Raw genomic sequence first — 72,089 nt, 5'->3', positions numbered from 1 at the left:
GGTTCTAGTCTTGTTCCGAGATTTGGGCACTAGCGGGGAGCTGCTGGTCTTGTAGCAGAGCTGTGCTCTAGTTGGGAGCTAGCGGCATCAGCGGGCTAGCGACGGACGAAGGTTTGGAATTTTATCAGTATTTATCTCAGGATTATCTAGTTAAGTCTGGTAGATAAGTTTAGTGATGGTTTTCACTTGATGAATAGGCTTGGATTAGACCTGTTGTCTGGTGGTTCCAGTGGATTAGGATTGCTGTGATAGAGGTACGAAAGTACTATCCGAGATATCCTGGTTGAGTATACATTCTTATATGTGTTGCATGATTATGTGGTGCATTGATATATGTCATATGATGCATGCTATTATGTCACGTTTATTACTGCACGTTGCATTTCATGTTGAGCCGTATTCTCCTTCGAGATAGCCTTTACTGTTGAGCTGTATCTCTTTCGAGATAAGCTATATCTTGGGGCCGCTCAGCCCTGTTTTGTGGACGCATGGACACCGAGAGTACACAGTGGCCGACGGGTCGGGAGGGCTTCGGTGGTCCGGGACATTTTAGGTCCACGTCTGTCTTGTAGTGGATGCAGTGACCCAGAGGTGTACCGCGCGGCACTATCCACTTGGCGCCTCTAGACTGAGCATTGTTGAGATCCTTTTGTGACTCCTGTTTCTTGACTACCCCGGTATCATGATCATAGCATGTGCATTTCATATAGGTCTGTATACTCATACTTTTGTACTGGGCGTTCTTATCGCTCACGTCCTCGGTTTTGTTTATTCTTGGACACCCCATTCCCACGGGGCAGGCCTCAGGTTGGACAGCTCAGGAGGAGCAGGAGGAGGACGTTGAGTAGCTGGTTGGTTTAGTTTATCGGTATTATTTTGATTCGATATGGTTGTATTGGATATTTTATTTTGAGTTATTCTAGACTTCGATTGGGTTGTATAACCATTATATTGTTGGCTTTTCCGCTGTTATCTCTGATTATTGTTAATTAGGTTAATTGCATGCTTAGTTCTTGATTAGTAGGTGATTCTGGAACGGGTCACTACAATAACTCCCCCTTAATCAAATAACAAGTCTAATAGGTTTAATTAAGGCGAATTTATTTAATAACCATTTAATAGCAATTTTAACCATATAAATTCTCCCCCTTTTTGTGATAAGCAAAAAGACATAACATAAAGAGAGACAAATAAACAGGTAAAATATCCACTAATAAATTACAAGTCTTTTATACAACGATACATCAAGATAAAATAAACAAAAATAACAAAAAAAAAAGCTAAGAATCCGCATCCCGCGACTCTCTATAGCTCCTCATCTCAGCCTCGATGGAATCAAGACGCGAGGAAGTCTCAGTATGATGACGCTCTAAGGTAGACTCCAAAAGGGAGAAACGAGTATCGAAACGAGTCTCCAATCTCTCGAGATACTCGAAAATCCGATCGTAGGGTCCAGAAGGAGCAGGCGGAGTGAAGCCATGAGGAAGGTCATCCATGGTCATCAAAGGAGTGCTAATAGGGTCGGGAACACGCTGATGAGATGGAGAGGGAATATCAAACGAAGTGGTAGGAGTGGTACCCGTAGTAGGGGGACCAGCGGGAAATCCTCTCGTCTGAACGTGAGGAGGAAGAAGACCGAAGGGAACATGAAAGTGGTCGGTCGGACGATAGGACGAAAAGATGCGATCCTTGTCGACGACCCAAGAGGATAAGACGGGATTCCAAGAGAGTCCCATCTTAACAACAGTATCATGGTCGATAGTCTCGCGGGGAGAAATAGATAAGGATTCTTCATCTACAAAGTCAATGTCAAAATGGGCAAGAATCCGGTTTATGAACCGGCCAAACGGAAAAGAGACGCGAGTAGAAGAAGCCGCGTACTCCATGGCGTACATAAGAAAACGGGGAAGGTTAAAAGAACGCTGGGAGACTAAATAATAGAGAATGTACAGATCAAGATACTTGCAAGTGGAGAGGTCTCCACTGCGAGGAACAATGGAAGAAGTGATGAGCTTCAGAACAAGCTGAAGCTGAGGAGGAAGGTCCTTCGCATGAGGACGGTCATCGGCAGGAGTAGGCGGACGACCGAAGATGGTGGTCAAAGCAGTGACTCGATCAAAAGTAGGGTCATTCTCAGTCCAAGACTGAGAAAAGAACTCACTCGGTCCGTCTCGAGGAAGATCGAACCAAGTAGAGAGATCGGCGGTAGAAAAAGAAATGAACCGACCCTGAACAATGGTAACAACACGAGTGTCATCACCACCAAGAACTAAGGAAAAGTTCGCGTAGAACTGATGAATGAGAGAGGGGTAGATGAGATCGGGTACGGAAGGTAGGAAAAAATTTTCCCAATGTTGAGACTCAATAAGAGTAATCAACGTAAAGGAATTCGCACGGAGGTAATCGGTGTGAAGGGTACGACCGGGCAGAATGTTACGGGTTTCGAATTCAGGTGGGATAGGACGAGGGTTGGGTGGTTGGGTAAGATCATGGTGAAAGGCACCGTGACGAGGGCGAACATTTCGGCCTGCTGCGTTACGGCGCGGAGGCATAGTGAGTAGTGAGTGTTTTGTGTGAGGAGAGAAAGAAGGAGTGAATGAGCAAATAAATCAGAAGATCCGAACGCCTATTTATAGGCCATGTTCGGACGGTCCGAACATGCGTTCGGAAGGTCCGGAATTTGAACGGAACGGTTATCTTGCAAGACGTTCGGACGATCCGATTAACAATCGGACGGTCCGATACTGGAACGGAGGCTACGATGAGTGAACGGAGGGTCCGAAGTCTGACAAACAGGCATGGGAAAGGCGCGAACAGTAAATGACATCGGAAGGAGGTTCGGACGATCCGATGTATGTTCGGAAGGTCCGAAGAGTGAATCGGAGGTTCTGGAACCTATGGTCAGGTTCGGACGATCCGAACACGTTCGGTGGATCCGAAGTGAAACGTAGCATCCGAATAGGAACGGTGATTCCGAAGTGGTCAAGATGAGGAACACCTAAAATTTAAAAAATTTAACACATAAATGAATGTTGAGCCATAATTATGGATAAATACAATTAATTTGTATTATCCGACATTATAATGCTCACATTAATAATACTCCCCCTCAATTTAACAAATATGTACGAGAATATTCGACTAGTGTTTACAACTCAATCATGCCAAGTTCACCACGCAAACGAGTAAAAGTAGATTCATCTAGTGGTTTTGTAAAAATATCAGCAATTTGATTCTTGGTGTCAACATAGTGAAGTTCAACATCATTTTGCTCAATGTGATCACGAATGAAATGATGTCGAATGTCAATGTGTTTAGTACGAGAATGTTGAACTGGATTCTTTGTTAGACATATGGTGCTTGTATTATCACAAAAGATTGGAATTTTTGAAAAAGTAACACCATAGTCGAGTAATTGATACTTCATCCAAAGAATTTGTGCACAACAACTACCGGCAGCCATATACTCGGCCTCGGTCGTTGAAAGTGCAACACAGTTTTGCTTTTTAGAAAACCATGACACCAAGCAATTTCCCAAAAAGAAACAAGTACCACTAGTGCTCTTTCTATCCACCTTATATCCTCCAAAGTCGGCATCACAGTAAGCTTTTAAATCGAAAAATGAGTTCTTAGAATACCATAATCCGATATTTGGAGTATTTGAAAGATATTTGAAAATGCGTTTTAAGGCGAATAAGTGTGATTCCTTTGGACATGATTGAAATCGTGCACACAAGCAAACACTAAACATAATGTCAGGTCTACTAGCAGTCGCATAGAGTAGGGAGCCAATCATGCTACGAAATAACTTTTGGTCAACAGGTTTACCTCCCTCATCTTTGTCGAGTCTGACTGTCGTGCTCATAGGTGTGGATGAGGCTTTGGAAGACTCCATCCCAAACTTTTTGAGCATCTCCTTGATGTACTTCCCTTGGTTGACAAAGAAACCATCCTTGCATTGCTTGATTTGGAGACCAAGGAAGTAGTTGAGCTCGCCCATCATGCTCATCTCAAAGTGATCCTGCATAAGCTTTAGAAAAATCTCTACACAAATGTTCATTAGTAGCACCAAAAATAATATCATCTACATATATTTGTACTATCAGTAAATCATTATTTTTAGTCAAGGTAAACAAGGTAATATCAACTTTACCCCTACAAAAACCATTAGACAACAAAAAGGTAGATAATTTCTCATACCAAGCTCTAGGAGCTTGTTTCAAACCATACAAAGCCTTATCAAGCTTATACACATAATCAGATAAGTGCACATCTTCAAAACCAACAGGTTGCTCAACATACACTTCTTCTTTCAAATCACCATTAAGAAAAGCACTTTTTACATCCATTTGAAACAATTTAAAGTCTCTAGAGCAAGCAAAAGCAAGTAGCATGCGAATGGATTCTAGTCTAGCAACAGGGGCATAAGTCTCATCATAATCAATTCCCTCTTCTTGACTATATCCTTTAGCTACTAGCCTAGCTTTATTTCTAGTGATTGTACCATGCTCATCTAACTTGTTCCTAAATACCCATTTAGTTCCTATGACAGGTCTATCAGTGGGTCTAGGTACAAGATTCCAAACTTTATTCCTTCTAAATTCATTTAGTTCATCTTGCATAGCAATAATCCAAGAATCATCAAGTAAAGCTTCTTCTATGTTCTTAGGCTCTATGTGAGAAAGAAAAGCAAGATAATTGCACATATTAGAAGAGCGAGTAGATACTCCCTTCGATGGGCTACCAATGATGAGGTCCATGGGATGATCCTTGTGCGTAGTCCACTCCTTCGGAAGAGGTGCGTCCTCTTGATCTTTAGGAACATCATCTAGGCTTGTGGACTCCAACTTTTCGCCAAGGATATCTATATCATCATCATCAGAAACAACAGGTCTAGGCAAGCAAGGGTTAGTTTCATCAAATATGACATGAATAGATTCTTCAACTAGTAAAGTGCGTTTATTAAAGACTCTATATGCTTTGCTAGAAGTAGAGTAACCAAGAAAGATACCTTTGTCTGATTTAGCGTCGAACTTACCCAGGTTGTCCTTACCATTGTTGTGGATGAAGCATTTTGATCCAAAAGCGCGAAAGTAAGAAATGTTAGGCTTTCTCCCTCTCCATAGTTCGTATGGAGTTTTCTTGAGAATTGGCCTTATTGATACGCGATTGATGATGTAACAAGCAGAACTCATCGCTTCAGCCCAAAAATATTTTGGTAGAGAATGCTCACATAGCATGGTCCTTGCAATCTCTACTAGGATCCTATTCTTCCTCTCAACGACACCGTTTTGTTGAGGAGTTCTAGGACAAGAAAAGTTGTGACCAATGCCTTTGCTTTGACAAAAAATTGAAAAATTTTCATTTTGAAATTCCGTTCCGTGGTCACTACGGATTTGTTTGATCAAAAGATTTTTCTCATTTTCAACCTTTTTGACAAAAATTTTGAAATGATCAAAGGCATCATTTTTGTGGGCTAAAAACAATGTCCAAGTAAAACGTGAAAAATCATCCACAATGACAAAAGCATAGGATTTACCTCCTAGACTAGTTGTCCTCGAGGGACCACATAAATCTAGGTGAAGTAATTCAAGGGGCATAGAAGTGGATACAAAATTTTTATTTTTGAAAGATTCCTTTGTGTGTTTACCAAGTTGACAAGCATCACAAAAAGAATCTAATTTTAAATTCAGCTTCGGCATTCCGGAAACTAGGTCAAGTTTTAAAAGTTTTTCTATGGTGCTCATCCCAACATGACCAAGTCGTCTATGCCAAAGAATGTTGTCATCAACATTTAATGTTACAAGGCTTTTTATTTTTGAAAAAGATGAAATCTTTAAATCGACCTTGTAAACATTTTCACTTCTATAACCTTTGAAACTAATGGATTTGTCAGTTGTGAGTGATACAGTGCAATCGTGTGGTGTGAATTTGACTTCATAACCCCTATCGCACAATTGACTAATGCTTAGAAGGTTATGTTTAAGTCCTTTCACAAGAAGTACATCATCAATAATAGTAGAGTTAGATATACCTATTGAGCCGATGCCTTCTATGATCCCTTTGCTGTTGTCTCCAAAGGTCACCGATCCTTTTTCTTTTGGTCGAATGGCTTGTAGCAGCTTCTTTTCTCCTGTCATGTGTCGAGAGCATCCACTGTCAAGATACCAAGTGCTCGATGACTTGTCTCCCCTTTGTCCCTACAAGGTTGAGATACAGTTTGATAGTTGGTACCCGTTTCTTTGGGTCCTTTGAGGTTAGTAGTAGTTGGGGATTTGGGGATCCATTTCCAATAACTATTCTTGTTATGTTGGTGTCTAAGTTTCTTGCATTTAGGTCTTATGTGGCCTATCTTACAACAGTAAGTGCATGTTGGTGGTGTTCTTGGTTTTGCCTTTGCGATAAGACTAGCGAAGTTGACTGATTTCTTTTCATATCCTAGACCTCCTTTGTCGAAGTTACACATTTGCATGCTCAAGAGGTTTTCTAGTTTACCGCTACTCACATTGAACTTGTTGAAGGCTTTCTCTAAGTCTCTTAGGTTTGTCTTGAGCTTAGTGTTGTCATGCATCCTAGCTTCTAGTTCAGTTTTAAGTTGCTTATTCTCATTTCTAAGTGACTTAGCCTTATTGTACATACTAGTGTAAGCGGAGAGTAATTCATCGTAAGAGGGTACCTCGTCGTCATCCGAGTCGGTCAGATGATCTTCCTTCGCCATGAAGCATAGGGTAGACTCCTCTTCGTTGTCGCTGTCGCTCCACGTGGCTAGAAGGGCCTTCTTCTTGTCTTTGCCGGCCTTCTTCTTGGAGGGACACTCGTTTGCATAGTGACCTTTTTGTTGACAGTTGTAGCAGGTCACTTCCCTCTCAATCTTTTTGTCCTTCTTGTTGAAGTTGGAACTCCGCATGAATCTTTTGAACTTTCTAGTGAGGAGTGCCATTTCTTCATCGTTGCTATCTTCAAGTTGACTGGTCAAGGCGATCCCTTTCGCCTTTACTTTGTCGTCATCTTTCTTTGTCTCCTTCCGGGTAGATACTTCAAGTTCATGGGTCTTTAGGGTCCCATGAAGTTGATCAAGGTCGTAGGATGCCGCATCTCCCTTGTTGGATTCAATGATAGCCGTGCGCTTTGCATCCCATTCCGCCGGTAGTGCTCGAAGGGCTCTCCTCCACACTTGTTTAGTTGGGTAGTTCTCACCAAGTTGGGCAAGCTCATTGATGATTTGGGTGAGCCGCCGGAACATGGTCGACATCCTCCTTGGGTTCCATCTCAAAGGTCTCGTACTTGAGTTGGAGTAGGTCTATCTTCGTTTCTTTGACTTGATTGGTTCCCTCGTGGAAAATCTCCAATTTGTCCCAAATCTCTTTGGCGGAGGTGCAAGCCGAGATTCGGTTGTATTCATTCATATCTAGGGAACAATGAAGAATATTCATAGCTTTAGCATTTTGAGAGATAAGTTTCATATCGTCCTTGGTGAAGTCATCCATTCCCTTAGGAATTTCCTTATTATCCACCGTTTTCATGGGGATATAGGGACCTTTCACCGTTATTTTCCAAAGGTCGTAATCGACGGATTGGATGTATAGAGATATTCTATTTTTCCAATATCCGTAATTAGTACCATTGAAAAGAGGGGGACGATTTGTGGATTGTCCTTGGGCATACTCGCTTGCTAGATTGGCCATTTAAAAGATTTTGAAAAATCTGGCTCTGATACCACTTGAAGAACCTAAAGGGGGGGTGAATAGGTTCTTTTAGGCCCTTTAGCGTTTTTAAAACGAGTTTGCAAAAATTGCAAGCGGAAGACTTGAGGGACAATCACAAATAAAAATGAATGCGTAAAGTAAGTGCGTAAAATAAATGCGTAGTAAAGTAAATGCGTAAGGTAAAGAGGGATAGAGATGTTTATGGAAGTTCGACGAAGAATCGTCTACGTCTCCCCTTCTCGATGAGGATCGAGGTATCACTATAACGACTTGGCTTTAGGAGCTCCAAGCTAGCTTTTACAACCACGCCTCGATGCGTCTACTTGGCCTTGAGGGCTCCAAGGATAGCCACGAACTTTACAACCCACTCGAGAGTATTAATTTCACTCTTTTTCTACAACTCTTTTGATATTACAACTCTTTTAATCAACGCACACAAGAGATAGTAGAAAGCTTTGTAAGAGACAAGAGAGAGTGGAGTGGGATGATTGAAAATGCATCCTCAAAGGCCTATTTATACTAGACTTGGACGCCAAGGTTCGGATCTTCTGTTTATGCTTCGGAACGTCCGATCTGATTGAAATCAATTTGCGTAAATCTGGGATGACTTCGGATCGTCCGTTCATGACTTCGTAGGGTCCGAACATATGCTTCGGAGGGACCGATCAAACTTCGTTTCTTCCGAATAGTTCTTTCAAACAGTGTATGCACAGCTTCGGAAGGTCCGAACTCAAGTTCGTACCGTCCGAACATTCCCGCGTTTCTGGAGATTTGAAATCATCAACACTTCGTAGCGTCCGATCATGTACTTCGTAGCGTCCGAAATCTAACTCAATCAACAGTCAGATCAATTTGTCTCCGCATTGAAGTGATTTGATTGCTTGAGTTCGGAACGTCCGATCACGTCTTCGGAACGTCCGAACTGGCTCTTCGCAGCTTCCGAACAGCTTTTACTTTGCTTCTGATTTGCACAAATTCGGAACGTCCGAACCACATTTCGGATCTTCCGAACTTAACTTTGTTCTTAATTTCCTGCATGCCTCAATATAAAACATTAGTACATTTTTAAGCCAAGTTTTGGTATCATCAAAACAAAAACTTTGGGATATGTTACAGCATTAAAAACATTAATCTCATCCTCGAGATTTGTATGCGTTTAAGGCGTAACAAAACTTTTCCTTAGTGGCTTTCGCACACATGGAGGTTATTGGTTTCCAGCCTATATACCATCTTCAACTCAAATTGAGCTAAGAAAAGGAGAAATTTAAACTCCAGAATAATAATGAATATAAGATTCTTGCTTGGAATTTTACAAAACATAAAAGGATTTACGAAAGATATACCAGAGAAATTAAACAACAAAGGATTTATCGAGGGCCCAAAGAATCATAAAATACTATTTAACATTTTAACTTCGGTATATCCCTTCGGATCAGTCAAACAATCAAATTTTCCAAAATTCAAAACATGAAACTTCTACATCTTTGAGTTTTCTACTTTATATCCAAATCTCAAATCATTTGGACTTCATATGACCAAGATATGTCATATTTACCATTTTGCCCTTAAAATTAATTCATTATTTTTCAACTTATCTACGAAAATGCCATCAAAATAAATTGAATATTTTTCAACTTATTTACCAAAATGTCATCAAAGCTATTTTAGTCTCGGGGTCTCACATTTCTCCCCCTCTTAAAAGATTTCGTCCTCGAAATCTCAAACATCTCTATATACATAACATTGGTAAACATACATATGTCACCAGTTATAGTACATATCAAAACTAAAATCAGTAAAAGGATCAGAATACATCGAATACAATGGAAAAAATGTCATAGAATCAAACAAATGTGGATACGAATCTCGCATCTTGCTCTCCAATTCCCACGTCGATTCTTCAACACCATGTCGTGTCCATTGCACTCGTACCAGAGGAATCGATTTATTTCTCAATATCTTTTCCTTTCGATACATAATGCGAACAGGTTGTTCAACATAGGAAAGAGAAGGATCAAGTTCAACCTCATCTGGTGCAAGTACATGTGATGGATCTGGTTCATATTTCCTCAACATGGAAACATGAAACACATCGTGAATGGCAGATAGAGCTGGTGGCAATGCCAATCGATACACAAGATCACCAACTCGATCGAGAATCTCGTACGGACCAACATATCGAGGAGATAACTTCCCTCGCATGCCGAATCGAACAGTGCCTCTAAAGGGAGATATTTTCAAAAATACTCTGTCACCTTTCTGGAATTCCAAGGGTCGTCTTCGCTTATTCGCATAACTTGTTTGACGATCCTGAGCAGCTTTCATCCGCTGCCGAATCAACTGAACCTTATCATTCATTTCCTGTATCATTTCAGGTCCTGTCAACTGTCTCTCACAAATCTCATCCCAGAATAACAGTGATCTACATCGTCTCCCATATAAAGCTTCAAACGGTGCCATACCGATACTCGTCTGAAAGCTATTATTATAAGAAAATTCAACCAATGGTAAGGCATCTTGCCATCCCATTCTGAAATCCATCACAATCGCACGCAACATATCCTCTAAAGTTTGAATCGTACGCTCAGTCTGGCCATCAGTTTGAGGATGATAAGCAGTACTCATAGCCAAACGCGTACCCATCGCTTCCTGAAAACTACCCCAGAATTTAGAGGCAAATCTGGGATCACGATCAGATACAATCGAGACTGGCACCCCGTGCAGTCTCACAACATTCTCAATGTATAAACGGGCCATTCTCTTATAAGGATAAGTCTGCTCATACGGAATAAAATGTGCAGATTTCGAAAGCCGATCAATAATCACCCAAATAGCATCACAGCCCTTGGGCGAACGAGGTAAATGAGTCACGAAATCCATAGCAATATGTTCCCAATTCCATTTCGGGATTTCAAGACTATGGAGCAATCCTCCAGGTTTCATTCTCTCGTCTTTCACTTGCTGGCTGACAAGGCATTTCGAAATAAATTCAACAATGTCCTTCTTCATACGTCTCCACCAGAATTGAGGTCTCAATGTCAAATACATCTTTCGGCCTCCAGGGTGAATACTGTATTTGCTACAATGTGCTTCTCGAAGAAGGGCAGATCTCAAATCAGAGTCATCAGGAACTACCAGCCGACCATTAAGTCGTAAAGAACCATCAGAAGAAATCTGAAATCCAGACTGATGTCCAGCAGATACCAGTTCTTTCGACTTTTGGATTTGAGCATCGCATCGTTGGGCCTTTCGTATTTTCGAGATCAAGTTCGGCTCAATTTGCAATGCTGAGACAGTGAAAAAATTCTAATTCGAGTGAAAAGTCCAGCCAGAAGTACATATATCCTCATGTACTTTGGCGACACTAACAGAAGCTAAAACAGAATCATAAACTTTCCGGCTCAGGGCATCCGCAGTAACATTCACCGATCCAGGGTGATATTGAATCTCACAATCAAAATCCTTCAGGAGATCCATCCACCTGCGTTGCCTCATATTCAGATCAGATTGAGAAAAGAGATATTTCAGACTCTTATGGTCCGAATAGATAACAAACTTTTCTCCGTACAAGTAATGGCGCCAAATTTTAAAAGCAAACACAATGGCAGCCAATTCGAGATCATGAACAGGATAATGTGTTTCATGAGATTTCAATTGACGAGATGCATAAGCAACCACTTTACCATGTTGCATCAGAACACAGCCCAAACCTTTACCAGACGCATATGTACATACCACAAATCCTCCGGTACCTGAGGGAATAGTAAGCACAGGTGCTGTGGTTAATCTCGTCTTCAATTCAAGAAAACTAGCTTCACATTCATCTGACCAAATGAATCGCTGATTCTTCTGTGTTAGTTGAGTAATAGGTTTAGCTATCTTCGAAAATCCTTCAATAAAACGACGATAATATCCAGCTAAACCCATGAAGCTACGGATCTCAGGAACATTCGTAGGTCTTGGCCAATTCAATACAGCTTCGACTTCGCAGGATCAACAGATATGCCATGTCTCGAAATGACGTGGCCCAGAAATACCACTTTGTCCATCCAGAATTCACATTTGGACAATTTGGCATACAAATGACTAGTACGAAGAGTTTGAAGTACCAGTCTCAGATGTTCAGCATGCTCCTTCTTCGATTTCGAATACACAAGAATATCATCGATAAATACAATAACGAATCGGTCAAGATAATCTCGAAAGACCCGATTCATTAGATCCATAAAAATAGCAGGTGCATTCTTAAGACAAAAAGGCATAACCAAGAATTCATAATGGCCATACCTCGTACGAAAAGCAGTTTTGGGCACATCTTCTTCTCGAACTCGTACTTGATGATACCCAGAACGAAGATCAATCTTCGAGTAAACAGAAGTACCCTGAAGCTGATCAAACAAGTAATCAATACGAGGAAGTGGGTACCTATTTTTCACAGTAGCCCGATTCAGCTGTCTATAGTCGATACACATTCGCATCGTACCATCTTTAATTTCGAACAAATAAAACTGGAGCTCCCCAAGGTGATACACTCGCTCGAATATATCCCTTATCGAGAAGATCCTGTAATTGTTCTTTCAATTCTTTCAATTCCAGGGGTGCCATGCGATAAGGAGCTTTAGATATAGGCGCAGTTCCCGGCACTAGATCAATACTAAACTCAACTTCTCGATGAGGAGGAAAATCAGGAATCTCATCGGGAAATACATCTGGAAACTCTTTCGCAACAGGAATCTCAGATAAAGAAGACTCCTTTTTCGAAATATCAATAGCGTAGATAAGATAACCCTCATCTCCGCTAGTCAACAATCGGGACATTTCCAATGAAGATACCAATGGAATTTTTGCTTGGGAACCCTTGCCATAAAAATTCCACTTGGGTCCATCAATCGATCGAAATCGAACCACTCCATGACAACAATCAACAGTAGCTCGATTTGTCGTCAAGATATCCATGCCAACAATACAATCAAAGTCGTGCATAGGGAGGACAATCAAATTCAGAAATACCACATTATCCTCATATATCAATACACAATTATGCACAATTTGCTCAGACAAAATAATTTTCCTGCTTCTGAGTCGCAGGGCAGGATGCTGAGTTGACACTTAAGGTGGAGGAACATACTGAGGACCTCCTCGCCTTAATCCAGCTTCAGCTGCCTTGGCTCATTCTACTGCCTCTGCGTAGCTGGTAGGCAATCCAGAAATAACATAGGTATACAAAGTAGGATGTAAACCATTTACAAACCTGTTATATTTTGCCCTCGCATTCCCAGCTACGTGAGGTGCATACTTCAGTAAAGTAGAAAACTTCGAAGCATACTCAGCAACAGACATCGTTCCCTGCTGCAGATTATTGAATTCATTCTCCTGAGCAGTATAATACGAAGGAGGAGAATACTGCTCCAAAAACTGGGCCTTGAAGACATCCCATGTGACTTCAATCCCGACCTCTTTCAATCCAATCTCAGCAGCTTCCCACCAAGATTTAGCTCTGTCTTTCAGCTGATACAAAGCAAGTTTCAGTCTCCGAGCCTTGGAATACTCAACAATATTAAACAAATGCTCGATATCCTTCAGCCAGGCCTCAGCGCTTTCAGCACTCTCAGTGCCAAAGAACCTCGGTGGTTTCAGATCCTGAAATCGAGCCATCACAACATCCATGGACAACCCTTCAAATTGCCCAACAATTCTCTCAGTACTGCTACTCGCAGTTTCATTTGTGTGATCCATCTACAAATCAATGATGAATATCACAAATCAATATCAATTTCATAACATCATCATCTCATATCATCAATCTCATCAGATACTTACTCGAATCAAATCAAGTAGGAGCAAGTAATACAAATAAATCAAACACAAGCGCACAATTTATTTGTGCCTATTACGTGTACACAAAACTCAATCGAGCATTCCCAGCTATGCTCTGATACCACTCTGTGTGGGGCCCTTAGCTCCTAATCGTTATTACAATGCAATCTGATTAGGGTTAATTAATCACAGCGGAAAACGAGTTTAAATTTTCTTTACAATGAGCCCAAGTCATTTTATTTTAATACTAAAAATAGTATCTCATCTCACGTCATAATCATGCCCACACGTAATCACAACCAATCACATAAAAACATCTCATATCCTCGGGACATGCCCCGGTATATAGATACATATACATATATACTGGGAACAAGACATAAACATAAAACCTCAGCCCAAGCTGTGGCTCCCTCCAGAAGTACCCTCTCCGGTCTCCTGATATCCTGGAGTACCTGCCATTGTCCACACACAAAGACAACAACAGCCCCCCTTGGGGGTGAGCAAAGCTCCGTATGGAACAACCAATCATATATACCACAGATATCTAAACAATGATATATGGTATGCAATGCATGTATGTCGTGGAGGTATCAGGTCAAATGCCCATCCACTGAGCACATGTCAGAATCAATCGAATCGCTATCAAATCAAATCAATGCTCGAGCTGGCACACCGGTCGATATGGGAATACACTGTATGATAGCGTCGACGAAGCGCCATCAATCCCACATCTCATATCCAATCATATGGGGCCACAAATGTCTATGTTTTAAGGGTCATGTAATACCAAACATAGCATTGTGTTCACAAACCCCGGAATCCAATCAAATCATATCAGGGTATCCAAGGATCATAGCTCAACGTGCATGTCATGTATCGATGTATGCATAAAATGATGTGTGTTAACAAAACATTTATTTTATACATCGATATCTCCATCTCAATGTCATGTATGCCACATAAATCAACAAACAAGGCATATAGACACATAATCTCATTCCAATCAATCCAACATATATCATATAATACAGATACCTGTCGTATGTTACCCGGTCGCAACATACCTCAATTCTTTGTTTCCAGTTGATGTAGCCTGAAGATATTGATATTACACTTTATCTACATCAATAACATACTCATTCCAATCAATAACATACTCCAAAACCATTAATATGAGTTTCAAATATCATTTGAAACTTCAAAAATTCATATCAAATCCAAATCATATTATAATTCAATTCCGACTTCAAAACTCAGTTTCTTGTCAGTTATTCTACCGCATATATAACCGGCAAATAATTCTTCAATCTCAATCCAACAATTAAAATTCCCTAATTATAATAAATTAGGAATAATTCAAAATAAAATCACTATAATCATCTCTTCTTCGTTAAAATCATACACTATTCAACAATCTTCAATTCCAGTCTGATTTAACAATTTATCGGATTTATTCCAAAAATCGACGAATTTTAAACATCACCAAAACTATGAAATTTATACCTCAAATCGAAGACCTCGTGTCAACGATCCTAGATCTGAAGTCGGTTCGTCGATTGGATAAACCGATAAATCGCACGACCGAAAATAAAAATCGAAAAGTTTATTCCTCTAGCCTCTTTCTTCAAACTTTTGTGAATGAATTACGTTCATTCACTGAATGTTTGCATTTATCCTTTTTTTTTTAATATTATATTATATAATATAATATAATATAATATAATATATACTATTTAACATTTTAACTTCGGTATATCCCTTCGGATCAGTCAAACAATCAAATTTTCCAAAACTCAAAACATGAAACTTCTACATCTTTGAGTTTTCTACTTTATATCCAAATCTCAAATCATTTGGACTTCATATGACCAAGATATGTCATATTTACCATTTTACCCTTAAAATTAATTCATTATTTTTCAACTTATCTACGAAAATGCCATCAAAATAAATTGAATATTTTTCAACTTATTTACCAAAATGCCATCAAAGCTATTTTAGTCTCGGGGTCTCACATTAGGTGTGGAGGCAGTGGCTTCAGCTCGAGCGTCGGTGGCTCCTCCAGGCTTGATTTCTGTGGGATCAAGTCTTTTCGATCTCCCAAATCTTCTAACCTCATCTTCATTGGCTTCTCCATGGATGGTTGGCATTCAAGTATGCCACTATTTCAGCTTTTTCGTCGTCCAAATCATCTTCTCCCAATTCAGTTGTGATAGCAGCCTCCAAAGGATCTCTCAAAGCATCCTGCACATAGTTAGACACAAAGGCATCAAAAGCATCAATTCTATAACAACTATCAGAATGCAGTGTGTGCTTAAGTGCATTAAAAACATCAAAAGTAATCTCTTCCTCGCCCACTCTCAATCTCAACTTCCCTTCTTGCACATCAATCAGTGCCTTGCCAGTCGCAAGGAACGGCCTCCCCAAAATCAAGGGCATCTCCATATCCTCCTCCATGTTTAGAACCACGAAATCAGCAGAAAAAATAAACTTATCTACTTTCACTAGCACATCCTCAATAACTCCCCGTGGATACTTGACAGATCTGTCTGCCAGCTGTAACGACATCCTCGTTGGCTTTGGATCTCCCAACCCAAGTTTTCTAAACACAGATAAAGGCATAAAATTAATACTTGCACCAAGATCACATAATGCCTTATGAAAAACAATATCGCCAATCATGCAAGGAATAGAGAAACTCCCTGGGTCTTTGAGTTTCGGTGGGATTTTGTTTTGCACCAAAGCGGATCAATTTTCAGTTAAGTTCACTGTCATGTGATCCTCCAATTTCCTCTTATTGGATCAAATATCCTTTAAAAATTTAGCATAACTAGGCATTTGCATTAAAGCATCGGCGAAGGGAATATTGATATGCAATTTTTTAAACACCTCAAGAAACTTACCGAATTGTGCATCTAGTTTATCTTTTTTCAATGCTGCAGGGAAAGGTGGAGGAATAACTACTTGCTATCATCTTCGCTAACTGACCAATCTGATTTTCAAGCCCCTTTATCGACGCATCCTGATTTTGAAGTCTAGTTTCAGTGGATGAAATAAACTTAAACATCATTTGCTCCAAGTTGGACTTTTCTTCTCTAGGAGGATCAGATCTGTACATCGGTTGTTTCCCATATTATTGTCCTCCTTGCGGTCTATTCTGACTGTTTTGACCGCCCCATGAGAAGTTGGGATGTTGCCTCCACCCAGGATTGTATGTGTTCGAATAAGGGTCATTCCTTGGACGGTTTTGAACTCCCACTTGATTCACCGGTGCCTCATTTTGCACATAAAAGGGATTTCCATCTTGACAGTCTTTCACATAGTGTTCCCCTCCACATTTCTCACAGAATATCTCTTGCAGACGCATAGCTGTTCCACCCATGTTCAAGCCATCCAGCTTCCTGTTCAATGCATCCAGTTGTGCAGTAATAGCAGAAAAATCAGTTACCTGGTGAACTTTTGAACTTCTCCGCTGGTTGTTCCTGTCAGATTGAGGGTGATAACTGCTAGCAGCCATCTCCTCCAACAACTCATATCCTTCTTCCGCAGTCTTCCTCAAAAGGTTTCCACAAGCAGCAGCATCTATCATAGTACGATTAGGAGTAAGCAAACCGTAATAAAATGTTTGAACGACTAACCCAAGTGGTAACTCGTGATGTGGGTATCTTTGTAGTAGGTCCTTGAAGCGTTCCCATGCCTCATATAAAGATTCCTGATCGAATTTGAGCGAATGTTGTAATGTCTGCCCGCAGCTTCATGGTCTTGGAGGGAGGGAAGTATTTGATGAGAAATTCTTTCGCCATGTCCTCCCATGTAGCGATCGAACCTACATGCAAAAAATTTAACCACGCTTTAGCTTTATCACGTAAGGAGAAAGGAAATAAACGTAACCTAACAGCATCATCAGAAACTCCAGTGAATTTAAAAGTATCGCAGATTTCAAGAAAATCTGCGATGTGCGTGTTTGGATCATCTACTGCAGTTTCTCCGAATTGGACTGTGTTCTGAATCATCTGGATTATGGCTGGCTTGATTTCAAAGTGATTTTCCCGCACGATAGGTCTCACAATGCTAGGGCGTGCACCCTCCAACGAAGGTTGGGCACATTCCAGCATTGGTATGCTACGCGGCATCTCGACTTGTCTATTTTCACGCTGTTCCTCCTCACGTTCTGGCTCGTGTCTCTCCATCAGTTCTTTAAGCCTCTGTTGTTGTCTTCTCCTGCGGAAGGTTCTTTCAATTTCAGGATCGAACTCAAGTTCCACGTCAAGTGACTTTGGCATGCACTAGAAGGGATATCTGTAATAAAATATGAAATGTTATCTCAGGAGAAATAAAATAATGCTAAATAAAATAACTAAAAATAAAATTGTAGATTAACAGTCCCTGGCAACGGCGCCAAAAACTTGATTGAGCAAAACTTGCACAGTAAAATCTCCAATAAAATATGCTTTTGTATGCTCAAAATTAATCACAAGTGCACGATGTCAAGTAATAATATAATGTACAAGAGTACGAGTATCGTTCCACTGAAGACTGTGTTTAACAATTATTATTTTCAGTTATTTAACATTTAGCAACGAAAATTGAATTGTGCGATTATTCCTACTATACTCAAATAAATATTCACTTAAAATGATTCAACGAGTAATGAATGAGAATTTAATCTAAAATGTTGAGTTAAAATTCAATGAGAAATGGATTTTTTGGGAATCTCCGTTCACCTACCCCTCGTTAATTTATTCATTCGTTCAATCGTGTTTCTATACTTCCGACAGGATCTCCTATTCTATTAAACACTCTCTCTCGAGCTGTGCCAAACTAATTCTACCCAATGAAGTAATTAAATGTCTTTAATTATTTATCAAGGGTGAACCGCATTTCGATTTATGAAATCCCCTAATTTTCGATCCTTAGGACTATGATTATCGGCACGTATCCAATTTCATATATCTATGTAAATTGTAGATCCGCGGATTATACTACTCGATCCTATCACTCGTTATTCTCTCAAACTCACTCGTGATATGAAAACGTCGTTAAAGTTAGCTACGCTTTAACAACACGATAAAACAATAGTAAAATCAAGAATAACGCACAACCGAAATATAAATTAATTCAAATCAACGTTCGGGGTAGGATCCCATTTAATCTCAACAAATAATAAAGTTTAGCTACTAAAATTCATAATCAAAATAAACAAAACAAAGTTTAAAAGATGCAAACAAAGTTAGAAATACGATAATTGACGAAAAACGCGAAGACGACGCCCGGAAAACTTCGATTCTTCAATCCAAGCGCAAAAGTGCTCTCCAAACTTGTGGCGGCTCAAGAATAATTCCTCAATCTTTCTGAATGCCCCTACCATATCTTCCCTCTTCAAAAATACGAATGCGCCCGGGCGGATGTCAGTTTCCGCTCGGGCGGATAACTCTCGCAGATCTTGCCTTTATATTTTTCTTTGGCGCGCCCGGGAGGATGTAAGTTTCCGCCCGGGTGGAGGGTCTTCGCAAATTCATCTTTTCTCTTTTCTTTGACTCGCCCGGGCGGACATAAATATCCGCCCGGGCGGATGGCTCTGGCAAAAATTCTTTCTCCAAGCTTGAACGCGCCCGAGCGGATGCTAATGTGCGCCCGGGCGGAGGTCTCTCGACTTTCTTCCTCTTTTTTTCAGTTTCTTCGCAAATCTCCTGCATTTTCGCCACTAAACACATGAGCGACACAAAGACATAGATTATGCTAAAACAACACAAAATGCACGAAATCTAAGTGATAAATGCAACACAATGCAACAAAACAAGATATGAAAAATAAGTAAAATCCACCTCTATCAAAGAGTCCTAGCCACGCTAGGACTCGAGTTGTGGGGACCCGGGCTCTAATTCTTTTTCTTGGGATTAAATGGATTGTTAATAAAAACGTGGGTCAATTTTTCGCTTTTTACATTAAGTCTAATGTAAACAAACCAGCATGAGTTCTTATTTAAATACAACATACAAACATCAAATACATGTTTTACTCTGTATGTTCTCCCTAACCAGTAATAAAAGACAATACATAACAAAAGACAACTACTGGTCCATCTGCTACGCCCGTGATCTCCACGCTAACACGATCATCTCTGTCTCGACCCAGATCCTGCCCCACCTGTTGTTATGCACACATACAGACATAACAACAGCCGGAAAACCGGTGAGAACAAATCCCAGTATAAACATGTATACATGCAGTAAAACAATCTAAAACATGAAACATGCTGATATGAATGTCATTCATATATAATCATGAAATGCGAGCCTAATCATGTCTAGATGCGACTCGACTAAAACTCTAGGGATCCCGTTGTGAATAAGACGTCGCTGGCTGTCACCTACCCTACCAATCGAGGTGCTGTACGTCTTATTCCTAGATTTCGGCCTGATCTGTATCCGCGTCTACAATAGGGGCGGTGATCTTCCCCTAAGCTGAGATATCGCCGAACATCTAGTAGTCTGCCTGATCTCCAGACTGCCCTATCTTAATGCATGAATACAAAATCTGTAAACAAGCATAATCATTCTAATGCAATGTCCCATGATCTGTAAACACCGCATAGTAAGATTTGCATACAAGTTCTATAAACAAATCAATATACAACTCATAATCATATCAAGGTATAAACAATAAAATAAGTATGTGATTTTGGTTGGGAAACTCAAAGGTGATCTCATTTGAGTCGTGATTCCCCAAACAAAACATGTACTATACCTTTCGTCGTAGAATCGCTGTCACGATCGCCAATACGTATCTGAAATGGAAATGTGGATACGCACTCTATCAATTTCTAATCTAAATCAGCACATAACCAAGTCACTACGTGATCTCAATAATATTTCAATTGTACTATCGCCATATTAAACAATCTATATCAATTCCCCCCAATTTATTACTGATAATGGTATAAATCTGGTACCAATACCTAGTCAATTTAATTCTAAAATTCATAACAATTCTATACGATGTCTGTTCTTAAATCCGTTTGTAATTATACGATGTCTAATATGTCAGAAACAACATATATGAATCATATCTGATTCCTACAACATCATAATTTCAAGACATGCCAAAACATAGTAAAACTTACGTCCACGCGTAGCCTACAACAATAGGAACACGGTACCGAAGTCGGATTTCAAATCTAACGGACGGATTGCAAGATGTGAGCGTAAGGATTTCCAAAGCTTCTCGGAGCTTTTTCCTTTCTGATTTCTTATCAATTTCTGAGGGATTAACGTTATATATATTACCCCTTGCATGAAAAGCTACGTGTCTCATTCTTGCCCATTCTGGTTTGGCGCTCGGGCGGTTGAAACTTACCGCCCGGGCGCGAGCTCGGCGCTCGGGCGGTAAAAATCTACCGCCCGGGCGCGGAAGGTTCTGCCCGCGGTGTTTGGTTTTGGCGCTCGGGCGGTCATAAAGTACCGCCCGGGCGCCACACCTTCTGCCCGAACGTACTCTCCTTGTGCATTGGCGCTCGAGCGGTCACTTTCTACCGCTCGGGCGCCACTAGTTCTGTCCGAAACTCATGAAATTTATATTCTTTGTCCAATCTGATCTCGTAGTGGCCCGTTTACAATTATATCTATTTAATTTACTACTCTCATAGCAAATTGCGATAATCAAATCCTCGGGCATTACATTTCTCCCCCTCTAAGACATAAGTTCGTCCTCGAACTGAATAATTCAATCAGAGTATTTAAGACAGTATTACAATCTAAAACTGAATAAATACTTACATCATGTAAATAGCTCGGGGTGTTTCTGTCGCATATTCGCTTCTGTTTCCCATGTCGCTTCTTCGATGCCATGACGACTCCACTGAACTTTCACAAGTGGAATATTCTTCGTTCTGAGTTGCTTGTTTTTCCGATCAAGAATCTGTATCGGTTGTTCCACATAGCTCAATGTTTGATCAAGTTCAGCTTCGTCAGGTTGAATGACATGAGAAATGTCTGGCATATATCTTCGTAACATCGATACATGAAACACGTCATGTATTCCGGATAGAGAAGGAGGAAGTGCAAGTCGATAAGCTCTATCGCCAATTTTCTCAAGAATCTCGTAAGGACCAATGTATCGAGGAGATAGTTTCCCGCGTTTGCCAAATCGAACAACGCCTCTGAATGGAGAAATCTTTAAGAATACTCTATCTCCTGCCTCGAATACTAACGGTCTACGTCTGATATTGGCGTACTTTGCTTGTCGATCTTGTGCTGTCTTCATCCTCTTCTGAATGAGTTTCACCTTCTCTGTCATGTCACGAATCATATCTGGCCCAAGTTCTGGTACCTCTGAAACGTCATCCCAGTATAGCGGAGATCTGCACTTCTTGCCGTACAAAGCTTCAAACGGTGCCATCTCGATACTCGTCTGATAGCTATTATTGTAAGAGAATTCACAAAGAGGTAGAGAATCTTGCCAACCAATGCCAAAATCTAGCACGACGGCCCTCAACATATCCTCTAATGTCTGGATAGTCCGCTCTGACTGTCCGTCTGTCTGAGGATGATAAGCAGTGCTCAGGTGTAATGTCGTACCTAAGGCCTGCTGTAAACTGTGCCAGAAGTGTGAAGTGAATCGTGGATCACGATCTGATACGATAGACTTCGGCACTCCATGCAATCTGACTACCTCCCGAATATAAATCTCCGCCATCTGATCCTGTCTATACGTCATTCGGTACGGGATGAAACAAGCTGATTTGGTCAATCTATCAATAATGACCCAAATCGCGTCGCAGCCTCTGGAAGATCGAGGTAACTTCGTCACGAAATCCATGGAAATGTGATCCCATTTCCATTCAGGAATGGCTAGACTCTGAAGTAATCCTCCCGGCTTCTTTCTTTCAGCTTTCACCTGTTGGCAGTTCAAGCACTTAGACACATATTCTGCGATGTCTGACTTCATCTGCTTCCACCAGAACTGTGTCTTCAAGTCATTGTACATCTTCCTGCCACCAGGATGAATGCTGAACCGACTACAATGTGCCTCTGTCAGAATCTGCTGTCTCAATTCTGCAACATCTGGCACAACTAGACGGTTATTCACGTACAACACATGATCCCGTACCTGATATTCTGATACATGCCCTGATCTGACCATTTGGATTGATTTCTGCACATTCTGATCGGTTCTTTGTGCTTCCTTGATTCTCATAATCAAATTAGGCTCAACTTGGATCGTAAAAATTCGTAGTGGCTTACTATCTGTATCAAATTCTAATCCAGATGTACAGCAATTTTCAACTAACTTGCTAACACCTATCGTCGATAAGGACAAAGAACATACCTTACGACTCAAGGCATCTGCTGCTGCATTTGACTTCCCTGGATAATATTTGATTTCACAGTCAAAGTCCTTTAACAGATCAAGCCATCTACGCTGTCTCATGTTCAACTCTGATTGAGAAAATAGGTACTTCAAGCTTTTGTGATCGGAGAAGATCTCAAATTTCTCGCCATAGAGATAATGACGCCAAATCTTTAATGCAAATACGATAGCCGCCAATTCCAGATCATGAATGGGGTATCGAACTTCATGTGGCTTTAATTGTCTCGAGGCGTATGCGATCACATGACCTCGCTGCATAAGAACACATCCCAAACCTCTATGAGAAGCATCACAATAGACAACGAAATCACCTGTACCTGAAGGTATCGTCAGTACTGGAGCACTGGTCAGCCTTTTCTTCAATTCAACAAAGCTAGACTCACACTCCTCTGACCAAACAAATGGTGCATTCTTTTGCGTCAATTGAGTTATTGGCTTGGCAATACTGGAGAAATCTTTGATAAATCTTCTGTAGTATCCGGCTAAGCCCATGAAACTGCGTATTTCTGGTACAGAAGTCGGTCTCGACCAACTAATCACCGCTTCCACTTTACTCGGATCAACAGAAATACCATCTCCAGAAATGATATGCCCCAAAAATACAACTCGATTCAGCCAAAACTCACACTTTGACAATTTAGCATACAGTCGCTCGTTTCTCAATGTCTGCAAAACAATTCTGAGATGCTCTGCATGCTCATTTCTATTCTTTGAATACACCAAAATATCATCAATGAAGACAATCACAAATTCATCTAAATACCTCTGAAACACTTGGTTCATCAATCCCATAAATATCGCAGGAGCATTTGTTAAACCAAAAGGCATGACAATAAATTCGTAATGTCCATACCTGGTTCGAAATGCTGTCTTTGGTATGTCTATATCTCGAACTCTGAGCTGATGATACCCAGAACGCAAATCAATCTTAGAATAGACAGAGGATCCCTGCAACTGATCAAATAGGTCATCGATCCTAGGCAAAGGATATTTGTTCTTGATTGTAGCCTTATTCAACTGCCTGTAATCTATGCACAATCGCATCGAACCATCTTTCTTCCGCACAAACAGCACCGGAGCGCCCCAAGGAGATACACTATGTCTGATATACCCCTTGGCTAGAAGATCTTCTAATTGTGCTTTCAATTCTTTGAGTTCGATGGGTGCCATCCTATATGGAGCTCTCGAAATAGGAGTGGTACCTGGCGCAAGTTCAATGCTGAAGTCTACCTCACGAACCGGAGGTAATCCTGGGATCTCATCTGGAAAAATATCTGGAAATTCCCGTACTACTGGCAGATCTGCCAATGCCGGGCTCGACTTCTGCATATCTACAGCATAAACAAAGAAACCATCCGCTCCTTTCTGTAACAATCTGTTCATAGTAAGAGCCGAAATCAAGGGAATCCGAGATCTGGAACCCTTCCCGTAGAATTTCCACTCGTCTGTCATCTCGGGTCTGAATCTGACAATCTTGTGGAAACAATCCACGGTAGCTCTGTACTTTGTTAGCATGTCAATACCGACTATACAATCAAAATCAGCTAGACCCAACACTATACAATCTAGGTCAATCTCATGCCCTTCAAACTGTAGAATGCAATGTCTAACCGTAGTTACAGATATTAATCCACTTCCCAACGGAGAATTTATAGACACCACATCTAACAAAGACTCAACAGGCAATGAATGCAACAATGCAAATCGTTCTGATATGAATGTATGCGATGCACCTGTATCTATCAAGATATAAGCAGGATAACCATAAAGAGAACAGTTACCTGCTATAACATCATCCGGTGCATCTTGTGCTTGCTCCTCTGTCAATGCAAACACTTGGGCTTGTTGCCTCGGAGGTTGAGTCACAGTCTGACTACCTCGGCCTCTGGGTGGAGTCGGTGCTGGTGGAGGCTGAAAAGAGTGAACCGATGATGCCTGTCGCTCAAACTGAGGTACGGAACCGGATACTCTTCCACTCTGGCCTTGCTGTACACCTCTCTGTGGACAGACTTTTGCAAAATGCCCCGGTTGCCTACAAATGTTACATCGGCCTGTAACTCCTTGGCATTGTTCAGTCGCATGCCTACCTCCACAATTATTACAATATACACCTGAAGTCCTTGAACTTTGATCAAAACCAGTCTGTCTTGATCCACTGGAGCTCGACGAACTGCTCCCAGGTCGCTTAAATTGTTTCCCCTTCGCCTTCAGCTGTTCTTTTCTGCCACTGCTACTACCGCCACTTTCGAATCGAGGAGGAGGAACTTGGGATGGAGGTAGTGGCGGTCTCGGACTCGGTGCAACATAAGGAGCACTCCGCTGCCTCAACAATCCTGCTTCTGCACCCTTGGCCCGATTCAATGCATCCGAGAAATTATCGGGTCTCCCAGTATTGACCAACGTAAAGATATCTGGATTCAGGCCATTTATGAATTGGTCCGCCATGGCCTCGTCATTACCTGAAACATGGGGTGCAAAACGAAGCAAAGAAGAGAATTTGGCAACGTACTCCTCAATGTTCAATGGCCCTTGCCTCAGGTTTGCGAATTCAGCGCCTTTATCTTTACGGTAGGATACAGGGAAGAATCGCTGGTAGAACTCTGTCTTGAATACCTTCCAAGAAATTTCGGTACCACGTTGCTCTAAAGCTCTCCTAATGTTCAACCACCAATTCTTTGCTATATCTTGCAATTGATGGCCAATTAGCTTGATCCTCTTCTCATCACTGTACTCCAAAGAGTCGAATAGCATCTCAATGTCCTCAAGCCAGCTTTCGCACTCGATGGCATTCTCGGTACCTTTTAATGTGCGAGGTCGAAAGGATTGGAATCGCTTCAGCAACGTCTCCATAGGGGTTGCCGTAACATCCATAGGATCTCCGGATGTGCTCCCCTGTTCGGGCGCTGCTGGTCGTAGAGGAACTGCTGCTCTTCTAGGCGGCATATCTAATAATCCAAATGATTAGTATACAAGATATACAACTGTCTCAGCCATCCTCTAGTCAGTTACCTCTGGTCTAGAATCGGTTCTGATTCAGTTTATCACATGCTGAAAGAAATCAAACACAAACAACATGTAATAAAGAAAGCAATAAACATGCTAGCACATCATCAAGCAAGGAAAAAGACTCGATCTACCCCGCTCATTCTATCCTATCTCAGTCTAAAGGAACTATCAGCTCTGATACCACCTGTTGTGGGGACCCGGGCTCTAATTCTTTTTCTTGGGATTAAATGGATTGTTAATAAAAACGTGGGTCAATTTTTCGCTTTTTACATTAAGTCTAATGTAAACAAACCAGCATGAGTTCTTATTTAAATACAACATACAAACATCAAATACATGTTTTACTCTGTATGTTCTCCCTAACCAGTAATAAAAGACAATACATAACAAAAGACAACTACTGGTCCATCTGCTACGCCCGTGATCTCCACGCTAACACGATCATCTCTGTCTCGACCCAGATCCTGCCCCACCTGTTGTTATGCACACATACAGACATAACAACAGCCGGAAAACCGGTGAGAACAAATCCCAGTATAAACATGTATACATGCAGTAAAACAATCTAAAACATGAAACATGCTGATATGAATGTCATTCATATATAATCATGAAATGCGAGCCTAATCATGTCTAGATGCGACTCGACTAAAACTCTAGGGATCCCGTTGTGAATAAGACGTCGCTGGCTGTCACCTACCCTACCAATCGAGGTGCTGTACGTCTTATTCCTAGATTTCGGCCTGATCTGTATCCGCGTCTACAATAGGGGCGGTGATCTTCCCCTAAGCTGAGATATCGCCGAACATCTAGTAGTCTGCCTGATCTCCAGACTGCCCTATCTTAATGCATGAATACAAAATCTGTAAACAAGCATAATCATTCTAATGCAATGTCCCATGATCTGTAAACACCGCATAGTAAGATTTGCATACAAGTTCTATAAACAAATCAATATACAACTCATAATCATATCAAGGTATAAACAATAAAATAAGTATGTGATTTTGGTTGGGAAACTCAAAGGTGATCTCATTTGAGTCGTGATTCCCCAAACAAAACATGTACTATACCTTTCGTCGTAGAATCGCTGTCACGATCGCCAATACGTATCTGAAATGGAAATGTGGATACGCACTCTATCAATTTCTAATCTAAATCAGCACATAACCAAGTCACTACGTGATCTCAATAATATTTCAATTGTACTATCGCCATATTAAACAATCTATATCAATTCCCCCCAATTTATTACTGATAATGGTATAAATCTGGTACCAATACCTAGTCAATTTAATTCTAAAATTCATAACAATTCTATACGATGTCCGTTCTTAAATCCGTTTGTAATTATACGATGTCTAATATGTCAGAAACAACATATATGAATCATATCTGATTCCTACAACATCATAATTTCAAGACATGCCAAAACATAGTAAAACTTACGTCCACGCGTAGCCTACAACAATAGGAACACGGTACCGAAGTCGGATTTCAAATCTAACGGACGGATTGCAAGATGTGAGCGTAAGGATTTCCAAAGCTTCTCGGAGCTTTTTCCTTTCTGATTTCTTATCAATTTCTGAGGGATTAACGTTATATATATTACCCCTTGCATGCAAAGCTACGTGTCACATTCTTGCCCATTCTGGTTTGGCGCTCGGGCGGTTGAAACTTACCGCCCGGGCGCGAGCTCGGCGCTCGGGCGGTAAAAATCTACCGCCCGGGCGCGGAAGGTTCTGCCCGCGGTGTTTGGTTTTGGCGCTCGGGCGGTCATAAAGTACCGCCCGGGCGCCACACCTTCTGCCCGAACGTACTCTCCTTGTGCATTGGCGCTCGAGCGGTCACTTTCTACCGCTCGGGCGCCACTAGTTCTGTCCGAAACTCATGAAATTTATATTCTTTGTCCAATCTGATCTCGTAGTGGCCCGTTTACAATTATATCTATTTAATTTACTACTCTCATAGCAAATTGCGATAATCAAATCCTCAGGCATTACACGAGTTAAGTGGGCTGGGAGGATGTGCAGGGTTCAGGGTCTTGTGCAAGGATCATGGCTCGGTCAGGGGGCTATGGGCTGGGCTAGGTTAGGTCCTTAGGGTCTTAGGAGGGTGTTTGAGGGGATGGTTCAAGGGTTGGCTTGGTGGTTGGGTCCCTAGCAGAAAAAAACTGGAGTACACTTGCTGTGCAAACTCACACATGCAGCTGTTGGAGGGCAGGGGTCTTGCTGTGGCTTTGGGCTCTGGTTCAGGGCTTGGGCTGGCCTGGGCTTGGTCTGGGCATGGTCCAGGGAGGGTTAGGTTTGTGAGGGGTCAAGTGTTTAATGCTGGGATGTAAGGCTTGAGATTTATTAGTCTTCATTGACAAAATACTCGGAAAATATGAGTATGCATGATATAGGGCTTGAGATTTGATTTATTAATCTTCATTAATATGAGACTCGGAAGATGTGAGAATTCATGACATGAAATTAGAGTTTTAAGTATAAGACAGACCGCACCCGCGCTTAGTAAAAGAGTGCACCTGCAGTTATAAAATGTGAAATTATGAAGACAAGTCCGAGGGGACACCGCACCCGCGGTGCTAGGAGAGACCGCACCCGCGGTCGATGTCCAGTAGGGTAGGAAATTTTATTCGAAGCAAGACCGCACCCGCGGTGCGAGAAGGACCGCACCCGCGGTGGTGTGAACGCACCCGCGGTCTGATATGTACCGCACCCGCGGTCGTCGGATTTTTGAAAATGAAAAGCATGCCGAAGCATGAGCGCACCTGCGCTAAAGAACCCACCGCACCCACGGTGCTGCATGCGAGAAATCCACCTTCGATTTTTATGATGACACATGGCATATATATATATATATATATATATATAATAGCACCGAATCCTCATTGTTGAGTGCTCCAACAGATCAGAAACGAGAGAGAAGGGAGTTCCAAGCTTTCATTTCAACTTCATCGCTTGGGTTTGTAAGAATTATTCATCCAAACTTTAATCCAAGCATAGATTCTTGTTTCTCTTGACAAGGGCTATCAAAGGATGTAAGTTTCCTTAAATTCCAGCATGGTTTGAAGTTTTGGTGTTAAATAAATTCTGATATAATTATGAATATGTGTTCTTATGATTATTGTGAACATATATTCGCTATCGGATCGAGAAATGATATGTTATGCTATTATTATGAGATTCAAACTTGTATGAGCTAAGATAATGCAGATTTTAAGAGTATGATGCATAGATGAGGTTGATTGTGTATTATTGAGATTTGACATTGATATATGTTGAGAGTTGGATTGATCGGTATATCGAGAATCCGCCGTTATGCTGTCAAATTGTATCATAATCGATTACTGAAATGTATATGTGTTAATTTGAGTTAGAAATTGATAGAAGATATATCAACATTGTCATTTCAGATTTGGATTGACAGATTTGATACAGACTTGAGACTTCGATTTCTTCCAACGACAAGAAGGTATAATTCATGTGATTGTAGGGAAGACACGACTCGAATCAGATTTGATTAGAGTTTCCCAACAAAATCACATACTAGATTTATTAATGTATCTTTTTATATGTTTTGGATTTGTTTATAGATTTATATTCAAATCTATTGATATGATCATGCTTTGTCTATAGATTTATATTCAAGCATTGAGATAGGAGAGTCATTGACAGATTTGTCAAAAATAGACGTTCGGTGTATCGACGCATAGGAGCAGACTTCCTCCGATTGTAGACATTCGATACAGACACGACCGAAGTCTAGGAGTAAGACGTACAGTTACCCCGATTGGGAGGGTAGGTAACAGACAGTGACGTCTTATTCACCCCGGGATCCCTAGAGTAGAGTCTAGACATGATTTGCATCAGATTGCATGCTGTTATAGATTGGTGTCATAGATTATGGAACCTAAGACTTGCATACATGCATGACTTTATGCTTTGTGATTTTATTTTGTATATGCATGTATACATGTTTTATACTGGGATTTGTTCTCACCGGAGTTTCCGGCTGTTGTTATGTCTATATGTGTGCATAACAACATGTGGGGCAGGATCGGGGTCACGACAGAGATGAGATCGAGTTAGAGTGGTGACTTCGGGCGCAGAGGACTGGTAGTGGTGTTTATTAGACTTGTACTACTTGTAGACTGTAGTTTGTATTAAACACTAGTTGTTTAAATGTACTAGAACAAAACATGTATTTATGTTTGTTGTACTTAAATAAAGAAAGATCTTATGCTTGTTTATATACATTTGATTTAATGTTAAAAAGCAAAAAAATTTGACCCACATTTTCTCACAGATCCATTTAATCCCAGATAGAATTTGATTTAGAGCCCGGGTCCCCACAACAGGTGGTATCAGAGCCGTAGGTTCTGTAGACTGGGATAGAATAAAATGAGCGGGGTAGATCGAGTCATCTTCCTTGCTTTTGATGTGCTAGCATGATTTATTGCTTTCCCTATTATGTGTTGTATTGTATCTGAGTTGATTTACAGCATATAATTGTCAAGACTGAATCAGAACCGATTCTGGATCAGAGGTATATGATCAGAAGAGGGCTGAGACAGCTTATATAGCCTGTTTACTAACCTGTTTGAATACCATATATGCCGCCTAGAAGGATACGGCAACCAGCTGCAGGACAAGTGCCAGAACAGGGGAGTACGTCAGGTACTCAGATGGACGTAACCGCTACCCCGATGGAGACTCTGTTGAAGCGGTTTCAGTTGTTCCGACCCCCGACTTTGAAAGGCACTGAGAATGCAGCGGATTGCGAAAGCTGGCTGGATGATATAGAAATGTTATTTGAATCATTTGCCTATTCAGATTAACGTTGAGTGAAGCTGATCGGACATCAATTGCAAGAAGTGGCCAAGAGTTGGTGGCTTACAGCGAAACGAGCCCTAGAACATCGAGGTATTGATATTACTTGGAAAGTTTTTAAAGATGAATTTTATCAACGTTTCTTTCCAATATCATACCGAAAAGACAAAGGGGCAGAGTTCGCCAAATTTAAGACAGGGGCAATGGAACATCGAGGAGTATGTTGCCAAATTCTCTTCCTTGCTTCGATTTGCACCACTTGTAGCAGGGAATGACGAGGCAGTTGCTGATCAGTTCATAAACGGCTTGAATCCGGATATCTTCACCTTGGTGAACACGGGGCGACCTAACACCTTTTCTGAGGCGCTGAACCGAGCAAAGGGAGCAGAGGCTGGTTTGATCAGACAGCGAGGAGCTTCCTATAGTGTTCAGGGTCAGAGACCGATGCCACCGCCCGCCGCACAGTTTCCACTACCTCCTCCTCGATTTGATAGTGGAAGCAGTAGTAGTGGGAAGAAGGATTTTCTGAATGCCAAGGATAAGCAGTTCAAGAGAGCAGGGAGCAGTTCGTCGAGCTCCAGCGGATCCCGACAGAGAGGTCAGGGTCAGAGTTCAGAGTATATTGGTGTTTATTGCAGTTCTTGTGGTGGTAGGCATGCCACTGAGCAGTGTCAGGGAGTGATGGGCAGATGTAATTATTGCAGACAGCCGGGACACTTCGCCAGAGTTTGTCCCCAAAAAGGTGCCCAGAGATTTCAGAGTGCAGGGTCATCAGCTTCAGTAGCTCAGCCCGAGAGGCAAGCTTCGTCTGTCCATTCCTTCCAGCCCACGCCTACACAGTCCCAGCCTAGAGCCAGAGGTGGCCAGACAGTGAGCCAACCTCCCAGACAACAGGCTCAGGTGTTTGCATTGACAGAGGAGCAGGCACAGGATGCGCCAGATGACGTGATTGCAGGTAACTGTTTTCTTTGCGGTTATCCTGCATATGTATTGATAGATACAGGTGCATCACATACATTTATATAAGAACGTTTTGCATTGTTGCATTCCTTGCCTGTCGAGTCAATGTCTACTGTAGTATCTATCTCTTCTCCGTTGGGAAGTGGTTTGATATCTGTGACTTCAGTTAGACACTGCATACTACAGTTTGAGGGACATGAGATTGATTTAGAATGTTTTGTACTTGGTTTATCTGATTTTGATTGCATTGTCGGGATTGACATGTTGACTAAGTACAGAGCTACCGTAGATTGTTTCCACAAGATTGTCAGATTCAGACCTGAGATGACAAAGGAGTGGAAATTCTACGACAAGGGTTCCAGATCTCGGATTCCATTAGTGTCTGCTCTGACTATGAGTAGATTGTTACAGAAAGGAGCAGAAGGGTTCCTTATTTATTCTGTAGACCTTCAGAAATCAAGCTCGGTATTGGCATATTTGCCAGTAGTACGGGAATTTGCAGATGTGTTTCCGGATGAGATTCCAGGGCTACCTCCAGCTCGAGAGGTTGATTTCAGCCTAGATCTTATGCCTGGTACTGTTCCGATATCGAGAGCTCCTTATCGAATGGCACCGATAGAGTTGAAAGAGTTGAAAGCACAGTTAGAAGATCTTCTGGCCAAGGGATACATTAGACCGAGTGTGTCTCCTTGGGGTGCTCCGGTGCTATTTGTACGAAAGAAAGATGGATCAATGAGATTGTGTATAGACTACCGGCAATTGATCAAGGCAACGATAAAGAACAAGTATCCTTTGCCTAGAATCGACGATTTATTTGATCAGTTGCAGGGATCATCTATTTATTCCAAGATTGATTTGCGATCGGGATATCATCAACTCATAGTTCGAGACGTTGATATACCGAAGACAGCATATCGGACCAGGTATGGACACTACGAGTTTGTTGTCATGCATTTTGGGTTAAAAAATGCTCCAGCGGTATTTATGAGTTTGATGAATCGTATATTCCAAAGATATTTAGATGAGTTTGTGATTGTTTTTATTGATGATATCTTGGTGTACTCTAAGAATTTAAATGAGCATGCCAATCATTTGAGAATTGTGTTGCAAACACTGAGAAATGAGAGATTATATGTTAAATTGTCAAAGTGTGAGTTTTGGCCGAGACAGGTGGTCTTCTTGGGTCATATCATATCTGGAGATGGTATATCTGTAGATCCGAATAAAGTTGAAGCTGTGATCAGTTGGCCTAGACCGACTTCTGTGCCAGAGATACGCAGTTTCATGGGTCTGGCAAGATACTATCGTAGATTCATTCAAGATTTCTCCAGTATTGCGAAACCGATTACCCAGTTGACATAGAAGAATACGCCATTTGTGTGGTCTGAAGAATGTGAGACTAGTTTTCTAGAGCTGAAGAAGAGGCTGACCAGTGCACCTGTCTTGATGATTCCTTCAGGTACGGCATGCGTGGTTGCTGAAAAATAAGACACGTTTCCAGATTTGCATGCAGTATATATATATATATATATATATATATATGTATATATATATATATATATATCAGAATAACACGTGAATTACCTCCGAAATTCAGAAAGAGGCGAGGCTTTTGAGAGAAAAATCCTTACGCCTTTTAGAGTTGCGATTGTGAAAGATCCGTCCATCAGAATTCAAATCTGAACTCAGTATCGTGTTCCTCTTGACTCAAGCTACACAAGGACGTAAGTTTTGTTACGTTTTGAGATGTTTTGAAAATATGATGTTGCTAGAATCGAATATGATTCAGATATGATGTTTCTGCTACCGTAGATATTATAGAATTGAAGTCAGATTAAAGAACAGACTGTTTATGTAATTGTTATGATTTTTAAAAGATATTGACTGAGATTCTATATCAAAATTGTTTAAAAGATATTGACTGAGATTCTATATCAAAATTGTGTTAGTATTCAGAGTATGAATTATGTTGACACAGATTATGAGTTCCAGCATTATATTTGTGATGTTCAGATTGACGGGGTTATTCAAATGGTATTATTATGTCGTCGAAACATCAGTTGATTTAGATTGATCAGATTCAGTATTGATTTAGATTGATCAGATTCAGTATTGATTTAGATTGATCAGATATGATACTGATTGAGATTCATGGTTATACTGTTGATTTTGATCAGATTGTATACCGATTTGAGTATTGATCAGAACAGATTCTGAACTGAGATATATACTGATATTGTATTTATGTGATTTGTCATTATCAGATTGATATGGACAGATTTGACTTCGAGACTTCGTCTTCGTCAGACCGGGACGACAAAGGTATAATTCATGTGATATTCGGGAAGACACAACTAAAATAAGATCCTATTTGAGTTTCCCAACAAAATCACATACTAGATTATTATTATATTCTGATATGAATATGCTTTGTTTATATGATGATATGCTACTGCTTTGTTTATAGATTGATACGCATTGCATTTAAGATAGGGAGTCTTGACAGAACAGTCAAACTTCTAGACGTTCGGTGGTATCACAACGTAGGAGAAGATCAGTCTCCTATTGTAGATGTTGATATAGATCAGACCGAAGTCTAGGAATAAGACGTACCGTCACCCCGATTGGTAGGGTAGGTGATAGATCGTCTTATTCACACCGGGATCCCTAGAGTTAGAGTTGTGTCGAGTCTAGACATGATTTGACTAGAACTGCATGCGTTTATAGATGTGGTTTCATAGACTATGAAACCCATGTTTATTGCTTTCAGTTATGATAGCATGTTTATATGATTTTATTTAAATTGCATGTTTATCTGAATTGAGTTGCATACTTATTTTGATTTGATTTCATAGATTATGAAATCTATTACTTTGGAATATGTTCATGATAGCATGTTTTATGATTTAGATTGTTTCTATACATGCTTACCATGTTTTATACTGGGATTTATTCTCACCGGAGTATCCGGCTGTTGTCTTGTTTTGTATGTGTGCATGACAACAAGTGGGGCAGGATCAGGGTCAAGAAGATGATGAGAGAAGACGAGTTTAGCGTGGTGATTCCGGACAGGAAATGGTGAAAAACTGTGTCGCCATCTTTGGCAGAAGTGGAAGAGATCACATGGCAGATTTTTAAAAGAGAATTTTTGAAACAATACTATCCCGCTGAATTTCGACTACAGAAGTAGGGTGAATTCAAAAACTTCAAACAGGCTCCGGATATGTCAGTGATGAAATACACTTCACGGTTCAACGATCTGGGAACCTATGTCCCAACGATCATGTCGGATGAAACGTTAAAAATGCATCGATTCAAGAAAGGACTCAACAGTCGAATTCAGTCGGCATTGGCAGTATTCAAGCCAAACAGCTTTGCGGATTTGATGGGCGCTGCAATGAGCGCAGAAACTGATATAAAGCGACGTGAGGAAGAGAACGAGAACAAAAGACCGATGGTCAATCAACCTACTCAGAATGGTCCCAAGTTTAAGAAACCAAATTATTCAGGTGGGCCTTCCCAAAGAAGTTCTGGTAATACTGGCATCAGGGAAGGGAAGTGGTGCGACACCTGTAAACAGTATCATAACGGGGAATGTTATCGAAAGTCAGGTGCATGTTTTAAGTGTGGGCAGGTGGGTCATCGAATTAAAGAATGTCCGAAAACAAAGAAAATGGGGCGGGACCCAGAAAGCAAAATGAGAACAAAACAAATGCTAGGGTGTATGCAATCACCCAAGAGGAAGCTGATAACACCAACGAGGTGATAGCAGGTACTATACTACTCCATAGCATACCTGCATATACTTTGTTTGATTGTGGTGCCACACATTCATTTGTGTCTAGAAGATTTGCTAAGAAGCTTAAACTTGAACATGATATTCTTAGTGAACCGTTAAGAGTAGCAACACCTGCCAGCAAAACAATTGAAACACACAAAGTGTGTCGAAACTGTAAAATTTGTATCAGCAATCAAACTTTTGAAGATGAATTAATTCAACTCAATATGGTTGAGTTTGATATCATCCTTGGAATGGACTGGTTAGCCAAAAACTATGCCATAGTAGACTGTCGAAGGAAAGATATTAGACTTCAAACTTCGGCAAAAAGGGAAGTCGTATATCACGGGAAATCCAAAGAAAGAAAATCTCTACTATCGGCTTCACAAGCCTGGAAAGCTATAAAGGGAGGAGAAGAAATTTACCTAGCAGTGATCAATAAAACCAAAGAAGAAGAAGTCCCAAAGTTGGAAGATATTCCAATTGTTCAAGAATTTCCAGACGTTTTCCCCGAGGAACTACCGGGAGAGATACAGATAGGGAAGTAGAATTTGAAATCAATTTGGTCCCTAGTGCTGCACCAATATCAAAGGCGCCATATCGAATGGCTCTAGCTGAATTAAAGGAACTAAAGGAGCAACTGCAGGAATTATTAGACAAGAAGCAGATTCGCCCCAGTGCATCCCCATGGGGAGCCCAAGTGCTTTTTGTAAAGAAAAAGGATGGAAGCATGAGGCTATGTATTGACTACCGGGAATTGAACAAGATCACCATAAAAAATAAGTACCCACTCCCAAGAATAGATGATCTTTTTGATCAGTTAAAGGGAGCCAAGATCTTCTCAAAACTAGATCTGAGATCTGGTTACCATCAGTTGAAGGTCAAAGCGGAAGACATCCCTAAAACTGCTTTTAGGACAAGATATGGACATTACAAATTCAAGGTAATGCCTTTTGGCCTAACAAATGCTCCTGCAGCATTCATGGACCTGATGAATCGGGTATTCAAACCATATCTCGACAAGTTTGTGGATTAAATCCTTGTGTACTCACGAAGTGAAGAAGAACACAAAGAGCATCTGCGTCTCACTTTGCAGACACTTCGAGAAAAGGAACTATATGCCAAATTCAAGAAATGTGAATTTTGATTAAAAAGTGTGGCATTCTTAGGACATATAATTTTTGAATTAGGAGTGTCGGTAGACCATAAGAAGGTAGAGGCAATCCAGGATTGGCCACAACCAAAGACAGTGACTGAAGTCAGGAGTTTTCTAGGTTTAGCAGGCTACTATAGAAAATTTGTGGAAGGATTTTCTTCGATAGCCATTGCACTAACCAAACTTACTCAGAAAAATTCGAAATTTATTTGGAATGAGGAATGTGAAAGAAGCTTTGAAACCCTGAAAACAAAACTCGCATCCACACCAGTACTAGTTCTTCCAGAGGATGGTAAGAATTTCACTGTATACAGTCACGCTTCAAAGGGAGGATTAGGGTGTGTGATTATGCAGGAGGGTCAGGTAATTGCTTATGCCTCACGGCAAATAAAATCATATGAGCAGAATTACCCCACTCATGACTTGGAGTTATCCGCAGTAGTATTTGCACTTAAAATCTGGAGGCACTACCTTTATGGAGTAAAATGCGAAGTTTTTACTGACCACCAGAGCTTCAAGTATATTTTAGCTTAAAAGGAATTAAATGTGAGGCAAATAAGGTGGATGGAACTTCTCAAGGACTATGATCTGTCAATCAATTATCATCCGGGTAAGGCAAATAAGGTTGCAGATGCTTTGAGCCGAAGGAATCCTGGGAAGGTGAACTTATCTTCATTATCGGTACAACCAGGTCTCCGAGAGGACATCAAATTGAAGCAGAGTCAAGACACCTCCATCCTTAAAGTTAAAGAACAATTCCAAGAAGGAAAAGCTCCAGAATTTCAAATTGACGAAAATGGAATACTCTGGATGAAAGGACGATTGTATGTGCCAAACGTCGATAGAATTCGAGAAGAAGTAATAGCCGAGGCACGTAAATCGAGATTTTCAGTACATCCAGGAAGCACCAAAATGTACCGGGATTTGAAAAATAATTACTGGTGGAACGGTATGTACAAAGATGTAGCTTTATTTGTTGCAAAGTGTTTAGTTTGTCAACAAGTCAAGGCGGAACATCAAAGACCTGGGGGACTTTTACAACCATTGGAAATACCGGAGTGGAATTGGGATAATATGTAGATCCCGTAAATCAGACTACGTAGAAGCCATGCATGATTCTAGTATTTAAATTAAAATGATTTTTATTGCATGAGTATTTAAATTCTTTTCTCTAAATTTATTTATTTTACGCAGTAGTTTAATTGTTACCTGTTCAGTTAAATAAGTGAGACCGGACTGGAGATGGAGTATTGAGATAAGTTAATAAAGACTTATTTAAGAAGTGGTAATTTAGAATGTCAGTAAATATAATTTAAAAAGTTGGCATGCATGCAAATTATTAAATTTCTTTGGTATTTTATTAAATTATTTTAAAGCAAAAAATGCATGTTTATTCCATCAATTTATGTTTAGTTATTTTTATGCATTTTATGCATAATTCATGCATGTAGAATTTAATTCATAAAATTTTAAAAGTTCACGCATTAGGATTTCTAGGTGCATTTCACGTTCGAACGAGGATCGGAGACCGAGGAATTTTCAGGAAAATTATTTTTATTTCACGAATTATTTTTATAAATTAAGTTAAAGCATTTTAAGTGTATTTTTGAAAAATGGGAATTTTTGGATATTTCTACCCGCAGATTTTATTTTATTTTTTCGGTACGCAAATTTTATCGAATCGGGGGACTTTTTAATGGTTCGGCTATTATTTTCAAAACCTTTTCAACACAATATATTTTTTGGGAGTGAGTTTGGATTTAATGGGCCCACTTTTGGACTTATTGGGCTTAAATCTTTTTTGAAACTTTTAATTAATAATGGAGAGCCCATTAACCATGTGTTTATTATTTATTAAGCTCCTAAATCACTAATTAACCTAAACCAAAGAGCACACTAGCCGACACCTCCCTCAGCTGCACTTTTCCTCTCGGTTTTAGAAAAAAAAACTCCATCAAGCAAGCCTCGGCGTTCCACTTGTTCTTGCAAGAAAACTTCATACGGGTTCCTCTCATCATCCTTGTTCTCCAATCATCTCCAAGGCACGCTATGTACTTTAATTTTGCATCATACTCATTATATGTATACTGTTATGTGCTTTATTGGTTCTGAATTTGTGGGGACCTGGACGCTAATCATGTTCTTAATCGTCATTGGGACTAAATCAATTATAATAATCAGGGTCTAAATTTTTTTTTTTAAAATGCGGAAGGTATTGGAATCAAACTCCTATACATATCAGTATAAAAGTATAAATCTCAAACATAATACAATAATTTACAACTCAGGTTTAACAACTACTATCAAGTGTTCAAACCCTAGCTCTAATCCAAGTCCGGTATGACCACTCTAATTTCAGTCTGTCTTCATCTCTGTGACCCTGTACCTGTCCCACCTGTTGCCATGCACACATACAAACAAGACAACAGTCGGATAACTCCGGTGAGATATAAATATCTCAGTATAAACAATGTATTACATGCAATCATATAAAACATATATAAAAGCATAAACAAACATCGAAACATGTATTTAATCTGACTACATGAATCAATGACTCGTGATCTAATCTTATCTTATCTCAAATCTAGGGATCCCAATCTAATTTAGACTTTGGTATGCTGTATCGAGTGTCTGAGATAGACGTCGATCTACATCTAAAGCTCTTCGATACACCGTAAGTCTAGAGTCTTATTGTGTAGTGCCCAAATTTATTACACGTATAACCCATGCATTCATTTAATTACTAAATCATTTAAATTAATTTTAAATGAGTTTTAGCGATGCATGATTTATTTAAATGCATTATTTTAAATTATTTATGTTTATGTGATGCACGTTAAAATGTCCTTCGAGTTTCATGCTTCAGGCGATCATTCGAGGCGGGATTGAGGAAAAGACCGGCGACGATTTTGGGAAATTAAAATGTGGTATTTTATTTTATGTTGAGGATGGGTAAATTTATTAAGTTATCAAGTTTTAATATTTTAAAGCATTATTGTGTATTTAGAGATTCAAGAGTTTTAAACTTTTAAAATTGGTGTGTAATTATTTTAATTGTAGAGTTTGATTAAATTAGTGTGTGTTAACTTTTTATTAGTATTTTAAATAGTCTATTTAGCTAGAGTTCTCCTAATTAAAACACACACACGTTACACACACTCACACACACTTACATGTTTTTACACACACTAAACACACACCCTCACCTTACGTTTCAGATTTTATATTTTTAAGAGAGAAAATTCTAGGGTTTTTCTCCCCATAGCAGCCGCCCCCTCCTCTGAACTTTTCCAGCAAGTTTTGTGAGTTTTCTTCATAGAATTTTTGTTGGAAACTTAATTCCGGCGTTTGACAAAAGACTCAACTGAATTCAGCAACTAAAAGCTACCAACTGATCGACTTAACTGAACCAAGCTTAACTGATATTTCAGCATATAATATTTCAGCAGATATTCCCGCCAGTTCATTCTCGCCAACTGATTTGTTATCAGCTGATCTTTCAGCTGTACACGTCATAAAGTGAAAACGACAACCGACAAATAGTACAGTCATCTGCGAACTGGTAGTGGATCGCCGCATTTCAGAATGAGCAGTGTACGAATATCAGAGCGTGTCGACATGGCAAACAACGGTTCGAATATTCAAACATTATTTAATGTTACCGTTACAAGGGAAGCCTATAAATAGTCGAGGATAGCAGCTGAAGAAATATCGATTATTATTCATCTCAGTTTACTTGCTGTTACGCTGCAAAAACACACTCAGAAATCAAAAGCTCACTCTTACCAGTTTCATCAGTAGTTTTCAGACTACATTATCGAGCTAAAGAGAGCACATTGTAATCGTTGATAAAATTATATAAGTTGTGCTAAGATCAGTTACGATCTGTCAAAAGTTGTATACTAAGAGTTTCAGTTTTGGCAAAGTGATAAGTCCATACTGAAGTGGGTCAGTACATTGTTTGTATTTGATCAAAGTCTTTTAGTGAATATCCTATCTTCGTGATAGAAGGGGTGACGTAGGAGTTATTCAAATCTCCGAACATCCAGAAACATATCGTGTTCTCTTTACTTCAGTTTTTCATTTTCAGTTAGATACTCTATCATTCATTCAGTTTATTTTCCGCAACTGCATTTTCAGTTTAACTGATTGTTTTTGATCGTTGGGATATCTGGTTCAGTTTGTAACAAAACTGAACTCTCTTCTTCAAAGAATTTGACAAAATCGAGAAGTGTTTATTCAACCCCCCCTTCTAAACACTCTTAGTCTATTAACCGATCCTATCAAGTGGTATCAGAGCGAGGTTTATCCTATCAAAGACTATCTATACTCAACTTGCTCAATATGTCTTCATTCAACAAGATTCCTATGTTCTCTAGAGAGGATTTCGATGATTGGAAGATCAGGATGCAGGCTCATCTAGCTGCACAAGACGATGACATGTGGTATGTCATAACTGATGGACCCATGAAGATCTTGAAAGCCAATACAGCTGTAGCAATTACTGAAGGAGCACCTCACCGTATAGAGAAGCCAAGAGATGATTGGACTACTGAAGACAAGAGAAAAGCGAATCTGGATAATGTTGCAAAGGACATATTGTATAAGACACTGGACAAAGTAACGTTCAGTAAAATCAAAATGTGCAAGACTGCCAAAGAAATTTGGGAGAAGCTAATTCAACTCTGCGAAGGCAATGAACAAACCAAAGAAAACAAACTTTCAGTTGCTGTGCAGAAGTTTGACAATATCAGAATGAAGGTGGGAGAAACAATGCACGAATATGATGAAAGAACAAGTTGTATCATCAACGAACTAAATGCACTTGGAAAAGTGTATACAAATAAAGAAGTTGCATTAAAAGTGATCAGAGGATTACCCAAAGAATGGGATGTCAAAACTATGGCAATGAGAGAATCTAAGGATCTGAACAAAGTTGAACTGCACGATCTATTTGCTGACCTAAAGGCATATGAGTTTGAACTACAAACCAGAGAAGGAGAACCATCCACCCCAGCAGCAACTACGGCCTTAACCGCTGTAAGAAATGAACCAACTGGCTCAGTTGAGAAAGCTGCAGATCAAATAAGCAATGACGCCATGTCATTGTTCATCAGGAAGTTTGGAAGATTCATGAGGAAAAATCAAGGAAATTTTCAAAAACACTATCAAAGAAACAACTCCAGAGAAGAGTCAAGTGCATGCTATAATTGTGGAAAACCAGGCCACTTTATTGCTGATTGTCCTAAGCCTAAAAAGGACAGTCATGTTTCAACAGAGAGAAAGAAGAAAGTGTATGAGCATAAGAAAAGATCTAAGGACGATAAGAAGCCTTACAGAAAGAAGCATGAAGTACTCCTAGCTGAGGATAGCAAAGCCAAATGGGCAGAGACTGACAGTGATGAGTCAGAAGCAGAAACCTCATACAGTTCTAGTGAAGAAGAGGAAGAAGTCAAGTGTCTGATGGCTGATGAGACAGAAGATCAATCAGACAATCAGCAGGTATTTGACTTTAGCTCAACTGATTTCACTAGAGAAGAGCTTATTTCGACTCTTCATGACATGGTCAGCGAGTATCAAAAGCTTGCTCTATCATTTGATAAAGCCAGAGCAAAGAAAGATGATCCCAAAGACAATAAAACACAAACTGATGAATCAGTTGATATGTTGAGTCTAAAAAGGGAAATTGCTGAACTCAAAAATAAAAGAAGCAAGGATCAATTAATGATTCAAAAATTGTTGCTTGAAAATTCAAAGCACAATGAGCTCATTCAGGCTTGGAACAAATCGTCTGATGCTTTAACTGTCTTACAGAATTCTCAGAAATCAGTTGATGATAAAACTGGTTTAGGATTCTGTAGTAAAGATGATTCGTCTTCCCAAGATACTCGACCAAAACTGAATATAAACAAAGGAAAATATATTCACTTTGTAAAATCAGTTATGGAACAGGAACAAGCAGAGCCGAGTAAACTGATTGAACAGCCATCTCAGAATATGAACAAGGGAAAGAGATGTGGCATTGGGTATAGCCCAAAGGGTGAAACTGACTCATGGAGTCAGCAACCAAAAACTTTCAGCAGAAACTATTTAAATGGGCACTCAAACTACTACAACAGTAAGCCAGTTCAGAAAAGATACCGGCTGAACAATCAGTTGAAAAAGGGCAAATCACATATTGTATCACCCACACATCACATACCACACACACACAAACAAGGAAGGACCATATGGAATACAGCAACTGGACGGTCAGTCAGACTGATCCAAGTTTGGATTCCTAAAGGACTAATCAACTTTGGACCCAAATAAACAAAGGGTACCACAATCTTATTTTGTATTTGACTGCAGGTAACAGGTACAAGCACTGGATCTATATGGTATCTAGACAGTGGATGCTCACGCCACATGACAGGAGATTCAAGGTTGTTATCTCAACTAGTCAAATACACTGGACCAAACATCAGTTTTGGAGATAACTCGAAAGGTAAAACTGTGGGTAAGGGTAAGCTTATCTATGGTAACTTCACCATTAATGATGTTTTGTTAGTCGAGAATCTTAAGTATAATCTGATAAGCATCAGTCAGTTATGCGATAATGGATTCTCAGTTCAGTTTGACAAACACTCCTGTTCAGTCAAATGCTCAACTGAAGAGATCATTCTAACTGGAAAAAGGTGTGGAAACACTTATAAAGTCAGCTGGAATGATCAACCTTATGCACCAGTGTGTCTTATTGCTTCAAAATCTTCGAAAAACTGGTTATGGCATAAGAGGTTAAACCACTTGAATTTCAAATCTATTGCATATTTGAGTAACCATGATCTTGTTACTGGACTGCCCAAAATGGATTTTATCAAAGACAAAATTTGCTCAGCATGTCAGTTTGGTAAACAAATCAAATCTTCTTTTAAGAACAAGGGTCGTAAATCTTCTTCCCGATGCTTAGAGCTGTTACATATGGATTTATTTGGTCCAATACCGGTGATGAGCTTAGGGGGAATGAAATACACCTTGGTGGTTGTTGATGACTTTTCAAGATTCACTTGGGTTTTATTTCTCAAATCCAAGGACCAAACTGCTGATCAACTGATTAAGCTTTTCAAAAGATTATCAAATGAAAAATCAGTTGGAATTGAAAGAATCAGATCCGATCAAGGAACTGAATTTATCAATAAAACTCTTTCAAATTATTTAGAGAATACCGGAATCAAGCATGAGCTTTCAGCAGCTAGAACTCCTCAGCAAAATGGTGTAGCTGAAAGGAGAAATCGAACTCTCAAAGAAGCTGCTAGAACAATGCTTGCTGATTCTAGTATCTCTCAAAGATTTTGGGCAGAAGCAGTGAACACTGCGTGTTATACTCAAAACAGATCAATGATTAACAAGAATCATATGAAAACACCTTATGAGATCTGGCATGGAAAGAAAAGCGTGGTTTCATATTTTAAAATATTCGGCTGCAGATGCTTTATACTTAACAATGGTAAAACCCATTTAAAAACTTTTGATGCTAAATCTGCAGAGGGAATATTTCTTGGTTATTCTTTAGTAAGTAAAGCGTATAGAGTCTTCAACAAAAATACCTTGAATGTTGAGGAATCTATTCATGTTGTATTTGATGAATCTGCTCTAACTGATAAGCCAACTAATATAGTTGAGCTAGCTGATAGACTTACAGACATAAGCTTGGATGATGATGATGATGATGAAGAAGACGTTCACGTTAATCAAAGCAATCTCCAAACACCTGAACCTGAAATATTAGATCAATCAGCTGAATTGGGAGTAAATCTTGACAATCAGTTAGTAGAGCCAACTAGTACGAATCATTTACCAACTGAATTAGCCCCAACTGAAACTGAGAACACTCAGTTACCCATTGAAGAAGTTGCTGATGAAGAAGCACCAAATGCTGAACTGAAATGGAAGAAATCACACCCTCCAAACCTGGTAATAGGTAACCCATCTGATCCAGTAAGAACCAGAAATCAGATGCTTAATTTATTCATTCATTCAGCTTTTGTATCTCAAATAGAACCAAAGAAAACTGACGAAGCTCTTGCTGATCCAAATTGGTTAAATGCCATGCAAGAAGAGCTAAACCAGTTTACCCATAACGATGTCTGGAACTTAGTTCCAAGACCAATTTCTAAAACTATTATAGGTACCAAGTGCGTGTACAGAAACAAACTGAATGAAGATGGTTCAGTTGTGCGCAACAAAGCAAGATTAGTAGCACAAGGCTATAGGCAAGAAGAAGGAATTGATTATGACGAGACATATGCACCAGTTGCAAGACTGGAGGCAATCAGAATATTTCTTGCCTATGCATCCTTCAAGAACTTTAAAGTCTACCAAATGGATGTGAAAAGTGCCTTTCTAAATGGCCAGTTGCAGGAAGAAGTCTACGTCGAACAACCTCCAGGTTTTATCAACCATAAACTTCCTGATCATGTGTATCATTTGAACAAAGCACTGTATGGCCTTAAGCAAGCTCCAAGAGCTTGGTATGAAACCCTTTCAAAATTCCTAACTGATCACGATTTTTCTGTTGGATCAGTTGATAAGACTTTGTTCAAATTTTCTAAGGATGATCATATCTTACTTGTTCCAATTTATGTAGATGATATTATTTTTGGGTCAACTAACCCCAAATTATGTAAGAAATTTGCCAAGTTAATGCAGGATAAGTTCGAAATGAGCTTGATGGGTGAGCTGACATTCTTTCTGGGTTTGCAAGTGAAGCAATTGGATTCAGGAACCTTTATCAGTCAAACCAAATATGCCAAGGAATTGCTGAAGAAATTTGGCATGGAATCATGTTCAGCAGCAAGCACTCCAATGAGTTCATCAGTTAAATTAGATTCTGATCAAGGGGGAATATCAGTTGAGACGACACTCTACAGAGGTTTAATAGGTTCATTATTGTACCTAACTGCAAGTCGTCCTGATATTGTGTTCGTTGTATGCATGTGTGCAAGATTCCAAGCTAATCCTAAGCAGTCACATTTCTCTGCTGCCAAACGTATATTGAAATATCTTAAAGGCACGCAAAATGTTGGCTTATGGTATTCTAAAGACTCATCTTTCAGTTTAGTTGGCTATTCAGATGCAGATTATGCAGGATGCAAGCTTGATCGAAAAAGCACAAGTGGATCTTGTCAGTTTCTAGGAGACAGACTGATCTCTTGGTTCAGTAAGAAGCAAACATCTATAGCAACTTCCACAACTGAAGCAGAATATCTTGCTGCTGGAAGCTGCTGTGCCCAACTGCTCTGGATTCAGCAACAACTGAAAGATTATGGTGTTGATGCAAAGGAATCACCGATATTCTATGACAACACGAGTACAATCGCTATAATGTATAATCCAGTTCTTCACTCCAGAACCAAACACATAGATGTCAGACATCACTTCATCAGGGATCATGCACTAAAGAAGAACATCAGATTAGAATATGTCTCAACGGAACAACAAGCAGCAGACATTTTCACCAAACCACTGGCTGAGACTAAGTTTTCTCACTTCCGCAATATACTTGGATTAATTGATTTATCTTAATTAATGATCATTGTTCGTAATTTGTTGATTAAGCTTTATTGTTGTTTTACTGAATATTTAAGTGAGTTGCTTATTCTTATGAACTCTTAACTGATGTCAGCAAGTGTTTGTATTGTTCTTATGGTTATGTTTCTAACAAATCATTGCAGGCAGAAATAAAAGAACAACGACGATAAAACATAATAAATATTTTATTAATAAGGAGAGGAGCCGGTTACAATTTCACAATTTTTTTTTCCTCCACAGAATTTATCCACAAACTCATCCATGCAGCTAGGGCTGAGGAAGAGGTTTTGCAGAAATCATGGGAGGCAGCGATGCGGCGGAGGATCTCCAGCTCCTTCAGAAGAAAGAGCTTGTAGAGATAACCTTCTTTAAAAAGGTCCACCCCCGCAGGAACCTCTAGGAGCTCCCGCACCTCTCGAAGTTGGGCCCTCCGCCTAAAAGTGGAGACCCGCCCAGAGTAATACAGGAACTCCAGCTCCTGAATCTCTTCCCAGTAACGAAGGCTAGTGTATAAGACCTCATCTTCTATGGACTGCTTCCTAGCTTGCAAAGTAAACTGAGCGTCACTTGAGCTTCCAGCTTCTGCCATTCTCTTTATCTTTGAAAAATTACTTGCTGAGATGAATTTTGGCTAACCCCTTCACTCTTATTTATAGGGCAAAACAAAGGGAGGGAAACGAAAGGACATCTCTCTCTGTGACGTTTGCTATACCAAGCACCATACTCATCATTAATATTTACTGTCTATTGCCGTCATTTTGCTTTAATAGATTAAGGGGGAATAATGGTTCAAGAGGTTAACTGAGAAGACAGTCGTTAGTAAATTCTCGACTGAAAGAACTCAGTCCTATCAACTGACCTATCAGTCGACTTTTTCACTAATCTTCTCATATAAGTTAACTAATTAAACCAATTTTATTCCAAATCAAATGACGTGACTGTCTGCTAAACTATTAATGACTCTTGATTTTCTTTACGTGGATTTATTTTAACCACTCAAATCGTACACACGATTATAGCACACGTACATACTTTGTTTCTTTCAAAATTCTTTGGACTGACACGTGTCCAGAACTTGAATGGTCACGTACATATGTACTATTACCCGCCTCTTTTCAGTTTTACTTTTCGACTACTTCAAATTCTCCTTAGGGCAAGAATTACCTCATTCCTCGAATTTTCTTTCAGGAAATTTATCAGTTATCAATGGCAACTCAAATTCCCGCTTTCATGCTAAATGCTATGACCATCAACTTTGGATCTATATTATCCTTCGGCGATGCTGAAGTTCAGAAAGTATTTCAGAAGCTTGAAGTTGCTGGTCTAAGAACATTTTTGGGACAATCTTCTCAGGATATCTATCCCAAATAACTTCAGGATTTCTACTCTTCTGGCGTGATTGATTCTGAGGGAAATATCAAGTCTACTATCAATGATCAGTTACTGATCATTTCTGAAGACTCTCTTGGTGATTTATTTCATTTACCTTCTGAAGGTATGACACAACTCTCAGATGTCAAGGCGTCTGATATTGAAGAGATGCAAGTCTCTCTTTCTATTGATGGACGAAAGATTAAGGTCTCAGATCCTAAGAAAGAACTGAAACATGAAGTTCAACTGCTGGCTGATGTAATTGCAAAAGGAATTTTGGAAAAAGCAGGATCATTCGCTGCCATAACTTTAGAGAAATTTCAGGCCATTACCGTTATTATGGCTGGTCACAAATTTAACTGGAAGCATCTCATTTTTAATGTTTTGAAGAATATGTTTCTGTCTTCTAAACAATCCAAGGGTTTTGCGGTTCAAATCAGTTATTTACTGAAAGCTAAAGGCTTAGTGGCTGAGGACTCTGAGAGAACATCGAAATTTAAGGTGTTCAATGCAAAGAACACAATGCCAATCAAATCCAAAATGGACTTGACCACTACTCAGTTTGTGAAAATCAAACAGAAAATTGGGACTCAGTTAGCCGCTCCCAAATCAGTCAAGAAAACCAAAACGTTGGCTCAACTGAAGATTGCCAAAAGAAAATTGGTTTTGAGTTCATCAGAATCAGAAAAGACTCCATCACCTCACATTGTGAAGAAGCCAAGAACTCAAAGGGTTAAAACAACTTCTGAGGTAACCATTCCGACTGACAAAATGATTTCCTTCACTGATCAGCAACCTATAGAAGCAGTTCCTCTGCAGATTATTCCACAAGATGATTCAGCAAGTACCATAAAAAAATCGGTTAGGACTCAAGCTCTTGTTACTCAAATATCTCGACCAATTGGTGTGGCACCTGCCAGACCTAAAGGGATAAAGTTTGTAGAGCCGGTAGAATCAACTCGAACAGGACTAGAAATCCCTCATATCTTGAGTAGTGATAAAGGGAAGGAGAAATTAATTGTGGAACCCAGACCCTCAAACCCAATTCAGACTCATATTGATCTCGTATGGGCAAAAGTGAACAGTTTTGCTGCTGCAAAGACTAAGTCCTATGACGCTTGGGTAGCCTATCGTACTGAAGTTTTTGCCAAGCAACTGAAGGAGAAGTCCGGGCTGAGAAAATTCATCAAGCTGGAGGCCTTCGTTCTCCGCACGGTCAAAGCTGCATCTATTGCTCAAGCCTTGGAGAGAAAAAGCTATTTCTTTGATCAGCTGAGAGCAAAGAAGTTGGCTCAAATTGTTGCTAAACTTAAAAACAACTACTTGCCAACTGCCCCTACTGCATATGCTGATCAAGCTGTAATCACTCAGCTTGACACTGATCTTATGGGGATACTATCTCGAATCAAATTTTGGGAATCGGATCAAGAACTAGTGGTCTACCAAGGAGATTCAGATGATGACAATGAGGAACAAGTTGAAAAAGCATCCTCTGACAAAACAGCACCATCATCCGCCTTAGTTCTGGTTCCAACTGAAGAGCCAGTTTCTGATAAGCTTCCTTCACCACCTGTTGAGCAACTACTATATACTGAAGCTGAGCTTTCTCTTGCTCATATTGATGAAGTGATTCAAGCAGTGGTAGAGGAGTCCCACTTTAGTGCACCAGTTAATGATCCAGTTGATCACTCTGTTGATCAAACCGATCCAAAGGTCACTATTACTTCAGTCGAAATTGTTCCACCAGACCAATCTGCTGATCAGGTCTTACAAATTGATATGCCAGTTGAATCAATCGATCATTCACTAGAGGCATCAGTTCAGGTTGTGTCACCATCAACTGTACAACATCCTCCCTCACCATCTCAAAATCAAGAAGAAAAGACTGCTGATGAGACTCCGGTTCAAGGGACAATAACTGGAACTGATACTTCAGTTCAGCCAATTGCTGATACCAAGTTAACTGACCAAGCCTTGGTCATTTCTCAGCAAACAACAAGTGAACCAAGCACTTCTCATCAATCCAATCCTACATCTTCAGCAGATTTTGATCTCATTTTTGAGGAAGTCCAACATATGCAGGACAGCATGAGTCAAATAATTACTGCCATTTCCAAGATTCAAAATACGCAACTTTCGCACAGTCTGAAGTTAGACGATAATCAGGAATCCCTCAAAAGACTGAAGGCTATCGAATCTGCTGTTACCGCTCTTTCTTTTGCAGTTAGTGACATTCAAAAAAATAGAGGTATCATATCCAGTCTGACTGCCACTCAAGAACTTATTAATCAACGCGTCAACAATGTGGAATCGCTTGTGTCTTGGAAAATTGAACTACTGCAAGTCACATTGTCTACTGCTATTGAAAACATGTCATCCTCTGTCACGGTTCTTTCTTCTCACGTTCGCAAGCTATCTGACAAGATGGAGCAGTTTGACAAAAAGGGGGAAGAGCAGAAGAATTCTTAGTAGTACAGCAGTATTGATTGTATCAGATCTCTATTATTTCAGTTGTTGATCTTATTTTATCTACTATGCATAATTCAGTTATTTATTCCAAGTTTTGTCAAAACACCATAAAGGGGGAAATTGTTGGAAACTTAATTCCGGCAATTGACAAAAGACTCAACTGAATTCAGCAACTAAAAGCTACCAACTGATCGACTTAACTGAACCAAGCTTAACTGATATTTCAGCATATAATATTTCAGCAGATATTCTCGCCAGTTCATTCTCGCCAACTGATTTGTTATCAGCTGATCTTTCAGCTGTACACGTCATAAAGTGAAAACGACAACCGACAAATAGTACAGTCATCTGCGAACTGGTAGTGGATCGCCGCATTTCAGAATGAGCAGTGTACGAATATCAGAGCGTGTCGACATGGCAAACAAGGGTTCGAATATTCAAACATTATTTAATGTTACCGTTACAAGGGAAGCCTATAAATAGTCGAGGATAGCAGCTGAAGAAATATCGATTATTATTCATCTCAGTTTACTTGCTGTTACGCTGCAAAAACACACTCAGAAATCAAAAGCTCACTCTTACCAGTTTCATCAGTAGTTTTCAGACTACATTATCGAGCTAAAGAGAGCACATTGTAATCGTTGATAAAATTATATAAGTTGTGCTAAGATCAGTTACGATCTGTCAAAAGTTGTATACTAAGAGTTTCAGTTTTGGCAAAGTGATAAGTCCATACTGAAGTGGGTCAGTACATTGTTTGTATTTGATCAAAGTCTTTTAGTGAATATCCTATCTTCGTGATAGAAGGGGTGACGTAGGAGTTATTCAAATCTCCGAACATCCAGAAACATATCGTGTTCTCTTTACTTCAGTTTTTCATTTTCAGTTAGATACTCTATCATTCATTCAGTTTATTTTCCGCAACTGCATTTTCAGTTTAACTGATTGTTTTTGATCGTTGGGATATCTGGTTCAGTTTGTAACAAAACTGAACTCTCTTCTTCAAAGAAATTGACAAAATCGAGAAGTGTTTATTCAACCCCCCCTTCTAAACACTCTTAGTCTATTAACCGATCCTATCAATTTTAGCGCCACAATCGTCCCGGATCAAGCCTCGCTCCATCTCCGCTTCGGTGTCGTCGTACGGTACTTTTAAATATAAAAAAGGCACGTATATTCTGTTCTTGATGCATCGATCATGTCATAATATGTGTTGCGTTGTTTTTATGCGTAAAACCATGTATGAAGTGTAGTAGTTTGAGCGGTTATTCGTTCAGATCGATTTTTGAAGAAAGATTTTTAGATCTAAAACTCATTTTTGCTGTTCTTCTTAAAACTGCGATTTTTCCGTCGCGATTTTGAGAAAACTTTCAATTTCAAAATTGTAGAACTTTTCGATACCTTCGATATGATATATGATTCGAAATTTTTGGACAACAATTGAGTGAGTTATGGCGTTTTTCGTGGGACTGCTCAAACTGCGACTTTTATGAAAATATGTGTTCTCGAGTTTATTTGTTGCAGGCTTCGTTGGAGATCGACGGGCGATCGTTGTTGCACCTAGGTATGATTATTATGACGCTGGGTTGTTATTTGACATGTCGTTTCGTGTCGATAGGTACTCGTACACTCTAGAAGTCGTAGGTAACGTTTTAATGTCAAATGCCACGTTTTGAATGGTATGTGTCGTAGGGCGAGCGTCGTCGCTTTGGGAACTGATATGATAATGTTTTGATGTCATAGCGTGCTAGGATGGGTCTCGGGGTGTCGTTTCATAGTCCGTGTAATCGAGTCTAGAAAGTTAAGTGAAGCACGCACAAAATTTTCGTTGGTCCGCGTTCACAGTGGGTACACGGACCCGTACCCGGACCTCTACATGGGGTCCGTGCCTGTTGTTCTTCCGGACTGTCTTTTTACAGTGTCTACACGGACCCCCACACGGACCTATGCACGGGGTCCGTGCCCCCCCTTCTTTCTGATGTCTTTTTACAGAGTCTACACGGACCCCTACACGGACCTCAGCACGGGGTCCGTGTCTCCCCTTTCCTGCACACACATTTTTACAGTACCTACACGGAACCGGAGCCGAACCTGGGCACGGGGTCCGTGTCCTTCATATTTTGGGAAAAATATTATAACACGTTTGAGGTTTGATGTTATGGTTTAGTGCAAGTATTATCCAGGGTCGTGTTATGGGAAATGTTAGAACGTCCTAAGTATCGATTGAACTTGAGAGTAAGTATGATATTTACGTCTAAGTTATGCAAGTTACGTATGTGAATTCATGTTGGTATGTGCAGCAACGACCCCGATCGAAGTCCAATGAATCCCTCAACGCCAAGTAAGTATGTTGACGTGCAAAGAAAATATTTTAAGTTTTGAGGTATGCTAAATGTCTTGTGACCAAATTATGTTAGGATTGGAAAGCGTTAAATTATGAACGGGGACCAATCCGCCCGTTAAATTATGAACGGGTTAGATCATGGTTGGAAAGCGTTAAATTATGAACGGGGACCAACCAGCCCGTTAAATTATGAACGGGGATCTTATGTATGTGGCAGTGGATACGTCCCTGTCAGCCCAGTACTATGGTGTGTCTGATCAGGCGTTTATTATGTTATGGGTCACTTGCTTTGAAACATGCCTCTACGCAAAATGATGAAGTTATGTATGTTTACGTATGCAGTATGTTTATGAAAGTTTATGTTGATGGCACGTCTAGTTTTGTATGTACGTATGTTCAAGCTTCAAATTATGTATGTCCTATTTTAAAGTGCATGTGATTTTTATTATGTAGTACTCGTTATTCCAGTTTATACGTGTTGAGTCTTTAGACTCACTAGACTTGATCGATGCAGGTGACTATGTTGAGGAGGCAGGAGGTGTTGAACAAGGGGTAGGCTTGGGCTGAGTAGCAGGCTAGACCCGAGGACCGCAAAGTTTACGTTTTATGCAAAGTTTAAAAATACTCTGAGCTTTTAAGCATCTGGATGCGAAATATTTTGAGACAGTTTCCTTTAACAAAATTTTATTGGTGATGTCGATTTCAAATATTTTTATTGATAAAGGATGTAGTGACGACAATATTTGATTTCAGTTCCGCATTTCATTTAGTTTAAAAGAAAATTTTTAATTTTTCCGCAAATTTTAAGTATGTAAAGTACGGTTCGTTACAGTTGGTATCAGAGCGGTGTTCTTGTAAAGGGTTATGCCTACTGCCAGTCGCAAGAAGCTCACGAAGTCACACCTCAAGTCTGTAAGTTTTAAAGATTTGAGTTATGCTATGTACTATGCATTAGGTCATGAGTTCAGCATGTTTATGTTTTAAAGTTCAAAATTACGTGCATCTTATGATATTGGTATTATATTCATGCATGTTGGGTTTACGTGTTGGCTAATTTATTGGAACAGTATGCCTCCTAGACGTGTGATCGACCGTGAAACAAGGGATGAGAACAGAGAGCATCGAGATGAGGAGAGGGCCAATCCTCCACCACCACCACCACCAGATATGCAGGCACAGATGCTTGCTGGCATGACGCAATTCTTCGCACAATTTGCGAGGAACCAGACTGTTGCAGGCCCCGAGGAGAGGCCTAGACCGGAGGCAGTATATGAGAGGTTCCGGAGGATGAGCCCGAAGGAGTTTTCGGGTACTACTGACCCGATGGTGGCTGAGGGATGGATCAAGTCCATCGAGGTGATATTTGACTTCATGGAGCTGACGGACGCTGACAGGGTCAGGTGTGCTATATTCTTGCTGACAGGGGACGCTAGACTATGGTGGGAGAGCGCGTCATTGGCAGTCAATCTGCAAGTGCTGCCTTGGAATGGATTCAAAAAAGTTTTCTACTCAAAGTACTTCACTGAGGAAGTACGCTCCCGCCTGACCAGGGAGTTTATGACACTGAGGCAAGGGGATAGCAGCGTGGCAGACTTTGTCAGAAAGTTTGAGAGGGGGTGTTACTTCGTACCCCTCATTTCGAATGATGCCCAGGCAAAGCTGAGGCATTTTATGGACGGTTTGCGGCCGATCTTGCGCCGGGATGTGAGGGTAGCTGGTCCTACTACGTATGCAGTCGCCGTGTCCAGAGCTTTGGCGGCAGAACAGGACCAGCGAGATATAGAGGCGGATAGACAGGGCAAGAGGCCCTACCAGGCACCGCCGCAGCACCACTAGCAGCAGAATCAGAGGCCCCAGTTTAAGAGGCCGTTTCAGGGGCCGCCAGCTAAGAAGCCTTTTCATGGACCACTAAGGGGCAAGGGTCCAGTACAGCAGCAAGGGGCGCCTCAGAAACCCGTTAACTTTCCGGTGTGCCCTAAGTGCAACCGTCAGCACCCGGGGCAGTGCTTATATGGATCGGGCAAGTGCTTCAAGTGTGGAGCTAGCGACCACATGCTGAAAGAGTGCCCGCAATGGAAGCAGCCAACCCAGGGCAGGGTATTCGCCATGCACGCACAGGAGGCGGATCCAGACACCACCTTACTGACTGGTAAACTTTCCTACCTAAGCAGTGTTATTTTTGCTTTGCATGTGGAATTTTCATTTGGGATTATTAGTGTGCTAGTGTTAGTTTGTATGACTTGGGATATTGAGTTCCGTTGTGCTTTAAGTTACTGTTTGCATGTTGGGGATATAAGTCGGTATTGTGCTAACGCATCTCAGGAAACATTTTTATTAAGAGACTATCCACAACTGCACTGATAGACTCAGGAGCCACTCACTCTTTCATATCGGAGACGTTTGCTAATCATTTGGACCTCAAGTCCATAGGCCTAGACGTGAAATTTTCAGTGACAGTCCCGTCAGGGGAAGAGCTGTTGGCTACCAGTGTGATCAGAGATATCGATCTAGAACTGCATGGCCACCTGGTATATGCAGATTTAATCCTATTGCCGATGCCAGAATTCGACATTATCTTGGGCATGGACTGGCTGACTAAGAATAGAGTTCTGATAGATTTTCAGAAGAGGTCAGTTTTGGTTAGACCGCCGGGCATGGAGCAATTTCTTTTCGAGCCAGCCAGATGGAGAAGCTTTCCTCGCATGATTTCGTGCATGCAGGCGAAGAGGTTGATCTTCAAGGGATGTCAGGCCTTCTTGGCTAGTATTATTTCAGCACCTGACGTGCCCGCTCCATCTTTATCGGAGGTACCTGTAGTCAAAGAATTTCAAGACGTCTTTCCCGATGACGTCACCGGACTTCCACCAGAGAGAGAGGTGGAGTTTTCAATCGATCTCGTGCCAGGCACAGCGCCAATCTCTAAGGCACCGTACCAATTAGCTCCAGCTGAGATGTTAGAGCTCAAGCAGCTGATTCAGGAGCTCCTCGACAAAGGATTTATCCGCCCTAGTTTCTCACCGTGGGGCGCACCAGTGCTCTTTGTAAAGAAGAATGATGGGAGCATGAGGCTGTGCATCGATTACCGTGAGCTGAACAAGGTAACGATCAAGAACAAATACCCTTTGCCTAGAATCGAAGACTTGTTCGATCAATTGCAGGGAGCCACCGTGTTCTCTAAGATAGATCTTCGATCACGGTACCATCAGCTGAAAGTGAAGGATGCAGATGTCCACAAGACAGCTTTCAGGACCAGATATGGGCATTACGAGTTCTTGGTGATGCCATTTGGATTGACAAATGCTCCAGCGATTTTCATGGATCTCATGAACCGAGTATTTCAGCCGTTCCTCGATCAATTCGTCATAGTATTCATTGACGACATTCTAATATACTCGAAGAGCCATGAGGAGCACAACCAGCACATGAGGACAGTATTACAGACATTGCAGAGTCGCAAGTTATTTGCGAAATTCAGTAAGTGTGAATTTTGGTTAGAAAAGGTAGCATTTTTGGGGCATATAGTATCTAGCAGTGGAATCGAGGTGGATCCAGCGAAAGTAACGGCTGTCAAGGAATGGGTTGAGCCGAAGAATGCATGCATCTGAAATCCGCAGCTTTTTGGGTTTAGCAGGCTACTACCGTAAGTTTATTAAGGGATTTTCATCCATAGCGGTGCCACTCACTTCACTCACCAAGAAGAATGCTAAATTCGTGTGGAGTGATGAATGTCAGAAGAGCTTTGATACTCTGAAGCAAGCTCTTATTTCAGCGCCAGTGCTAGCCATGCCGATAGGGCAAGGTGAGTTTGTGCTTTATACCGATGCATCTAAGCTCGGATTAGGCGCAGTGTTGATGCAGCAAGGTCGGGTCATAGCTTATGCTTCCAGACAGTTAAAGGTGCACGAGAAGAACTACCCGACGCACGACCTTGAATTAGCCGCCGTTGTCTTTGCATTGAAGATTTGGAGACATTACTTATACGGCGAGAAATGTCAGATCTTCACCGACCACAAGAGTCTCAAATACTTCTTCACGCAGAAAGAGCTGAATATGAGACAAAGACGGTGGTTAGAACTTGTGAAAGATTACGACTGCGAAATTAGCTACCATCCGGGAAAGGCTAATGTTGTCGCAGACGCTTTGAGCAGAAAAGTGGCAGTTGTTGCTCAGTTGACAGCTCAGAGACCACTACAGTCGGAGATTCAGAAGTTTGGTCTAGAGATTTATCGTGATGGCAACGCTCCTAGGCTGTCTAATCTGACAGTCAAATCTGATTTGCTAGACCGTATCCGAGCAGGTCAGTCTTCAGATGAGCAGTTACAGAAATGGAGACTGAAAGACGAAGCCAAGGGCAGTGTGCTGTACACAGTTTCAGACGGCATTGTGAGATACAGAGGTAGAATGTGGGTGCCTAGTGTTGGTTCGATCAGACATGATATTTTGACAGAGGCACACGCATCTCCGTATTCCATTCACCCAGGAGGCACCAAGATGTACAATGACCTACAGTTATTGTATTGGTGGCCAGGGATGAAGCGAGACATCCGTAGATTTGTATCAGAATTTCTCACTTGCCAGCAAGTAAAAGCTGAACATCAGAGGCCAGCAGGATTGGTTAAGCCACTTCCCATTCCCGAGTGGAAGTGGGAGAACATTACTATGGATTTTGTGGTTGGATTACCGAGATCATTCAGAGGATCGAACTCCATTTGGGTTATAGTAGACAGACTCACTAAGTTAGCGCATTTTCTGCCAGTGAAGACGACTTTTTCCATGACACAGTATGCGGATCTTTATATCCGGGAGATCGTCCGGTTGCATGGTTTCCCAGTCTCTATTGTGTCCGACAGGGACCCGAGGTTTACATCGTCCTTCTGGAAGAGCTTACATGCAGCTATGGGGACGAAGTTGCTTTTTAGTACAGCTTTTCACCCGCAGACAGATGGCCAGTCTGAGCGAGTGATACAGATTTTAGAAGACTTGCTAAGAGCTTGCATGATTGATTTTCAGGGAACATGGGAGTCTAGACTACCTCTAGTGGAGTTCACATACAACAACAGAGTCCAAGCATCTATTGGTATGGCTCCCTATGAGGCGTTGTATGGTCGGAAGTACAGATCACCAGTTCATTGGGATGAAATGGGTGAGAGATCAGATCTAGGTCAAGAGATAGTTCAGCATTCTGCAGACGTGGTGGTCAAGATTCGTGAGAGAATGAAGACTGCCCAAAGCCGTCAGAAGAGTTATGCTGATAAGAGGAGGAGAGATCTCGAATTTTCAGCGGGTGATCAAGTTTTCGTCAAGATAGCACCCATGAAGGGTGTGATGAGATTTAGAAAAAGAGGCAAGTTGAGTCCGAGGTTTATTGGACCGTTCGAGGTTTTGGACAGAGTTAGGACACTAGCTTATCGTGTAGCCCTTCCGCCGAATCTGGCCGGGGTGCACAATGTGTTCCATGTCTCGATGCTGAGAAAATATTTGGCTAATCCTTCTCATGTTCTGAGATATGAGCCGTTACAGTTGACTCCAGACCTGTCTTATGAGGAGAAACCAGTTCAAATCCTAGACAGACAGGAGCGCAGATGTCACGTCCCGAAAATTGAGTTCCACATGAACCACGTGCGTGCAAGTTATTAAATTTCTCATGTATTTTATTAAATGGTTTTAATGCATGTTTATTCCATTAATTTGCGTTTTAATTCATGATCTATGAATTTGCATTATGTTAAATTATTATATGATGCACGTTAAAACGTTTTCCTCGAGCTTTATATTTCAGGCGATTATTCGAGGCGGGATCGAGGGAAAGAGACCGACGACGAATTTAGGCGATTTTAAAATGTGGTATTTTATCTTAAGTTGAGGTTGGGGGATTTTAACTAATTTATTAGGTTGGGAGTATTTATAGCCTAATCTTGTATTTTGTGAATTAAGAGTTTAAAATTTTTAAAGTTAGCATTCTTGGTGTTCTATTGTTCTAATTAGAGAATTTTATAAAATTAGTGGGGATGCATGTTAATTAAGAATTTTGTTAAAATTAATGGAATGTTGGCATTTTAATTAGTGGCTAATTGTCATTAAGCATAATTTATTCCCTAGATATTAGAAACACACGCACACACACAATTTCACACACACACTCACGTAAAAACACACTACACACACATACACATTTTATTTTCAGAATTTAAAAGAAAGAAACCTAGGGTTCTTCTCCCCTTAGCAGCCGCCCCCTTCTCTAGCAATTTCCAGCAGGTTTTGTCGAGTTTTATTCAAAGATTTTAGCGCCACGTTCGTCCCGGATCAACCTCGCTTCCATCTCCGCTTCGGTGTCGTCGTACGGTATTTTTAAATATCAAAAGGCACGTATATTCTGTTCTTTCTCCATCGATCTTGTCATATTACGCGTTGTGTTATTTTTATGCGTGTAAATTCATGTTTGACGTTCGTCGTTTGAGCGAAAAATGGTTTGGATGCGTTTTGAAATACTTTTAGATCTGAAATCTCGTAACTTACTGTTCCGTTGAAAACTGCGATTTTTCTGTCGGTATTTTGAGAAAACTTTCAACTAGAAACTTGTAGAACTTTTCGATGCCTTTGATTTGATATAAAATTCGAGATTTTTGGATGAAAATTTAGTGAGTTATGACGTTTTTCGTGGGACTGCTCAAGCTGCGACTTTTATGTAAAATGTGTTCTTGAAGTTATTTGTTGCAGGCTTCGTTGGACATCGCCGGGCTTGTGCTACTGCATTTATATATGTTACGAGATGTATTTAGGTGTTATTTGGTGGTTCGTTCGGGTCGGGTTTGGCTTGGGATGTAATAGAAGTCGTAGGAAGCGAAACGATGCCTAATTACGAGTTATTGTTGTGTTGCAATTAATTGTTGATGCTTAGGGACGTTTGGGGCGTTTTTATGGGTTTGAATCAATGTAATAACATCCTAGGATGAGTCTAGAGGTGTTGGTTCATGATCCTTAGGCTTGGATTGAAAGGGTGAATGAATAAGTTATTGAATTTTCGTGAGTTTTCAAGTCCAGTGCCTACCCGGACCCCTTCGCGGACCCCTACACGGAGTCCGTGTCCGTTTTCCTTCAAAAATACGAAATTCCAGAGCCTACCCGGACCCGTACAGGGACCCCTACACCGGGTCCGTGTACACCCTTTTTTTTAAAAAAAAAAATTTTTTATTTTATTTTTTTTATTTTTTTTAGGATTTGCTTCGGGGTTCTATATCATGGTTTAGCACCATGGTTAAAATTTATTTATGTATAAATATAGGATTTGTTTTGTGGTTTTACGTCATGGTTTAGTACGATGATTAAACGAGGTCAAGCCAGGAGCGAACTAGAATGTCCTAAGCTACTTATTCACTTTGGTGGTGAGCTCGAGTACCTACGTCTAAGACATGCAAGTTAAGTATTTAAAATTTATGTTAGTATGTGCAGTAGCGGCCCCAAGTGAGATCCAACGAATCCCTCAACGCCAAGTAAGTATGTTGACGTGCAAGAAAATATTTCAAGTTTTTGAGGTATGCTAAATGTCTTGTGACCAAATTATGTTTAGGATTGGAAATCGTTAAATTATGAACGGGGACCAAGCCGCCCGTTAAATTATGAGCGGGTTAGATCGTGGTTGGAAAGCGTTAAATTATGAACGGGGACCAACCAGTCCGTTAAATTATGAACGGGGATCTCATGTATGTGGCAGTGGATACGTCCCTGTCAGCCCAGTACTGTGGTTTGTCTGATCAGGCATTTATTATGTATGGGTCACTTGCTTTGAAACATCCTCTACGCAAAAATGATGAAGTTATGTATGTTCAAGTATGCAGTATGTTTATGAAAGTTTATGTTGATGGCACGTCTAGTTATGTACGTACGTATGTTCAAGTTTATTATGAAAGTTCAAGTTTCAAGCTATGTATGTCCTATTTTAAAGTTGCATGTGATTTTATTATGTAGTACTCGTTACTACCAGTTTATACGTGTTGAGTCTTTAGACTCACTAGACTTGATCGATGCAGGTGAGTATGTTGATGAGGAGACATGAGGTGGTGACCAAGGGGCAGGCTTGGACTGAGCGGGAGGCTAAACCCGAGGACCGCCATTTTTAAGTTTTATGAAAAGTTAAATTACTCTGATTTCATATTTTGATGGAAATACTTTGAGCAAACCTTTTGTGAGCAAATTTTTATTTTAGTTATTTTGAACATGGGGGACTTGGTTGAGATATTTTATGGCAGACATTGAAAGTATTTTTTTACATTCAAGAAAATTTTTAATTTTTCCGCAAATTTTAAGTATGAGAAGTATAGTTCGTTTCAGTTGGTATCAGAGCGGTGTTCTTGTAAAGGGTTATGCCTACTGCCAGTCGCAAGAAGCTCACGAAGTCACACCTCAAGTCTGTAAGTTTTAAGGTTTTAAATTATTTCATGTATTAAGCATTCAAGTCATGATTTCAGCAAGTGCATGTTTTAATGCAATCACATGTATGTTTACATGACGTACGTTTTAGAGTACATGTTTATCTGTCGTTATGAATTGAGATTGGATCTCCAAAAATTTTTTATGCATGTTACGACATGAAATGAGAAATTATTTAATTTTCTTGCATGCTTGCGTGGTGGACTTGGACATGATTAAGAATTTTGCTTTTGGGCGTTACGAAGTGTTGATAGCGATTTGAGTATATTGATTTTTGGTTATTAAGCACTGATGTTCTACTCTTTCAGTCATAAGTTAGTCATGAAAATTCCGAATGCTTTTGGGAAGTAAAAATTTTTAATACTGATGATTCGTGGTTACTAGATGAGTTAAGTTTTGAAAACTTCGTATAAAGATTAATGATTCGAAATCTGTGACGACCTTTAGAAGTATAAAGAAAAAAAAAGAGTATAATTTGGGATTTTAAGTATTGATGGAAACGTAAGATTAGTTATAAGGATTGAATTGCATAAATTGAGAATTTTAAAGACCTAATAGTAATAACCAATGATTGAGGACTTAAGTGCAAAAAAAAAAATTTCTAAGGGACTATTTTCGAATTTACCGAAGTTTGGGATTAAATTCTGAGTTTTGAGGATTTTAAGGTTAAATGAGGCAAAAATCGAAAATTTTATTGGGGACTGGAAATACAAATTTCGTGTGGTTGTAGGGCCAAAATGGTAATTCTCGAGAACTTTAAGAGACAAATTACAAATTTCGAAGTTTTTTAGGATTAAGTTCGAACTTTTGAGGAACACTTGAGTAAGATCAGCAGCTTTTCGAGGTTATGGAATTGATTTTGGGTTTAATAAGCTTAAAATTATTGAACTTTATGTTACGAGAAATCTATAAGATGGAATTAGGAACGCCAAGGACTTATGGGTAATTGTAGGATTTTCAAAATTATGGACAAGGTTGAGTAATTATCAAGGAAATTAGGAATTGATTTTGTAATTGTTAAGTGTTGGAAATCTTATTCCAGAGTTTGACAAATTAACCAACTGAACCAAGTAACTGAACCAAGTAACTGAATCAAGCAACTGATTTACGCATCGAAGTTACTAACTGGTTACGTAACTGATCGTTCAGCTATTATTTAAGCGCCTCAACCATCGATCAGTAAAGTGTGTTCCTAACTGAACACGTCATCAATTGATTGCGACAACCGACATATAGTACAGTCTAACTGCAACAGTAGTAGTGGAACGCCGCATTTCAGAAAGTTGCAGTGTACGATCTGTCAGAGAATATCGACGTGGCAAACAATGGCTATTATTCAAATAAATGTTACCGTTGACAGAAGCCTATAAATAGTCGAAGAGAGCAGCTGAAGAATTACCCATTCTGAACTACTCATTTTACTTGCTGTTACTCTGCGAAAATATTCTCTCAACTTCGTCAAATCAAAGCTCAAGCTTATCAGTTTTATCAGTAGCATTCAGGCTACGTTTTGAGCTAGAAAAAGCACTTTGTAATCTTCGATAAATTGTACAAGTTGTGCTAAGATCAGTTGTGATCTGTAAAAGAGTTTTTAACTAAGAGTTTCAGTTTTGGCAATAGATAAGTCCAAACTGAAGTGGGTCAGTACACGTTATTGTATTTGATCAAAGTCTTTTAGTGAATATCCTATCTCTGTGATAGAAGGGGTGACGTAGGAGTTATTCAAGTCTCCGAACATCCAGAAACATTTCCTGTGTTATTTACTTTCAGTTATCCATTCTATCTTTCAGTCAGTTAATTTTCCGCAACTGTTTTATTCAGTTTAACTGATTGTTATCGACCGACGAGATACTTGAGTTAGTTTGTAACAAAACTGAACCCAACCTTTCGAAGAAGTTTTAATCTAGCAAGTGTTTATTCAACCACCCCCTTCTAAACACTTTCACCTTGAGTTAACCGATCCTATCAAGTGGTATCAGAGCGAAGTTTATCTTGTCATAGAACATATTCTCAAAAACTGATTCATTATGTCTTCTTTCAACAAAATTCCTATGTTTTCCAGGGAAGACTTTGACGACTGGAAAATCAGAATGCAGGCTCATTTAGCTGCACAAGATGATGATATGTGGTACGTCATAACTGACGGGCCAATGAAAATTCTGAAAGCAAACACAGCAGTTGCCATCACCGAAGGGGCACCTCATAGAATCGAAAAACCCAGAGATGAGTGGACTGCTGAAGATAAAAGAAAAGCAAACCTTGACAATGTAGCCAAGGACATACTGTATAAAACACTGGACAAGATAACGTTCAGTAAGATCAAGATGTGCAAGACAGGAAAAGAGATATGGGAAAAGCTGATTCAGTTATGCGAGGGAAATGAGCAAACAAAGGAAAACAAACTTTCTGTTGCTGTACAGAAGTTTGACAACATCAAAATGAAAGCTGGAGAATCAATGCTTGAATATGATGAAAGAACCAGTGGAATCATAAATGAACTGAATGCACTTGGAAAAGTGTATACAAATAAAGAAGTGGCTCTCAAGATTATCAGAGGACTTCCCAGGGAATGGGATGTCAAGACAATGGCCATGAGGGAATCAAAAGACTTGAACAAAGTTGAAATTCATGATTTGTTTGCTGATCTGAAAGCTTATGAGTTTGAGTTACAAACTCGAGGAGAAGCAGAACCATCAACACCTTCATCAACTACTGCTCTAACTGCTATAAGAACAGAACCAATTGGTTCAGTTGAGAAAGCTGCAGATCAATTGAGCAATGATGCTATGTCATTGTTTATCAGAAAGTTTGGTAGATTCATGAGGAAGAATCAGGGAAATTTTCTGAAGAGCTACCAAAGAAATAACTCCAGAGAAGATTCAAACGCTTGCTATAACTGTGGAAAGCCAGGACATTTCATTGCTGACTGCCCAAAACCAAAGAAGGACAGTCAAGTCTCAACTGAACGAAAAAAGAAATCATATGAGCACAAAAGGAGACCTAAGGATGAAAGGAAAACCTATAAAAAGAAGCATGAAGTGCTAGTAGCTGAAGAAAGCAAAGCCAAATGGGCAGAGACTGACAGTGATGAGTCAGAAGCAGAAACTTCATACAGTTCTAGTGAAGAAGAGGAAGAAGTCAAGTGTCTGATGGCTGATGAGACAGAAGATCAATCAGACAATCAGCAGGTATTCGACTTTAGCTCAACTGATTTCACTAGAGAAGAGCTTATTTCGACTCTTCATGACATGGTCAGCGAGTATCAAAAGCTTGCTCTATCATTTGATAAAGCCAGAGCAAAGCAAGATGATCCCTTGGACAACAATACTAAAACTGATCAGTCAGTTGATATGTTGAGTCTAAAAAGGGAAATTGCTGAGCTCAATGCTGAAAAGAGCAGGAATCAATTGTTGATTCAAAAATTGATGCTTGAAAATGCTAAGCACAACGAGCTCATTCAGGCTTGGAATAAATCTTCTGCAGCTCTAACTGATATTCAAAATTCGCAAAAATCAGTTGCTGACAATACTGGACTAGGGTTCAGTAGTCAAAGTGAGATATCTTCCAATGATACTCAGCCACAACTGAATATGGACAAAGGAAAATTCATTCGCTTTGTCAAATCAGTCGTGGAACAAGAACAGCTTGAACCAAGTAAACTGATTGAACCGCCCATTGAGAACAAGAACAAGGCAAATAGATATGGTATTGGATATAGTCCAAAAGTTTCAACTGACTCTCGTGGTCAAACATCGAAAAGAATCTCAAAACGATTTTCAAATGAATACTCCAACTACTATAACTGTAAGCCTGTTCAGAAACGATATTGGCTGAACAATCAGTTGGGAAAGGCAAAATCACATATTGTTTCACCTATGCATCACACACAAAGCACACACAAAACGAGAAAGACCATATGGACTACAGCAACTGGACGGTCAGTAAGACTGATCCAAGTTTGGATTCCTAAAGGACTAATCAACTTTGGACCCAAATAAACAAAGGGTACCACAATCTTATTTTGTATTTGACTGCAGGTAACAGGTACAAGCACTGGATCTATATGGTATCTAGACAGTGGATGCTCACGCCACATGACAGGAGATTCAAGGTTATTATCTCAACTAGTCAAATACACTGGACCAAACATCAGTTTTGGAGATAACTCGAAAGGTAAAACTGTGGGTAAGGGTAAGCTTATCCATGGTAACTTCACCATTAATGATGTTTTGTTAGTCGAGAATCTTAAGTATAATCTGATAAGCATCAGTCAGTTATGCGATAATGGATTTTCAGTTCAATTTGACAAACTTATTTGCTCAGTCAAAAACTCAACTGATGAGATCATTCTAACTGGCAAAAGATGTGGAAACACATACAAAGTCAGCTGGAATGATCAACCTTATGCACCAGTATGTCTTATTGCTTCAAAATCTACCAAAAACTGGTTATGGCATAAGAGATTAAACCACCTGAATTTCAAATCTATTGCATATTTGAGTAAACATGATCTTGTTACTGGGCTGCCCAAAATGGATTTTACAAAAGACAAAATTTGCTCAGCATGTCAGTTTGGCAAACAAATAAAATCTTCTTTTAAGAACAAGGGTCGTAAATCATCTTCCCGATGCTTAGAGCTGTTACACATGGATTTATTTGGTCCAATACCAGTGATGAGCTTAGGGGGAATGAAATACACCTTGGTGGTTGTTGATGACTTTTCAAGATTCACTTGGGTTTTATTTCTCAAATCCAAGGACCAAACTGATGATCAACTGATTAAGCTTTTCAAAAGATTATTAAATGAAAAATCAGTTGGAATTGACAGAATCAGATCCGATCGAGGAACTGAATTTATCAATAAAACTCTTTCAAACTATTTAGAGAATACTGGAATCAAACATGAGCTCTCAGCAGCAAGAACTCCTCAGCAAAATGGGGTAGCTGAAAGGAGAAATCGAACACTTAAGGAAGCTGCTAGAACAATGCTTGCTGATTCTAGTATCTCTCAAAGGTTTTGGGCAGAAGCAGTAAACACTGCGTGTTACACTCAAAACAGATCAATGATTAATAAGAATCATTTGAAAACACCGTATGAGATCTGGCATGGAAGAAAAAGTGTGGTTTCTTACTTTAAGATATTCGGCTGCAGATGTTTTATACTCGACAATGGTAAAACTCATTTAAAAGCTTTTGATGCTAAATCTGCAGAAGGAATATTTCTTGGTTATTCATCAGTAAGTAAAGCTTACAGAGTCTTCAACAAAAACACTTTAAATGTTGAAGAATCCATTCATGTTGTTTTTGATGAAACTGAACTAACTGATAAGCCAACTGATACAGTTGAGCTAGCTGACAGATTTACAGATATCAGTTTGGAGGATGATGATGAAGAAGATATTCATATTAATCAAAGCAATCTCCAAACACCTGAACCTGAGATATTAGATCAGGCTGTTGAATTGGAAGCCAATCAGTTAGTAGAACAAACAAATGAGATTCAGTTGCCAACTGAAACAGCTCCAACTGAAACTGAAACCAATCAGTTACCTACTGAAGCAGTTACCAATTTGGAATCAACAAATGCTGAACTCAGATGGAAGAAATCACATCCTCCAGAATTGGTGATAGGTAATCCATCTGATCCGGTAAGAACGAGAAATCAAATGCTTAACTTATTCATTCATTCAGCTTTTGTATCTCAACTGGAACCAAAGAAAACTGATGAAGCTCTTGCTGATCCTAACTGGATAAATGCTATGCAAGAAGAACTAAATCAGTTTATCCATAATAATGTCTGGAACTTAGTTCCAAGACCAATTTCCAAAACTGTTATAGGTACAAAATGGGTATACAGGAACAAACTGAACGAGGATGGTTCAGTTGTGCGCAACAAAGCAAGGCTAGTTGCACAAGGATACAGGCAGGAAGAAGGAATTGATTATGATGAGACATATGCACCAGTTGCAAGACTGGAAGCAATAAGAATATTCCTGGCCTATGCATCATTCAAAAATTTCAAAGTGTACCAGATGGATGTTAAAAGCGCATTTCTGAATGGACAGTTGCAGGAAGAAGTCTTTGTTGAACAACCTCCAGGTTTTGTTAATCATCACCTTCCTGATCATGTCTATCATTTGAACAAAGCCTTATATGGTCTTAAACAAGCTCCAAGAGCTTGGTACGAAACTCTTTCAAAATTTCTAACTGATCATGATTTTTCTGTTGGATCAGTTGATAAGACGTTGTTCAAATTTTCTAAGAATGATCATATCTTACTTGTTCAAATTTATGTTGATGATATCATATTTGGGTCAACTAACCCCAAATTATGTGAGAAATTTGCTAAGTTGATGCAGGAAAAATTCGAAATGAGCATGATGGGTGAACTGACATTCTTTCTTAGATTACAAGTGAAACAATTGGATTCAGGCACCTTCATCAGTCAAACAAAATATACAAAGGAATTGCTAAAGAAATTTGGCATGGAATCGTGTTCAGCTGCAAGCACTCCCATGAGCTCATCAGTTAAACTAGACACTGATCAAGGGGGAATATCAGTTGAGACGACGCTTTACAGAGGTTTAATAGGTTCATTATTGTATCTAACTGCTAGTCGTCCTGATATTGTGTTTGCTGTCTGTATGTGTGCTAGATTTCAGGCAAATCCTCAGCAATCACATTTTGCTGCTGCCAAACGTATTTTGAAATATCTTAAAGGCACACAAAATGTTGGGTTATGGTATTCTAAAGACTCATATTTCAATTTAGTTGGTTATTCAGATGCAGACTATGCAGGATGTAAACTTGATCGAAAAAGTACAAGTGGATCATGTCAGTTTCTAGGAGACCGACTGATTTCATGGTTCAGCAAAAAGCAAACATCCATAGCAACTTCCACAACTGAAGCAGAATATCTTGCTGCTGGAAGCTGTTGTGCCCAACTGCTCTGGATTCAGCAACAACTGAGAGATTATGGAGTTGATGCTAAAGAATCACCTATATTTTGTGACAACACAAGCACAATTGCTATAACTTACAATCCAGTTCTTCACTCTCGAACCAAACACATAGATGTCAGACATCACTTCATCAGAGATCATGCTCTCAAGAAGGAAATCAGACTGGAATACGTCTCAACTGAACAACAAGCAGCTGATATCTTCACCAAACCACTACCCGAGACTAAGTTTTCTCATTTTAGAAATATACTTGGTTTAATTGAGTTATCTTAAATCAGCTCATTGGACGTACATCAGCTGTTCATTTTTTTTGTCGCTTATTAGTTTTGTTTCGTTCTGTTTTAGCATCTTATCAATTTCTGAGACTGATAAAACTGATCTTTGCAAAATATAACAAAACTAAAAATACTAGCTTTTCATTAATAACTGTTAAAATTCTTTTTGATTACATCCTTCAGTTCTTGATCAACAGACTCCTTCCAGTTCTTTAACCATGCTCCCAAGTCTTCAACTTGAATGGAAACAAAGCTGGGTGATGCAGCTACATTCTCCAGGAATTTCTTCTCTTTACAGAGCATTAACTCGTAAAGATTGTCAGGTCTGAAAACGTCTTCCACGTTGAACTCATGCAGTCGGGCTCGATACTTCTCGAGCTTTCTCTGTTGTTTGGGAGTGGTAGCCATTTCATTCTCCCAGAGGAAATGGAGCCCCTGGAGATTTTCTTGATATTGAAGGATATACAGGAAAACTTCGTCTTCTACTTGCATCTTCATGCGCTCCAAAGCTGTCTTCATTATCTCTTCTACCTTCATCAAAGTTTTAGAAGTACCAGCACCTGCCATTTTCTTCTACTAACCTTGTTTCTTAAAGATATTTGTTACTGACCGCTTCAATCTTATTTATAGAACAGGATGAGGAAGACGAAAGGACTCTACTTTTTCGACGTCGATCAATCTTCTATATTTCAGGATTTTTTTAATCTGGTCTTAAGTGTTGTCTTTCTTATTAATGCTTGTATTAAGGGGGAACATTAAGGGTTAAGAAGTTAACTGACAAGACAGCAGTTGATAAATAAGAAACAAGATTCATTCATTTACAGGATCTGAAGAAATTCTCTCTGATTACATCAAGATATTTTTGTTCCATATAGCTCATCCATATGGACACCCATCCTCTTATTGCTGGAGTAGAACTCTTGCCATAGCTGTGTGAGTGGATGAGCTTCCTCAAAGCTCCTCTTTCTTTGTACACCATCAACTGATAGATATGCGGGTCATCAAAGAAATCAAAAGTTTCGGAAACGTGCAAACGTTCCCGGTACTTGCTTATTTTTGCCATCAGTCGTGGAGTATTCACCTCTCCACTATAGTACAAAACTTGAAGTTCCTGCAGTCTTTCCCAAAGGCCTAGCACCTCATCATATATCTGCTCTTCTATAGCAGATCTCATTTTGGCCTCAGCTGCTTCCATGAAAGTCGTAGCATCGTGAGGAACTCTTGAACTTCCAGCTCTTGCCATTTGTGTTTGTTGCTTAAATGATATATGTTTAAATCTAACTGATTTACTTGTATTTATAGCACATGATGACGCAAGATGAATTGATGACGTCAGCCGACGATTAATCTCCTAAGCAATAAGATTTTCTTCTGTTTTAATGCTTAAACCTTCAGTTTCTGCATGTTTTAAGGGGGAATAATCTGATTTAAAATGATAACTGAGAAGTCAGTTGTTAGCAAAGTCTCGACTGAACTCGCTCAATTTTTATTAACTGACAGTTCAGTTGAGAATTTTTCTAATCTTCTCACATACGTTATTCATTTAATCATATTTTATTCAGATGTACCAACGTGACTGATTTACCAGCATTAAATGCTCTCTGACAACCAATCAGAGATTGCAGCGTGACACTTTCCAAATCATTTGAATTATCCACTTGCTTAGTACACACATACACACGTTTTTTTTAAATTTTTCATGGACTGACACGTGTCCGATAATTCAAACAGTCACACATTTCATTACTTTACCCGCTTAAATTCAGTTCATCGTCCTTACGTTTTCAGCTATTCTAAGTTCTCAGAGTTTATCACAAAACTTATTCTCTCTTCATTTCAGGAATCTACGCATCTTCAGAAATGGCGAATCAAACACCAGCATACATAATGAATGCAATGGCGATAAATTTTGGATCCATTCTATCCTTTGGGGACACTGAAGTAAAGAAAGTATTTCAAAAACTAGACACAGCTGGGTTGAAGAAATTCTTGGGCCATTATTCTCAGGAAATATACGTAAAGGAGATTCAAGAATTCTATTCTTCTGGGCAAATCAATGATGCTGGAGAAATTGTTTCAACAATCAACAACCAACAACTGATAATACCCGAGGATTTATTCGGAGAAACCTTTCTACTGCCATCTGATGGCATGACCCTTCTATCAGAGGTAAAAGCATCAGACGTAGAGGAGATGCAAACTAAACTCTCAACTGATGGGCAGAAGATTAAAGTCTCAGACCCAAAGAAGGAACTAAAGCAAGAGGTACAGTTGTTAGCAGATATTGTTGCAAAGGGTCTTCTCGCTAAAGCAGGTTCTTTCGCTGCTTTGACCCTTGAGAAATTTCAAGCCATGACGATCATCATGACGGAACGGGAGTTTAACTGGAAACATTTTCTGTTTACAACTTTGAAGAATATGTTTGTCTCACCGAAAAAGTCTAAAGGATGTGCTGTGCAGATCAGTTATTTGATGAAAGTCAAAAGTTTGGTGGGTGATGATTCTGAGACAACGGCAAAGTTCAAGGTCTTTAATGCCAAAAACACCCAGCCCATCAAAATCAAATTGGATATCTCCCCTGCTAACTTTATTGCAGTAAAGAAGGAGATAGGAGATCAACAGACTGCTCCAAAATCAGTTAAGAAGGCCAAGTCTTTGGCTCAATCGAAATCAGTTAAGAGAAAACTGATAATAACTGAATCTGAGTCCGAGGAAACTCCTTCACCTACAATATCAAAGAAACCAAGGACTCGTAAGTCCAAACCAGCAAAATTTGAGGTCAATGTTCTTGCTGAAAAGACTCCTTCTTCAAGTACTCAAAAGCCCATTGAAGCAGTGCCCTTAAAAGTGGTTATTCCGGGCCAAACTGAAATATCAGTCTTGATCAAAGCTCCTCAGACTAAGGTCAAGACCCCTGCTGTATTAGCCCCGGCTAGGCCAAAGGGTATTTCAATTATTGAAAGAGTTGAAACAACGAATACTGGACTTGATATTCCTCATATATTAAGTTCAGACAAGGGAAAAGAGAAGTTGATTGAAGAACCCAGACCCACCAACTCCATTCAAACTCACATTGATCTTGTATGGGAACAAGTCAATGATTTTGCTGCTACACAACTTGTGGCATATGATAGCTGGACAGCCTTCAGGACAGAAGTTTTTGCTAAACAACTGAAGAAAAAGTCCCAACTGGACAAATTTATTAAGTTGGAAAACATCGTTCTCAAAACTGTCAAGGCAGCTACAATTGTCCAGGCTCTGCATCGCAGGAATTATTTCTTTGATCAAGTAAGGGCCAAGAAGTTGGCTCAGATTTTGGAATCTCTGAAAAAGAACTACACTCCCACTGATCCAACTGCTTATTCCGATAGAGCCGTGATCACTCAGCTGGATACTGATCTAATCGGAATCCAATCTCAAATCAAATTTTGGGAATTAGATCAGGAATTGGTGTTTCACAAAGGCACGTCTGCTGATGATGAAAGCAATACAGAGATGGTGACTGAGGAACCACAGCAGCAGACTATAAACACTGAACAGGTTTTTCTTTCAACTGAACTCCCAGTTCAGACTTCACCAGCTGCTGAAAAACAACTATACTCTGAGGCTGATCTCTCTTTTGCCACCATCTATGAAATAATCCAGACAGTAATGCAAGAATCTCAGAAGGATGCTCTTAGAACTGATTCAGTTGATCACTCCGTTGATCACTCTATTCCAAAAGATTCTACATTAGCTCAGCTAGATGTATCTGCTGAGAAGTTATCTCCAACTGAAGTGCCAGTTACAGAAACTGATCAATCTAAAGAGGTACCAGTTGTAGAGGCCACTGGATCGCCTACTCTTCAAATTCTCTCTTCACCTCCTTCAGTACAGGCAGAGATTGCTACAACTGATGTCAATATTTCTCATGAGATGGACAAGACTGATAAATCGTTGATCATTTTTGATCAAGCTACAAAAGGATCAGATTTCTCTCATCCTCCAGAAGTCTCAGACATGGATCTAGTTCTTAAAGAGATCCAAAATATGCAGAAT

General features: G+C 39.9%; 1 long non-coding RNA gene and 1 other non-coding gene across 2 annotated transcripts; one reads left to right on the top strand and one right to left on the bottom strand.

Moving 5' to 3' along the window:
* Positions 1-13,846: 13,846 nt before the first annotated feature.
* Positions 13,847-15,152, bottom strand: LOC140820253 (uncharacterized). Its single transcript, XR_012115389.1, has 3 exons — positions 15,030-15,152; positions 14,591-14,645; positions 13,847-13,978 (listed from the first exon to the last, which is right to left on the bottom strand). It is a non-coding gene; the product is annotated as an uncharacterized lncRNA (long non-coding RNA).
* A 2,021-nt stretch (positions 15,153-17,173) lies between these two features.
* Positions 17,174-17,280, top strand: LOC140820363 (small nucleolar RNA R71). The gene has a single exon (XR_012115439.1). It is a non-coding gene; the product is annotated as a small nucleolar RNA R71 (small nucleolar RNA).
* The last annotated feature ends 54,809 nt before the right edge of the window (positions 17,281-72,089 follow it).

Source organism: Primulina eburnea, chromosome 18, assembly GCF_022965805.1.
Source record: "Primulina eburnea isolate SZY01 chromosome 18, ASM2296580v1, whole genome shotgun sequence".
Classification (NCBI taxonomy): domain Eukaryota; kingdom Viridiplantae; phylum Streptophyta; class Magnoliopsida; order Lamiales; family Gesneriaceae; genus Primulina; species Primulina eburnea.
Note: the sequence above shows the minus strand (reverse complement) of the source record. Positions and strands in the feature narration are given on the sequence as shown.